Source organism: Camellia sinensis, chromosome 11 (assembly GCF_055761805.1).
Source record: "Camellia sinensis isolate YWXY chromosome 11, ASM5576180v1, whole genome shotgun sequence".
NCBI classification, from domain to species: Eukaryota; Viridiplantae; Streptophyta; class Magnoliopsida; order Ericales; family Theaceae; genus Camellia; species Camellia sinensis.
Window position 1 is genome coordinate 7652749 of NC_138971.1, and position 71598 is coordinate 7724346.

At 40.9% G+C, this 71598-nt stretch overlaps 4 protein-coding genes, 2 long non-coding RNA genes and 1 pseudogene across 7 annotated transcripts; 5 read left to right on the top strand and 2 right to left on the bottom strand.

The window, feature by feature from the left end:
• Nucleotides 1-10233: 10233 nt before the first annotated feature.
• LOC114308007 (putative GEM-like protein 8) lies at nt 10234-11610 on the top strand. The gene is made up of 3 exons (XM_028253501.2): nt 10234-10558; nt 10675-10743; nt 10975-11610. Exons 1-3 carry the CDS (start codon nt 10363-10365, stop codon nt 11445-11447), a joined length of 738 nt encoding a protein of 245 aa, XP_028109302.2. The 5' UTR covers nt 10234-10362; the 3' UTR covers nt 11448-11610.
• A 1961-nt stretch (nt 11611-13571) lies between these two features.
• LOC145803293 (putative GEM-like protein 8 pseudogene) lies at nt 13572-14751 on the top strand (annotated as a pseudogene). Its single transcript, XR_014345405.1, has 2 exons — nt 13572-14106; nt 14432-14751. The product of XR_014345405.1 is annotated as a putative GEM-like protein 8 pseudogene (transcript).
• A 51-nt stretch (nt 14752-14802) lies between these two features.
• LOC145801830 (uncharacterized) lies at nt 14803-16583 on the top strand. The gene is made up of 4 exons (XR_014343480.1): nt 14803-15574; nt 15687-15760; nt 15873-16134; nt 16227-16583. It is a non-coding gene; the product is annotated as an uncharacterized LOC145801830 (long non-coding RNA).
• Nucleotides 16584-21376: 4793 nt separating this feature from the next.
• On the bottom strand, nt 21377-23641 carry LOC114308947 (GEM-like protein 4). The gene is made up of 5 exons (XM_082896578.1): nt 23341-23641; nt 23149-23217; nt 22558-22829; nt 22399-22455; nt 21377-22033 (listed from the first exon to the last, which is right to left on the bottom strand). The coding sequence occupies exons 1-5, from the start codon at nt 23477-23479 to the stop codon at nt 21869-21871; spliced, it is 702 nt and encodes a 233-aa protein (XP_082752704.1). The 5' UTR covers nt 23480-23641; the 3' UTR covers nt 21377-21868.
• Nucleotides 23642-25991: 2350 nt separating this feature from the next.
• Nucleotides 25992-28606, top strand: LOC145803294 (uncharacterized). The gene is made up of 2 exons (XM_082896579.1): nt 25992-27024; nt 27972-28606. The coding sequence occupies exons 1-2, from the start codon at nt 25992-25994 to the stop codon at nt 28604-28606; spliced, it is 1668 nt and encodes a 555-aa protein (XP_082752705.1).
• Nucleotides 28607-37259: 8653 nt separating this feature from the next.
• On the bottom strand, nt 37260-41238 carry LOC114308049 (uncharacterized). The gene is made up of 4 exons (XR_014343481.1): nt 40803-41238; nt 39377-40686; nt 37711-38608; nt 37260-37628 (listed from the first exon to the last, which is right to left on the bottom strand). It is a non-coding gene; the product is annotated as an uncharacterized LOC114308049 (long non-coding RNA).
• A 2134-nt stretch (nt 41239-43372) lies between these two features.
• LOC145788775 (GEM-like protein 4) lies at nt 43373-44978 on the top strand. Its single transcript, XM_082893520.1, has 3 exons — nt 43373-43720; nt 43828-43896; nt 44211-44978. Exons 1-3 carry the CDS (start codon nt 43393-43395, stop codon nt 44660-44662), a joined length of 849 nt encoding a protein of 282 aa, XP_082749646.1. The 5' UTR covers nt 43373-43392; the 3' UTR covers nt 44663-44978.
• Nucleotides 44979-71598: the final 26620 nt, after the last annotated feature.

Consider the following 71598-nt stretch of genomic DNA (forward strand, 5'->3'; position numbering starts at 1 on the left):
AGATAAGTAAGTTCCTTGCACCTTTCAAGACGCTATTGAAGCATTCTACATCATTGCTGGTCAATACCCCCCATCGATATCCACCGTCATACGAAAGAGCCCACTCCACAGGATTCATCTTGTGAACCCAATTGATGGCATCTTGGTCAATAGCCTGTATCTATTGTAAGTAACCATTACACTTTCGTCGTTAATGAGCACTTCCTGCTTTCCATAGAAGTTGTTTCAGCTCCTTATTTTTGAACCTAGTGTTAAAGTTACTACAAACATGTCAAAGGCAGTGCCGATGATATCCAACAAATTGGAACGAGGGATTCAGCCAATGCCGCCTCACAACAGCTAAAATACTCTCAGCTCAATCAGATATCAAAGTCACTCCCTGTCGGTCCATGACAATATGTTCTTTGATATTTGAAATGAAGAACGACCAAGACTCCAAACTCTCCCTGTCGACAACAGCGAATGCAAACTGCAGCATTTGGCCGTCAGCAAACTGCACAGAATTAACCGTTTCAGCCATATTACCAGCAACTTCAACTGGAGTGGTATGATGGCTGTAGGTGGGCACATCTTCAGTGTTATTGTGAAATTCAGTCTCATATCCACCACGTGAACTTCATTCTCCACCATGGCCATGAAATGTCTATTGTGTGTAGCCCGCTACATAACATTCATTTGATTCATACATAGGAGACTGAAACGTTGTCGTGTCAATCCCATGTGTCAGCAATGTAGTGAACGGATGAGAATCCATCTGTGTCATATTCGGGAGATTGTGTACAACCTCTTTATCAATGTACACTTCCAAACAATTTGGTGGTTGGAAACTTCCACTGATACTTAATACGGTGTTCAACGCCTCATCGTCATTGATCAGTAATATTTTGTATTTGCTGGTTGCTTGCCACTGGCGATAAGGATATCTACATTTGAAGATCAATGGGACTGTTTCCCCGTAACTTGCCACCTTTGACATAAACATCTCCTCCAAATTGCTAAGTGTGGTGCCAAGTTGCACCCCATATATCCCTTTCGGCTCAGCATCATATGACACACCTTCATCGGGATCCCGAATTATGTTTCCCCCCAGTGGAAGATAATTGGAACAGTTGCCATATACTTGCTTCAATGAAACAATAAACATTAAAATATCAACAAATAAAGATGTATATATATCTAGTACTATTATAAAGAGAAGTCTTGTTTGGGTGTTCATGTCTCATATTTTGGGTTTTCTATTAGATAATTTTCTCAGTTTTGTAAGATAATTTCGCAAACTGAGAAATTATTAGTTTTGCATAACTAAAAAAATAATATTTTATTTTTATTAAATTTTATATTCAATATTGGTCATGTTTGATAAATCTCATTGTGTAGACTCGAAAAATATATTTTTTATTAAAAATAATTGTGTATAATAAAAATTATGAAATTTGTAAGTTTTGAAAAAAAATTAAAAAAAAAACAAAAGTAAAATTCCACATCAGCAATACTATTTGAATAAGAGAAAATATCTAGTACTTTTGAGGCATGGTTAGGTGATTTTCAAAATATTTATGATTGATGGGGAGCGTGGGGCCTACAATTTTGTATTAGGGCATAAGGTATAATGCTTGGTGATTAGTGGATAACATTGTCACGTGGTGCACTTGTAACACCTAATAATTTTCTACTAACACTCAAGGAATTGACACAATTCCTTCTTCTTTTAATAAAGGTAAAACAGTTTTACATAAATAAATATTTTGAAAATAAGATTTTATGGGTTAACAAAAAAGAAAGAGAACTTTATGAAACATGAACATTACCAATAGGACTTTTAAGTAATTAACCCGATTATTAGGACTTCTTCCTTAAAATTTAAGAAAGACAAAAAGAAAATTTGATATTGAAGATTAAATTTAAAAACAAAAAATTAATAGAGCAGCGATATATACTGACAAAATTTGTATAAATTTTTTGATGCGGATCTTTCCCCTAAAAAAAATGTAGATGATTTTCATTTGTAATAAAAGGCAAATTGAATCCCTAGTCATGCATGCTTCTTGTCTCTAATCAATTTGATTCTTGAAGCTCTAATTGCATCAACTTTTATCCTTTAATTTTACACAATGCATGAATTAAGTGCAACGGATAATATCTATTAAGAGATTAGACCAAAATCAAAGGCAAAATAATTCATTCAAAAGGGAATATATCACTCACACTAATCCCTTAATTACTTTGAGAATAATAAATTGACTATTTTAGTCTTGATTTTAATCCAATTTCTAAACACTAAATAAAGGCGAAATGCTGAATAAAATTGACTTTAAAATTGACTTTAAGAGAACATGATTTTTTTTTTAAAATTGACTTTATGAGAACATGATTTTTTTTTTTTTCAAAACTCTCAAATTTTGAATTTTTCAGATTCATTTCAATTTTTAGATTTTGAATTCAATCATACAGTTTACAGTCTTATTTTTTGAAACAAAATGTTCATATATATGTAAGCATGTGGACCTCGAATTGAAATTGCCAGTCCACCTTAATTCTCAATTCATAAATTTCATAATATGAATTTCAATTCTCAATTATATGAAATTCATAATATGACATTAACAATTCTCAATTATATGAATTTCAATTCGCATAATTTTATTCTTAATTAAAAAAAAATCCTTTTATTTACAAGCAAAAAATAAAATTTCCAATTCAACAAATATAGGTTGGTTTATTCACAATTCAAAATTTCAAACCCTAATTTCAAAAAATATAGAATAATTTCAACAAATTGAAAACCCTAAGTTAACCACAAGCATAATTTAACCACAAGAATAATTTCAACAAATTGAAAACCCTAATTTCAACAAATTGAAAACCGTAATTCCAAACCCTATTTTCAACAAATTGAAAACCCTAATTCCAAACCCTGATTTGGAATTTCTGCATAACACAATAATTACCAATTCAAACCCTAATTACCAAACCCTAATTTTTGCATAACCCTAATTCCAAACCGTAATTACGAATTCAAAACCACACATTCACAATTTCTGCATAACACAATAAATACATCAGATTCAAATGAGACAGAGAGAGATAGATGCCATACCACGGAAAAAGAGAGAGCAAAGACAGAGAATGAGAGCAGGGAGAGAGTCTGAGAGCAGAGGGAGAGAGAGAGCGAGAGCGAGAATCTGAGAGCAGAGGGAGAGCGAGAGCAAGCAGAAGGGAAAGTGTTGCTCGAGCGAGAGTCTGAGAGGGAGGAGAAAAAAACGTAAGTGTAAAAACGTTATTGCAAATGAGGGCGCTTGGGGTTTTATATAAATTATAAAAGCGTGGTTTCAATCCACGTTTTCATTAATCAACAGTGAAAGCGAGATTGTGAATCACGTTTTCTTAAGAAAATGAATATGCACAGTAAAAGCATGGTTTAGAACCACGCTTTTTTCAGAAAACAAATTAAACGACATGCACAGTGAAAGCGTGGTTTGGAACCACGTTTTCTTCAGAAAAAAAATATATGTTAAAAGCGTGGTTTGTAACTACGCTTTCTTAATTAAAAGGGTAGTTTCTAATAGTGCTTTCACTATTCATCAACTTTTCGGCCCCAAACAGTAAAGCGTGATTTGTAATAGCGCTTTATCCTAGTTTGGGAATTTCGTCCAAACTAGGCCTAGTTTGGGAATTAAGATAGTAAATTGGCTTAATATGGGAAAAGCCCCCCAATTCAACGAGTGCCACCGGTGACGAGTGCGGTCAATCCCGTGAGACACCATCTCGAATTTATGCTACTGCTCTCCACCTCCGCCATTGTCTCCTCTCTCTCTCTCTACATTCAACTCACAAGATTATGATTTTAAAACTTTTTTTTATTGAAAAAGTCTAGGCACCAGATTGTGATTAGATTCAACAATGATAGAGACTTCCAAAAGATCCACAATATGGGGCTTTTTCCAAATTAGCAATTTATTTCCCAAATTAGGATTAATTTGGACGGAATTCCCAAACTAGGCTAAAGCGCTATTACAAATCACGCTTGCACTGTTTCCAAGCCCCTCCTGCGAAAAATTTGTGAAATAGTAAAAGCGGGTTACAAACCACGCTTTTAATTAAGAAGACGTGGTTACAAACCACGCTTTCTTAATTAAACTGTGTTGTAAAGAAAGCGTGGTTAGAAACCACACTTTCAATAATGCACCAAACACACGCACTCACAAACACACACACTCTCTCTCTCTCTCTCTCTCTCTCTCTCACTCTCTGACACAAACACACACATGACTCACACACACTCACACTCACACTCACACCCACACTCCATATATATACAAATTTTAATATATATTTATAATTTAATATATATATATATATATAAATTTTATTTCATAAAATTGAAACCAGTGTTAAATATATATAATAATAATTTATAATAGCAAATAATAATCAAATATATAAAATGATTACTTTTTTATTTTAATTCTTAATTTTTTTTATTTTACTGTTTAGGGATAAAATTTATTTATTTTTATTTTAGGGTTTAAGGTTTAAGGTTTAATTCTTAAAATTTATTTTTGTTTTATTTTAGGGTTTAGGATTTAGGGTTTAGGATTTATAAAAATAAATAAATTTTAAGAGTTAAACTATATATTCTGAACCCTAAATCCTAAACCCTAAAATAAAAATAAATAAATTTTATCCCTAAACACTAAGGTAGCGTTTGGTTCATTTACGTTTTTTATTTATGTTTATAAAAATTTTATAAACTGGTTTCTGTTTATTTTTAGAAAAACATAAATTACAAACGTGTTTGGTTTGAACAAAATGTTTAAAAAAAATTTAAAACATAAACTAAAAAATATGTTTGTTCAAGCCTAAAATATTTATATTTATATTTATTATTTATGACAATGGGATCACACATATTATAATTGAAAAAAATTAATTAAAAAAAAATATTTGAAAAAAAATTAATTGGAAAAAACATGGTTTGTAAAAATTATTGAAAAAAATTTAATTGGAAAAAATTTAATTGAAAAAAATTATTTGAGAAAAAAAATATTTGAAAAAAAATGAAAAAAAAATTAATTAAAAAAATAATTGCAAAAAAATTTAATTGAAAAAAAATTATTTTTCAAAAAAAATTATTTGAAAAAAAAAATTGAAAACTGAAAACGTAAACTCATTTTTTGAGTTTACGTTTTTTCCTCAAATTTATAAACTGAAACAACCATTTATAAACCAACAATTTTTCCAATAATTTTTTTCAATAATTTTTACAAACCACGTTTTTTCCAATTAAATTTTTTTCAAATATTTTTTTTAATTAATTTTTTTTCAATTATAATATGTGTGATCCCATTGTCATAAATAATAAATATAAATATAAATATTTTAGGCTTGAACAAACATATTTTTTTGTTTATGTTTTAAATTTTTTTTAAACATTTTGTTCAAACCAAACACGTTTGTAATTTATGTTTTTTTAAAAACAAACAGAAACCAATTTATAAAATGTTTATAAACATAAACAAAAAACGTAAATGTTACCAAACTCTACCTTAGTGTGTAGGGATAAAAAAAAATTTATTTTATTTTAGGGTTTAGGGTTTAATTGTTAAAATTTATTTATTTTTATTTTAGGGTTTATGATTTAGGGTCTAGAATTTATAGTTTAATTCTTAAAATTTATTTATTGTTATAAATCCTAAACCCTAAAATAAAAAAAATAAATTTTAAGAATTAAACCTTAAATCCGAAAATAAAAAAAAATTAAAATTTATCCCTAAACAATAAAATAAAAAAAAATTAAGAATTAAAATAAAAAACTTATAATTTTATATAGTTGATTATTATTTGCTATTATAAATTATTATTATATATATTCAATATTGGTTTCAATTTTATAAAATAAAATTTATATACATATATATTAAATTATAAATATATATTAAAATTTATATATATATGGAGTGTCGGTGTGTGTGTGAGTCATGTGTGTGTTTGTGTCAGAGAGTGAGAGAGAGAGAGAGTGTGTGTTTGTGAGTGGGTGTGTTTGGTGCATTATTGAAAGCGTGGTTTCTAACCACGCTTTCTTTACAACACAGTTTAATTAAGAAAGCACGGTTAGAAACCATGTTTTCCCGAAAGAAAAAAAAAATTACTTAAAAGCGTGGTTTGAAACCACGTTTTATGATTAACTTAAAAGAGTGGTTTGCAACCACATCTTCTTTATTAAAAGCGTGGTTACTATTTTACAAATTTTTCGCGGGAGGTGCCTGGAAACAGTGAAAGCATGGCTTGTAATAGCGCTTTAGCCTAGTTTGAGAATTCCGTCCAAACTAGGTCTAGTTTGGGAAATAGGTTAAGCTAGGCAATTTGTTTTTTTATAGAAAGCGTAGTTCCTAACCACGCGTTTAAATAAAAATTTTATTTTTCAGAAAACGTGATTCTCAATCACGCTTTTATTGTTGACAAGAAAATTAAATTTGTTTTTCAGAAAACGTGATTCTAATCACAATTTTACTGTTCATCAAAAAAAGCGTGAATCATAAGCACGCTTTTAACGCTTTTAATCAAAAACTAATTTTAAATGAAAACATGGTTCGTAACATGCTTTTACAACTAGCCCCCTCATTTGCAACCACGCTTTTTACGCTTAGGTTTTTTCGACTCTGCTCTCTTGCTCTCTCTGCTATCGCTCTCGCTCTCTCTTTGCTCTCACTCTTTGTCTCTGCTCCCTCTCCGTTCGTGGGTTTTTTGCTCTCTCTTTCTGGTGTGGCTCTCTCTCTCTCTCTCTATAGTGCTTTTAATTATGCGTTTTTGGTATTTTGATGTAGCGTCTATTTGGGAAGTGAGTTGGCTTTTTGGCTTTTTGACTTTTTTGGTTATTTTAGCCTGGGGCTAAAAAGCCTGGTTTAGGAAGGGCTTTTTGGCTTTTTGGTGAGGTGTCTTCCTATTAAATTACCAAACTGCCCTTTTTGCCTTTTTTTTTTAATTTTTTATTTTGGGTTTGGATTTGGCACATTTTGCTTAAATTATTATTATTATTTTTTTAATTTTGGGTTTGGATTTGGCGTATTTTGCTTAAATGTTTTTTTTTTTTTCAGTTTGGATTTGGCGTATTTTGTTTTTTTTTTTTTTATGTTGGGTTTCGATTTGGCATATTTTGCTAATTTTTTTTATTTTTTTTTCGATGTGGATTTGGCATTTTTTGCTTAATTATTTTTATTTTTTTTTATGTTGGGTTTCGATCTGCCGAATTTTGCTTAAATTTTTTAATTTTTTTTTTTATTTTGGGTTTGGATTTGGCGTATTTTGCTTTAATTTTTTTATTTTGGGTTTGGATTTGGCGTATTTTGCTTAATTTTTTTTTTCTTTTAATTTTTTTATTTTGGGTTTGGATTTGGCGTATTTTGCTTAATTTTTTCGAATTTTTTTTTGAAATTTATGTTTTTGTCTTTTTTTTTTGTTTATTTCTTACATTAATTAGTTCTTGTTCTTTATTTTTATTGGTATACAATAACTTTTTTTTTTATTATTTATGTGTTTCATTTACTTGTAAATTACGTCGCGAATGGTAATTTATGTTTTCATGTTTTTTTTTTATAAATGTTTTTGAATGTGGCGTAATTTTGTCGTTATTTTTTCAAAATTTACGATTTTGTCATTATCTTATTCACTCACATTAATTTGTTTTTATATTTAAAATATGATTTTCTCTCATTTTATTTATTTGTAAATGACGTGGCAAATGGTAATTTCTGTTTTTTTCTTTTTTTTTTTCCTTTTTTTTGGATGAGGCCTATGTTTGTCGTTCTTCTTTTTTTAACAAACTCAGATTTCATGACAAATCAAATGGTATTTAACAGAATCATACATGCATTCACAGATATCATTCATAATTTATTTTAGAAATGGCTGGAGACTAGCAGTGGAACAATGTATACATGAATTTGATAAATTAGATTTCATGTCGTGGCATTTGTACACATCAATTCGAACTTGTGATCTGAAATTTTCCATTGTTAATGATAATTATAAGAAAAAAATCAAAAGAAGAAAATGGATTTTCATGTGTTTGAACAGAGCTTTACCAGAATCAGATATGCATTCACAGATTTCATTAAGAATTTATTTCAGAAATGGCTACAGAGTAGCAGTGGAACAATGTATACATCAATTTGATAATTCAGATTTCATTCAGCATTTGTATACATGAATTCGAATGTGTGATCTGAAATTTTAGATTTTTCTTGATAATTATAAGCGAAAAATCAAAAGGACGACAGAGTGTTTTACGGATCTGAACAGAGCTTTACCAGAATCTGATATTCATTCCCAATAACATAAGTGCATTCACAGATTTGATTCAGAATTTATTTGAAAAATGGGTAGAGAGTAGCAGTGGCACAATGTGTACATCAATTTCATAAATCAGATTTCATTCAGCTAGTGAATACATCAATTCGAACTTGTGATCTGAAATTTGTAATTTTTATAATTATAAGAACAAAATGTGTGAACCCAAGCACAAAATCAACAAATCTGAAAAAACATCAGATTTGACTATGAACCCAAATCAGATTGTGATCTGAACAAAATGTGTGAACCCAAGCACAAAATTTTTCATTTCTAATTGTGATCTGAGAAAAGGCAGATTTTTAATGATAATTATAAGAACAAAATCAAAAGAAGAAGAGAGTGTTTTACGGATCTCAACCTAGTCCGGCCCTCATTACGCACAGAGTTACAGATTTGTATATAAGAACAGATATATGTATATATATATCTGTGCCCAAAATGTGTGAACCCAAGCACGACGAATCACTTCAACAGGTCGGTAATGAACCGGATTTGTAATGAACCCAAAATGGAAAAAAAAAAACTTTGGAAAAACAAAATATGGAAAAATTTAAAGATACAGATTCCACACTTCCACAATTTTGGGAAAAATTCTAACGTTGTATAAAGAGAAAGGGACTCCAGACATGAATCGTAAGTAGAGGCCACACACAGACACAGATCTATGAAATCAGAAGGATTTCAAGAGTTACCTGAAGATCGGTGGTGTTTGAGAGGGTTCCGTCTATTGTTCGCCGCCGCCAACGTTAGGGCCCAACCGTCCGATTTGCCGACCTGTTCGCGAGTCGTCTTCGCCGCCGCAGATGCCTACTCCGGCCCGATCTCCTCCAAAAAGCTTGGCTCAGATGTCGTCGCCGCTAGTAGCCACTAATCGCCTCCTTCGCTTCGTCTGTGCCCTAGGTTTTTGGTTGTGTTGTGTGTTTGGATTTGGCGTTGGGCGAAATGAATCTCTTATTTTTTTGAGGGTGTTTTGGTCAATTTACCCGAATAAGGGTTCCTCTCCAACCCGTTGGAGAGCCTTTGTCGTGAAGTGGTTAAATAAGCCTAATTTGTCGTGATCTGGCTAATTTAGCCTCAACCACGCTTCCCAAACACACGCGTAATCTCTCACAGATGACATGCTTTTAATTATCCTTTATAATTCTGTTTGGTTTACTTAACAAGTTTGGTGTGTTTAGCCTTTGCTTTTTGTTGTAGCACTAAAATACCAGATCAAAAAGCTTAATTTACACTTTCACACACAGTCAGCAAGACCTAAGCAGCCAATGTTTCTTGCTTTCTGGGATTGAATGATTGAAATGATGATCCAACTAATTAGATTATTTTAGTTTTATTGACCAATTTCACAAAGAGTATGATTTCCCAATTCTTTGGGAGATTTTTCTTTTCCAAAAAACAAAAGGTTTAAGAGTTACTTCAGAAAGAAAAAAGATTGAATCATTGCTTTGTAAGTTTTAAAGGAATTTTTGAGAAACCATTAACTGTAAAAACCATCTCGAATTTTAAGCGACAAATTTATACCACTTTCTCTTAAATTTTGAAATAAAGTTATCTGATTTTTAGCCTCTAGTAAAATGCCTTTGGTCATGCTTCTGTTACTTGTTAATACTGTCATTCCAGTATTTATGTTCTTTGAATAGCATGATCATTTGCTCTTCATATCAAAAAGTATATATATATATATATATATAAGATCCACCCTTCTTCAACTGCATCTATGAAATCTTAAAAAAAGAAGACTTGGACCTTTCTGTAAATCTCTTTGTAAAAGAAACCAGACATATCACCTACCCAACATCAATCTTTCTTTATAGAAAGCCTTGAATTGTGTGCTTTTTATTCATGTGGATGAGGCATACATGACTCATCCTCAAACTAAATTTTAAGATCCACCAACTTACTTACCTTTCTCCCCCCTATAAATACATTTGCTGAATCCATGGTTAGAAATATCATCACTCAAGGATCTGACAATCACACAACATTCATCGGAACAATAGCAATCCATCGAATATGAAGACACAGAGGCTGGCACATGTTTTTGGAACTCCGGTCAGCTCACATGTGGCATATCTGGGTGAGATGACACCAAAAAGAATTTTACATGACCCTGCTAGTGCTAGTGCTAGTGCTAGTGCTAGAGCTAGTGCTAGTGCTAGCCGATACCAAATTTCCTCTTCTTCGATTGGATCTCTGAAGTTAAAACAGAGTACGTCACTCTGTTACTCTTGTGAATAAAGAGCTATTTCTACTTACTGGTATTACTAGTTTTAAATGATTAAAATAGAGGCAGTGTTTAACAAATTGATTGCTACTTATGTGCAGATAAAGTAGACAGAATGAACAAACTTGGAGGAAAGCAAGACAATCTTGCAAATGGCATCCGAGAGCAAGGTAATATAATTATTTCTTTTCTAGCAAAATTATTTGATATCATTTTAACATCATGTTTTTCTGCCAACAAGATGGCAGAAAAACTAACTGAAAAGATTTGAAAAACATTGAAACAAACTTCTTTTCTTCTTCATGGCTGTATTAATATTAGTGTCAACCAAACAAACATAGCAATAGGATGATTATGATATGCCTCTTTGTGAGTCTTACATTATTTTGTGAAAATTGCAGTGAGATTAGGGCCCAAGATCACTGAAATTGTGAAGGGGAAACTGAGTTTGGGGGCTAAAATTATTAGAGCAGGTGGTGTGGAGAAGATTTTCAAGCACCACTTCAGCATTAGAGAATGGGAGAAGCTGCTAAAGGCTTCCAAATGCTATTTATCAACAACAGCTGGTCCAATAGCAGGCCTCCTCTTCATCTCCACCGACAAGGTTGCCTTCTGCAGCGACAGATCCATCAAATTATCTTCTCCAACCGGCGAGTTTGTTAGAATTCGTTACAAGGTGTTGATCCCAGTAGGAAAGATATTGAGAGCCAATAAAAGCCAAAATGTGAAGAGACCATCAAAGAAGTACATAGAAATAGTTACCGTGGACAATTTTGATTTCTGGTTCATGGGATTCTTGAATTATCACAAAACTTTGAAATATCTTCAGCAAGCACTTCCTCAGGCTCAATACTTCCAGCTTGATCAGAAGTGATTAAACAGATGTATTCCACCCCCCGGTCCCCCTACTTCATTAGATGTGTATGAATTAGGAGAACGAACTTGTATAAATATTGTAACACCTTTATTACTTAGGCTTTTCTTCAATGGAAAAAAAAATTATCATCAGTAAATGGATCACTGATTGTGTTTGCTACATGTCATTTCAGAATTGTTTGCATTATATATAAAGAATGCAAGTTGGAAAAGGAAACCGGTAAATTGCCATTAAAAATAATTTGAGAAGTACAAAATTCATGATCAAAAGGATCAGTGGCTTTGCAGTGTGACATTTAGTTGCTGGTTACAGGATTCCTCAATTATCATGACCAGCAATTTTCTTAGGTTTTGTTTGGATTTTGGATTTGAGGAGGAATTTGTGCCCGCCGGGGGGGGGGGGGGGGGGGGGGGAATTTAAGAGAATGTGATAAAAATTAAAAAAAAAATTCCATTTTTGTTTTCATTCACATTATTCTACTAAAATTGACGGAAACTCTCTTTCAATTTCTGTCCCTCATCACTCATCTTCTCTCCTATTATTCAGTGATCTTCCTCTCAGAGCAATTCTGATTGATACTTTCAAAGAGTTTGTGAGAAGTTTTGCCTTTTTCCAGCCCATTTGGTTACAAAAACTTTCCAGTTCTTTCCAACAGAACATTGCTAATAGAATCCTTCTAAGTATCCCTCTTGTTCTTACTCAATATTTGAAGTGCACTCAACTCGACAAAATCTTAATATTGATAAAGTGTTACTATAATTTTTACATTGAACTATATTGTCCAAGATACACAACACTATAAGGTGTCATCTAAATCCTTAAACCTTAAATGTGGTTCTTCTCTTTTAACATATTACATGTTTTGCTAGCTATCTTCACCTAGAACCATGTTTTCTTTTCATTTTGACTATGTTTCAATTTATGATAATTGAATCGAGTGAACTAGAAAACAAATTTTGAACCAAATCAACGACACTCGTTAAACTAGAAAGTTCAAGAGCGGAAAAGTTGTTCAACTTGTGGGAAATTCATGCTGATAGGGATATGATGTGTAGATTCTCCTTCCCACTAACAATAAAAGCATGAATATATATAATATATATAGTATTATGACCAAGTGGTGTGCAAGGATGGCTTTAGATTTGTTCTTGGAAACATGTTGAGATGGACCATTGAAAAGCGATGAAGCATCTTTCTTTAATATGCCCTGCCCTGGCCTACAATCCAATCCGTTCCACCTCGGGCTAAGATAAAAAGGAATGCCAAAATTGAGGGTTGCAATCCAGATATAATGCATTTGAGTGGTTTGATTCTATCAGATTCTGATTTTCTGAACTGTCACTTTTCCTCCCAAATTAAGTAACACATGATTGATTTCAAGAGTACAATTTCATTTCAATTACCTTTGTTTTCCCTCAGTCTCACAATGGAATTGTACAAAAAACTTGAATTCTGGGGTTTCAATCTCAAAGTATGAAATTTTATACTTTGAATGATGAATAATTGCTTTGGAATTATAATTTGACAACTAAATTCTTATCCAAAATGGCTTGGATTGCACTTTATTTCTGTTTTTATTTTTTATTTTTGCTCAGCAGATCAAGGCACCACCCACCGTTATTAAGCATATATGAAGAAGGAGAACTAATTGAAGGGTTTAATCAGAGACTTTATATAGTGTTGTTAGTTAAGCGGTTATGGTATTTTTTGTAATCTCTCACAGATGACATGTTATTGTCCATCAAATCATCAAGATGACATACCACTGCATAATTTATATCTTTCGTAATGTTGTTTGGTTTACTTAACAAGTCTGGAGTCTATGGCCTTTGCTTTGTTCTACCACTGACAGTCTAAGAAAAAGGAATGGTGTTGTCACAAAGCCAAATTGCCAACTCAAAAAGCTTAATTCACACCCTCACACACAGTCAGCAAGATCTAAGCAAGCAGACAATGCAAGGTTGAATGATTGAAATGCTGACCCAACTGATTCTACTATTTTACTTGCATTAACCAATTTCACAAAGAGTATGATTTCTTTTTCTTTTTCTTTTTCTTTTTTCTTTTTTTCCTTTTTTTCCTTTTTTTGTAAAAGGTTCCAAAGTTACTTCAGAAATGAAAAAAGATTGAATGCTTGAATAACTTGATGGTCTTGTGAAACCTTAAAAACAGAAGACTCGAACCTTTCTGCAATTGTCTTTTCTAAAAGAAACCAGTCACACCATCACCTTCCCAACACCAATCTTTGTTTATGGAATTGTGTGCTTTTTATTCATGTGGATGAGGCATGCCAGACTTATCCAACTAAAGTTTAAGATCCACCAACTTACCTTTCTCCCCCTTATAGATACATTTTCTGAATCCATGGCTAGAACCATCACTCTAAGACTCCGACAACCTCAGAATATTCTGGGAATAGAAAGCAAAGCAGAATCACATCAGAGCAATAGCAATTCATCAAATATGAAGAAACAGCTGGCATGTGTTATTGGAACCCTGGTCAGCTCACCGGTAGCATATCTGGATGAGAGGGAACCAAAAAGAATTTTACAGGACCCTTCTACTGCTAGTGCTAGTGCTAGTGCGTATAAAGTAGATAGGATGGAGAAATTTGAAAGAAAAGAAGGCAATCTTGCAAGTGGCATCCAAGAGCGCGGTAACTATTTCCTTGCTTCAATTGAGTCTTAGAATAACTAAATTCAAGAATATATTATTTATTTTCAAGAAAAAGTACATAGCATTTTCAAAGCTATGGAAACCTCCATTACCAAATAATAAAATATAAATAAATAAATAGATATTTAGCATTTACTGGTATATATCATAATAAGCTCTCAATTCTTTAGCTGCCAAGAAGATGGCAGAAAAATAAACATAAAAAGTTTCGAAATAAACTCTGAAACAGCTGGATTAGTGTCAAGTTGTTAACCAATAGGCCTCTATACGAATGCGAGTCTTATTTGATTTTGTGAAAATTGCAGTGAAATTGGGACCCAAGATCACTGAAACTGTGAAGGGGAAACTGAGTTTGGGGGCTAAAATTATTAGAGCAGGCGGTGTGGAGAAGATTTTCAAGCAGAATTTCAGCAATAGAGAAGGAGAGAAGTTGCTAAAAGCTTCCCAATGCTATTTATCAACAACAGCTGGTCCTATAGCAGGTCTCCTCTTCATCTCCACTGACAAGGTTGCCTTCTTCAGCGACAGATCCATCAAATTGTCTTCTCCAATCGGCGAGTTTATTAGACTTCGTTACAAGGTGAGTCGACACACATCTATATTTACAGCATTTCCATATTGTTAATTAGATATCAAAGTAGCTAAGTCATGTGTATTGCATGCAGGCCGTGATCCGCGTTAGTAAAGATAAAGAGAGCCAATGAAAGCCAAAATATGAAGAGACCGTCACAGAAGTACATAGAAATAGTTACTGTGGACAATTTTGATTTCTGGTTCATGGGATTCTTGAATTATCGTGGAACTTTCAAATATCCTCAACAGACGCTCTCTCAGGCTCGATACTTACAACTCGATCAGAAGTGATTAAATAGATGTATTCCGCCTCTGCCCCTCCTGCTTTTGGTACAATGGAAAACAATATGGAATTGGTGTCAAATAGCTAAAATGCCACATCAAAATCTTTGAGTCACTCACACACACACTAGTTCAAATTCAACATGTGAAAAATTGTGATGCGCTGATGGGGCAATGATGTCAAGATTCTCTTTCCCAACTGACTATAAAATTGAGCATGGAATTGGATAATCATCAACACGTACCTACGAACGTAGTAGCATACAAGTCTGGCTTTAGATTCAGTCACTGATTCACTTGGTCATGTATAAATCATTGCAAAATACACAGTTTCACCCATCATTCTACACATCACCTTTGGCTGTATACACCTCTGACAGTGGAAGAGAACAATCCAAGGAAGAAATAGACAGCTTTAAATTCAAGTGATTCATCAAGCTTGTATATATGAAGAAGCTCCTAATGGAACATGTTATTGGAATTCCAGTGAGCTCTGTAAATCTTCAGTTCAAAAGTCACCAGCCTTTTATGCAATCCCGATAGCCAATACCATATTCCCCCTCCTCCAAATGGATCTCTCAAATTCAAAAAGAGTAAGTCTCTCGCCATTTCTCTCAGGATTAGAGGTCTATGTTACTTGCTACTTTTAGATGATTGAAATTAAGAGCAGTCTTTGATAATTTATTTTTATGGATGTGGATAAAGTAGGTACAGTGATTGATAAGATGAACAAGCTTGGAGAAAAAGTAGACCATCTTGTCAATGCATTCAAGATCACGGTAACTGCTTCTCAATTCAATTGAGTCTGATGATAATAAATTAATCAAGTCTAAAAACGTATAAAAATTGGACTTCTATCTTGATTTAATTTGTTTTTTTACAAAATTGCAGTGAGATTAGAGTCCAATATCTCGGAAACAGTGAAGGGGAAGTTGAGATTGGGCGTAGTTGGGGTGATGGAGAGGATCTTCAAGCAAAATTTTAACATTACAGAAGGAGAAAAGTTGCGAAAGGCTTGCCAATGCTATTTGTCAACAACATTGGGTCCTATGCAGGCCTCCTTTTTATCTCAACCTACAAAGTTGCCTTTTGCACTGAGAGATCCATCAAATTGTCTTCACCGAATGGGCAGGCAGTTAGAATCCATTACGAGGTGAGTCAATATAAATCAATGTCTGAATTCATATCCATTCTTGCTAACATATTAAATAAACATATGAGCTAACTAATGTGTAATACATGCAGGTCTTGATCCCACTTGTAAATATGAAGGGAGCCAATGAAAGCCGAAACACAAAGAGACCATCACGTGAAGTACATAGAAATAGATACAATGGACAATTTTGATTCTTGGTTCATGGGATTCATGAATTATCACGGAACTTTCAAATGTCTTCAACGGGCACTCTCTCAGGCTCAATACAATGCTTACAAATTGATCAGAAGTGACTAAACAGACCAACCCGCTGGCTTCATTAGATGTGTATGCATTATGATACCAAAGCTGTATAATAACAATTTTGTACAAATTTGTAACTTAAGGCTTTTGCATCAATGGAAAATAATTTCTCAGTAAATGGGTCATTGATGCTGTTCGATATATATCATTTTATGACTTGATGTTAATTTGCCTAGTTTCCTGCAAATTTGCTTCCCAAGATTGGGCAACGAAACCAGTACATTGCATGGTGCAATTTATAATTTGAGAGAACACAAAATGCATAATAATCAACAACGGGCCAATTGTCTTCCTCTCCAAGCAATTCTGATGCACATGTACTTTTTGGTAGTGACAAGGTTTGCCTTTGCCATCCCATTTGGTCACAGAACCTTTTGAGTTCTTGTCAACAAAAGATAGCTAAAACCATCCTTCTATTCATGCAAAACTTTCTAAAATCTTCCCCATGAACTTGAAACATTTATTATTCTTATACCCAACAACATGAGTGATAAAATTATGCACATTCATTATGTACCCATAGAATTTAACATATTACATAGTTTTTCTATCTATCTTCACGTAAAATCATGTTTTCTTTCATTTTAGTATCGTCTAATTTATGTTAACTGAATCAAGTGAACAGGGAAACAAATTTCGAACAAAATCAACAACACTTGCTAACCATGAAATCTCAAGAGCTGAAAAGTTGTTGAACATGTGGAAAATTGTGTCGATGGGGCTATGATGTTGTTTGCACCATAAATTATTTTTTGTCGATTGTGGCCAAATCCAGTCTTGTTGATTGTGGCTTGTTGATTATGGCCAAATCTAATCTCATTGATTATGGCCTATCAATTATGGTCTTTCAATTGAGACCATGAACTATCTTTAAAGTGTAACTATGACCATATTTATTATTATTATTTGTTTTTTGCAGGATATGTGGCAACATCTTGTTTACTTAAAAGTTACCTGGAGGTTAATTGAAGTTATACAAGATGAGGAGTTTAAAAGACACATGGCAATAATCTATTTCTTTGCAATTAGTTACCTACTTGTAAGGCACCACATCGACGTCATGAAGAAGAAACTGTTGAAGCAGTTGTTTTTGAAGAATAGTTGTAAGGTGTTACGTATCAGTGTGTAAGGATAGTTATGTCATTTGCTCATTTAGTCTTTTATTATAAGTATGTGTAACCCTAATATGTTTGGGAGTGAAAAGATAAACACAGCAGTAGTTCTCTCTCTTTTCTTCTTCTCATTCTTTTCTTTCGTTTATGCAAATCTAACATGGTATCAGAGCTTCATCTTCCTCCTTGAAGATTCTTCTCTTGTTCCTTGTTTCATTCGTTTTTCCCTATACGCAAAAAAAAAAAAAAAAAAAAAAAAAGGAAAAAAAAAACCTTCATGGTCGAAATTTGATGGGTTTTCACCCTAGATTTTTATTTTAATATTTTTGATGCGTGCTTGAGTGTTTTTCCAATTTTTGTTGATTCCTAGTCAGCAGACTATTATTTGTGGTAAGGGGAAGCCTAATAGTTCTCTTGATGTGGAGCCTGACATTGGTGGTCGTTTAGATAGGGTTGATCTTAAGACTTATTCTCGACATCCGAAAGAGCAAGCTTCCCTTGTGTCACCAGACCCATCATCATCGCTCATGCCAATTCTAAGTAATGCACCTCAGTCTATTCCTTTACCAGTAGTTGATAGTCCTGTTGTCGATGATTCAAGTCTTCTTACTGCTCTTAGAAAGGGGGTTAGGGCTTGTACTCAACACCCCATTTCTAAATTTGTGTCATGTGATTCATTTAGCCGACCCCATTTGATGGGACTTAAGGCTTGGTTTGATTGATTGATTGATTGTCATATGATTCATTGCCTTTTACATATCGTGCTTTTGTTTCGTCTTTGTCTTCTGCATGTATGCCCCAGGGTTGGAAGAAAGCTATCCATGATCCTAAGTGGAAAGTAGCTATAGTAGAAGAGATGCAAACTCTAAGCAAGAATAACACTTGGGAGTTGGTTTCTTTTCCTAGCGGAAAAAAAGCTTGTAGGGTGTAAGTGGGTGTTCACCATCAAGCAAAAAGCAAATGGAACAATTAACTGTACAAAGCACAATTAGTGGCCAAGGGGTTTACTCAGACATATGGAATTGATTACGAAGAAACCTTTGCTCCTGTAGGAAAGATGAATTCCATTCAAGCTATTCTCTCATGTACAGCTAATTTGGGATGGCTTTTATAGCAATTAGATGTGAAGAATGCATTTCTCCGTGGTGATTTGGAGGAGGAGGTATATATGGATGTACGACTAGGATTCTCGTCTCAATCTATAGGTGGGAAAGTTTGTAGGTTGAAAAAGGCATTATATAGTTTGAAACAGTCTCCTTGAGCTTGGTTTGACAAATTCCTGAAGGCTAAGTTAAGATTCGGATATAAGCAAAGCAATGCAGATCACACAATGTTCGTCAAACGCCATGCAAATAAGGTAACTGTGCTTATAGTATATATGGATAACATAGTTGTGACAGGTAATGATGAAGAAGAAGTGACACATCTTAAGATGCTATTGGGCAAGGAATTTGAAATCAAAGACCTTAGTCCGTTGAGCTACTTTTTTGGGATTGAAGTTGCCAAATCTGACAAAATCATCTTTATTTCTCAGCAGATATATATCCTAGATCTTCTTAAGGAAACTAGCATGTTAGTGTCACGACCCAAATCCACTCCTATAGGTTTAGCATCGTAACCGGCTAGTAATCATTGGATTACCAAAGGCCTCTGATCTAAATATCATAAAATGTAAGGGACTGCAGAAGCAAATATACAAAATACAATGTCCATAGAGCTGTGTAGACATACATGGGACAGAAAATTTAAAACATACATATATATGTATAAATAATGTCAAACTTCCATATGACATGCATCACCATACAGATAGTATCATAGGGACTTAGCCCAGCGTATAGATAAACAAAAAACAAAATAACAAAACATCCTGTCGTGGTTCACAAAACTTGACTTTGGCAAAACGAACCTCCTTAGGGAGGCACTGTGGTTGGCTGACAAAAACAGACATCCAGACATTCGTCATTGAGTCTGGTCACGCGCCTGGTCACCTACATACATAAATAATAGAGTGAGCGAGAGCCCAGTGAATAATAACAAACAGAGTAAAGGGTTGAATGAATGATGTCCCATAACAATTCAAAAAACAGAAACCGATTCACATTCATATTCTTGTTCGAATCATATATAGAAATCAGAGTTCATGCTTGATCATATGTGGTACATCCAATAGCGCTAATAGATCAAATACAGAGCATTAAGGGTCATACTTGTCAGTTCCATAAAGGAACCTTCGGTACCGGGAACTTGTAACATACTTGAGCCACGGTATTGTTACCCCCGGGCAAGGGGCATGAGACCACGGTATTATTACCCCTGGGCAAGGGCCTTGTGCTCATAGACCACTGTATTGTTACCCCCCGGGCTAGGGCCTTGTGCTAAGGATGCCACAAATACGTTTTAATATATGGACAATCATTCATTGATTCTGAACATAACATGTCAGAAAACAGAGCATTTCTTATCATATCAAATCATATAAGGAATTACTTAAATGTAAACATAGCTTTACAAAGTTATTTCTCGTAGATGGATTCAGAGGAAAACCGACAGAGTAGACAAATCAAAGAGCTTACGGCGCGTGACCTACACAAATAGAATAGATACATGCTTGAAACATACACTTAGATAAAATTTAACACATTTCATTTGGTTCTTAATGTGTTTCTAAGTCTTATCCTCCTTCTTATGTCTTAATCATGGCTTAGGAATGCCTAGGATGCAATGAGGATGCCAAAACATGCAGTTCAACACTTAGGCAAATATGCTGAAAACAGGGGAATCGCTCGAGCGCAACTTCCTTCGCTCGAGCAGAGGCTCAAAAATGTAAGTGGTCGCTCGAGCGCAACTTCCTTTGCTTGAGTAAAGGCTAAAAAATGTGAGTGGTCGCTCGAGCGCCACTTCATTCACTTGAGCGGTCTATAAACTCTACAAAAGTACAGGTTGTGTGAATTCTCTGCTCGACGGCCGCTTGAGCATGAGACTGAGGCCTTCGCTTGAGCGCAACTCTTGTCGCTCGAGCTTGTCGCTCGAGCGGTCTACAAAACATGTGAACTTCTGGGAGCATACATTTTACGCTCGAGCCAAATTTTGGTCGTTCGGACAGAGGTGCAAAACACAGAGTGGTTGCTCGAGCTCAGGCTCTGTCGCTCGAGCGTAGAAGCAGAAGTCTGAAATTTCCAGATTTGCTTCCAAGCGCCAAAATTCAACTCAATGCTGCAAATCATGTTCTCTTGGGCCAAAAACTCAAGGAAACTTGTTTAATCTTGGAAAACATCATGAATTCAAAACCATTTCGCAAAATCAAGGCCCAAGAGTAAGTCAATTGTGCAAACTCAAGCTTGAAAGGTTAAAAACATAACATGCATGTAATTCTTGACTTCAAAGCTTTCCAAAACATGATCAAACAAGGTAAACTGGTATGAAACTCAAGAAATTTCCAAAACCAAGCTATGATCAATGCATGCATGTGAGAATTCTTTGTAATTACACTCCAAACACCATGAATTATGCATGTAATGCATGGATTGTTCTCAATTCTTGTTCTTAAGCTCAACTCTTTTTCCTAAGCTCTAACTTCTCTTGAACTCAAGCATGAGTGAGTCAAACACAAAGCTTAGAGATTGAAATTCTTACCTAAAGTTCTCAATTCCTTGAATCCTAGTGGGTTTTTGCTCAATTCCTCCAATTCCCTTTAATTCTCTAGCAAATTCCTTCCAATCTCAAGTTTTGAATTGGATTAATACTTCCAATTGAATAAGTATGGATAAAGGATGTGTTGGAATGCGTCCCACATCACCTGGAGTTGCCCCATGTGTGCTAGTTATAAGGTTTCAGTTTCCTTCTCCTTAACACTTGGGTTTTAAGGAGAAGTGTGGGCTGAGTTTTTCAATTGATTGGTGAGCAACATTTTATATTTAGTGTTTAGGGAAGCATTAGGCTTGGTTTTGAGTTTTGAGTGAGTTGAAATTCTGTGAGCTTAAGAAAGCTACTGCTCATGATATTAGAAGGCTTTTTGATAATTTAGTTCTCTCTCAAATTATAGATTGCAACGACTTACTGGTTTCCTTTTCTGATCTTGGGAAGCAAAATTGCAGGAAACTAGGCATTTTTTTCCATATGCAAATGATTCTAGGTTGTAGAAAATCACCATCAAGTCATGATGATATATAGCAAACAGTATCGACTACCCATTTAATGAGAAAATTGTTTTCCATTGAAGTAAAAGCCTAAAAAAAAATTTTACAATATTTATACAACTTTTTTTTCTCCTAATTTGTTACAATATTCAAATTGTTCTTCTGATCAATTTGTAATTATTGAGCTTGAGAGAGCGCTTGTTGAAGATATTTGAAAGTTCCACGATAATTCAAGAATCCCATGAACCAAAAATCAAAATTGTCCACAGTAACTATTTCTATGTACTTCTGTGGAGAAGTGGTTTGGAAATACTCCTTACATCCAATGGGACGCTCGAGATCCTCAGCTAGTCACCTGAAAAAGAATGAACACTCCGGTTGAGGGTGCCGGAATTAGCACTCCGACGGATAAGTCAGTATCTACTCTCTTGATCACTTCTATCTTAAGTTAAGCTTACTTGTTCTCACATACCTCTCTTTGGTTGATGTTCCTCTATTTATATTTTCCTCTGGGCCTCAGGGTTGGGCCCACCTTTAGTCCACTGTGCAATTATTTACTCGGCTCCTTCTGTTGCAGACCAATCTCCACTCGGCTCCTCGCTCAACTGGTTCTATGACCGATTAGGATACCTCTGAATTCATATAAGACGGGGCCGAATGCAATGTATATATCTCGATTCTCTAAGAATAGTATTCGGCTTCTTTACATCCCCTAATACTCGGCTCCCATTGGCTCTTTTTATCTTTATTAGTGGGATCGAGACCTGCATGTAATACACATTACTTAGCTATTATATATTTATTTAAGATGTTAGAAAGAATGGATATGAATTCAGACATGGACAAAAACATACATATTGACTCACTTTGTAATGGATTACTGCCTGCCCATTCGGAGAAGACAATTTGATGGATCTCTCACTGCGGAAGGCGACCTTGTAGGTGGAGATGAAGAGGAGGCCTGCTATTGGACCAGCTGTTGTTGATAAATAGCATTGGGAAGCCTTTGACAACTTCTCTCCTTCTCTAATGCTGAAATTGTGCTTGAAAATCTTCTCCACACCGCCTACTCTAATAATTTTAGCCCCGAAGTTCAGTTTCCCCTTCACAGTTTCAGATATCTTGGGCCCCAAACTCACTGCAATTTTCAAAAATAATTTAAGACACTGATAAAGACATATCATGATCATCAATTTTGTTTCAATGTTGAGAAGGCAGAGGAAATGCAAGCAAAATTCTGGATTTTCAACAAAAACCAAACAAATTCTTAATATTTCTTTGATTTCAAAACTTCTCAGTTTGTTTTTCTGCCTTCTTTTTGGCAGCAAAACAAATTGAGCTGTTAATATGATACAGATGCCAATAAACACTGAATAATTTTCTAGAAAAATAAACAACTATGTTCTTGAATTTAGTTTATCCTCAGACTCAATTCAATGAAGGAAACAGTTAGTTACCGTGCTCTCGTATGCCATTTGCAAGGTTGTCTGCTTTTCCTCCAAGTTTGTTCATCCTATCTACTTTATCTGCGCATTAGTTACAAGTCAATTGTTAAACAATGTCTCTTCTCAATTTAATAATTCAAAACTAGCAAGTAAAAAAAAATAATTTATCTCTTTATTGGCGATGAGTGTAATGGACAGACTTACACTGCTTTAATTTTAGAGGCCCATTTGAAGGAGGAATATGGTATTGGCCGCTAGCAGGCTCTAGAAAAAATCTGTTTGGATATGCCACCAACGATGAGCTGACTGGAATTCCACTAGCATGTGCCAGAATCTGCTTCATATTCGGCAAAAATTGTTCTGATTTGATTATGTTACCTATTCCTTGGTTTCGCTGTCTTTCCCAGAATGTTCTCTGATTTCCCAGAATGTTCCTTGAGAGATGCTTAGTTTGTGATGGTTGTAACCATGGATTCAGCAAATGTATTTATAGGGGGGTAGAAAGGTAAGTGATGTAGGTGGGCCTATAGGGCTTTTGCCCACAACTTAGAGCCCAATACATAATTCAAACACCAAAGCCTAATGTTGTTGGAGTTCGACGTTGTACTAAGGACCAATGACATCTAAACACGTGTCAAGAGAAGGACCAACCACATAAGCAGACAAAGATCCTGCAGAGTTATTATGCCACACATCAACCATTAATGAAATTCCCTGCAGCATTTAATGCGATAACCCTTTCACGACGGAACAGAACAGCCTCACCATGAACAAGGCAGGCTAGAACATAAACTTTCGGCCAATATGACAAGTCAGAATAGATAAGGAAATGATGAACAAAGGATATAAGCAGATTTCTAAGACAAAGAGAAGGTTAAGTTCTTTATCACCATCTTATCTCTATACTCCGTTGATATCTCTTCTCTAACTTGCTCGTCGGAGGGTTTACTGGGGGACTCCCATTCCCCGTTGAACTCTTGTACAGGCTTCTCAGTGGGCCAGTAATCGAACAACTGTGTGGGAGGCCTAGATCAGCTCGACCCGTTACTTAGAAACCCGTAGTATCATCAGCTGGAGGCGTCTGTGGAAACCTTTCATTCCGTGTGGCAACTGTGCTCATTGTCGCCGGAGACCCATTCCCGATAATCCCTACCTGTCACCCACCAAGGTGGATGGTTACAACTAGATCCATGGTTTCTCAACACAATGTTGCCGACCCCCAAGCCGACCCTCCTAACCCAAACAACCCACCGCGGTATTTCACAGAACTCACCAACAGCATTAACCGTCTAACCGAGCAAAATCAAGCCCTGATTAATGCTTTGCTTCAACGAGACCTCCCTCTGCCTCCTCCACTATCACAAGATATCCCACCTAACCGAGAACGAGCCCCGAGCCATCCCTTCCAGCAAGCCCACCCTTCTAACTTTGAGGGTTTGCGACCCCCTCCCCAAGATATGAACCCGCCATCTCGGGGTCCATATCCATCAGTCCAAGCACCCGCTTCTGAGGGAGAGGCCAGTAGTGTCCAGCCTCCATTGCATTTTGGTGGTGACAACGTTCCTATTTGGGATGCAGAACTCCGAGCCATGAAACTTCAGCTTCAAGAAGTCATGCAGAACATGCAGAATAAACCCTCCACAACAGCCAGCTCATCGTTCGTCGCTTCCATCAGGGACAAACCCCTACCTCCTAATTTCTAATTGCCCTCGATCGACTCCTTCAACGGCACAACGGACCCAATCGACCACTTGGAGACCTACAGGACCCTGATGGTCCTCCATGCATTCCCCGATGAGATCATATGTCGGACCTTCCCCGTGACACTTAAGGGGTCAGCCCGACTGTGCTTTAGTTAGCTACCAACGGACTCCGTCTCTACTTTCCAGCACCTAAGCGACTCATTCCTTAGCCATTTCATCGGTGCCCAGCGCTAGAGGCGTCCAGCGACCTAGCTCCTCAATATCTATCAGACGGAAGGGGAGTCGCTGCGTAGCTTCGTCACCCGTTTCAACATCGAAGCCTTGCAGGTAGTGGAAAACGACGACAAGGTTATTCTCACGGCTTTCATGGCTGGCCTACGATCATCCGATTTCCTTTTCTCCCTCTCCAAAAACCCTCCAATCTCCATGGCAACCCTCATTTCCAAAGTCCAAAAGTACATGAATGCCGAAGATTCTTTGGCCGCCCACCAAGATTCCACGATCAAAAGCCCAACCCTCAAAGAGAAGAGAAAGGAATTTGAAACCAGAACCACCCAATACACACAGCAAACACCCCAGTATACCGACCGAACCGCTCGAGCCGACCGACCGGCACCTACCCGACCGCCCGGTCTATTCGAACGGTACACACCCCTCAACTTCCCCATGGAACAAGTCTTAAACTAGATCCAACAAGATTACAACTTGAAGTGGCCACAACCCTCATGGTCTCCTTCTACCTGGCGAGACCAATCCAAATACTGCTGTTTCCATCAGGACCACGGCCACAACACCGAGGAATGTGTTAACCTTAAAGACCAGGTAGAAAGCTTGATACACCAGGGGCGCCTCAGTCGGTTCACGGCAGCCGTCCCCAGCAACGGCTGAGGACCAAACCTGCTAGGGGCAATCGCCGACACACTCCTCCCCGACAACCCACACAACCTAACCAAGGCAATGATCGGCCCCCGCCGCAACCTCAAGCACAAGGAAACCCTGCTCCCCCGGTTGGAGAGAAGAGTCATTACTAGCGGACTTGCGTGCGGAGGACCGTCCCATTCGGCCCAGTGAGCCGAATTCAGAAAAATCAGACAGGGCTCCGACAAAGAAGTCGCGACTTTGGAGCGCGCCCTCAAACACCCCAAAAAGTGGATGGAGCCCATCACCTTTACGGAGGCCAATTGCACAAGTATCCGTTACTCTCACGACGTCCCCCTCGTCATCTCTGCTCTTCTGTCCAATTACAAAGTAAGACGGGTGCTTGTCGACAACGGCAGTTCCTCAAACATCATCTTTCTAAATTCCTATCACCAGTTCAAGGTCGGGGAAGAAAGTTTGTCGCCTCTCCAAACCCCACTGGTCGGCTTCACTAGGGATCGGATGACCTCCATAGGCTCCATCGATCTTTCCATCACTATCGGAGAGTATCCACGGCAGACCACCAAGTTGCTCACTTTTCTCATCGTCAACTGTCCCTCTGCTTATAACATCATCCTCGGTCCCACCGCCCTTAACGCTTTTCAAGCTGCCACATCCATATACCATCTGGCCATGAAATTCCCTACCGACCTTGAGGTCGGCACCGTGAGGGGAGAGCAGACTGTGGCCAGAGAATACTACGTCGCTTCTTTCAAAGAGGTCAAGCTGAAGGAGGCTATGATCATCGAAGGCCTCTACGTTAGAGACGAAGACGAGTTAGTCATAGGGAAACCAGTGGAAGAACTTGTTGAGGTCCCCATCGACCCTACCAACCCAACAAAAACAGCCAAGATCGGCAACCAACTATCTTCCCAAGCCAAGGCCGACCTTACAACCCTCTTAATCGAGCACAATGATATGTTTGCCTGGACCCATTCTGACATGCCGGGTATTGATCCCTCCTTCATCACTCATCGTCTCAGTATCGAGCCCCATTTCCAACCTTTCCGCCAGAAGCAGCGTATCTTTCACCCGGAACGCAATGCTGTTATTGCTTCCGAGATAGACAAACTACTGGAGGCACGGTTTGTTAAGAACGTAGACTACCCCAGATGGCTGCCAAATGTGGTCCTGGTCCGTAAAAACAATGATAAATGGCAACTCTACGTCGACTATTCTAACCCTAATCGGGCTTGCCCCAAAGATAGTTATCCCCTCTCCCGCATAGATCTGCTTGTCGACACCACAGCTGGACATCAAATGCTCAGTTTCATGGACGCCTTCTCTGGCTACAATCAAATTCTGATGCACCCAGCTGACTAGGAACACACCTCCTTCATCATAGACAGAGGAACTTACCACTATCGTGTTATGCCTTTCGGATTGAAAAATGCTGGAGCCAACGGTTGGTCAATGCTGTCTTTCACCATCAGATAGGTTAGAACATGGAAGTTTACGTCGATGACATGCTCGTCAAAAGCAAACTCTCCTCTGATCATTTGACAGACCTGCGAGAGACATTCGAAACCCTACGTAAGTATCAAATGAAGCTGAATCCTAAAAAATGCGCCTTCGGCGTAGGATCTGGGCAGTTCTTGGGTTTTATGGTCAGTCAGCGGGGTATTGAGGCCAACCTCGAAAAGATCAAGGCCCTGATAGAAATGCAGTCACCCAGGACGGTTAAAGAGGTTCAAAGGCTTACTGGCAGAGTCGCCGCCCTCAACCATTTTATTTCCCGCGCAACAGACAAGTGCCTCCCCTTTTTTAAAGTCCTTCGGTAGGCCTTTGAGTGGACCATCGAATCCGAAGAGGCCTTTCAACAACTGAAGCAGTGCATGGCCAACCCCCCTACTCTCTCAGGCGCTCTCAGGCGAGACCCTCTTTCTCTACTTAGCAGTATCGAACACCGCAGTCAGCGCGGCCCTTATCAGAGAGGACGGTTCAGTACAACGCCCAGTTTATTACATTAGCCAAGCTCTCAGGGGGGCAGAACAAAACTACCCTCTGCTGGAAAAGATGACCCTTGCCTTGGTCATAGCCTCACGACTCTAACTCCGACCTTATTTCCAAGCTCACTTCATAGTGGTCCTCACTAACCAACCTTTAAAGAAGGTAATGTAACAACCAGAGTCGTCCAGCAGACTTATGCAATGGTCTGTCGAGCTTAGCCAATTTGAAATCTCTTACTGACCTCTAACGGCGATCAAAGGACAGGCTGTCACCGATTTTATCTTGGAATTCACCAATCCCACTCCAACCACACCCCTCAGCCCAGGCAACTCAACACTAAAACAAAAAATCCCCACTCCTGGACCCTCAATGTCGATGGGTCATCCCATAAAGAAGACAGTGGGGCTGGTCTCGTCCTCACCACCCCCGAGGGCGGTTATTTCAAGTGTGCTCTCCGCTTCCTATTCGACGCGAGCAATAATGAGGCCGAGTATAAGGCCTTGATAGTAGGTCTTCGCCTAGCCAGAGACATTCGTGTGAGCCATATCCAAGTGTTCAGTGATTCCCAACTGATCATCAGACAGATTATGGAGGAATTCGACGCAAAGGAAAACACCATGCGCGCCTACAGGGATATTGCAGTCTCCCTTGTTCGCCTTTTCAACACTTTCCACATCAAACATATCCCTCGGTCAGAAAACTCCAAGGCAGATGAAATGGCCCAATTACCCTCGGCCGACCAGTTAGACGTCAGCCATGGCATCCGTCTTGAATACCTGGCCCACCCGGCTACTTCGCCAACCCAGCAGAAGGTCCACTTCCTCCAAAATGAACCTATCCAATGGGCGGCGAACATCCTTCTGTTTTTGACAAGTAGAGAGTTACCAGCCGACAAATAGCAGGTTTCCAAAGTCAGAGCCCGGTCGTCCAATTACATCCTCATCAACGGCCTACTGTACAAACGTGGATTTTCACACCCATACCTTAGGTGCCTCAGTCCAACTCAAGCGGCCTATGTGATGAAGGAAGTCCACGAGGGTGTATGTGGTAATCATTTGGGTGCCAAATCGCTGGCCCATAAAATACTTCGCACCGGCTACTTCTGGTCTACTTTCAACCAAGATACCACTGAATTCGTGCTTAAGTGTGATAAGTGCTAGCGCTTTGCCAACACCCCCCATGCTCCATTTACAGAACTGATTACACTCAGCAGTCCCTACCTATTCGCCAAGTGGGGCATCGACTTAGTTGGTCCATTACCCACCGGTAGGGGCCAAACCAAGTTCGCTGTGGTCGTCATTGATTACTTCACCAAATGGGTGGAAGCGGAACCCCTCGCCACAATCACTGAATGGAACACAACCAGATTTATCTGGCAGTCGATCGTATGTCGATTTGGAATCCCTCAAGCCATCGTTTCAAACAACGGCAAGCAATTCGACAATGCCAAGTTTAGGAAATTCTGTGCAGAGCTCCACATTCAATCATGTTTTTCTTCCCCAAGTCATCCCCAAGCCAATGGACAAGTAGAGGCCACCAACCGCTCTCTCTTGAAGATCATCAAAACTAAGTTGGAAGCTGCTAAGGGACTCTGGGCTGAGGAATTACCAAATGTACTTTGGGCCTATTGCACTACCGCCCGAACCCCTACTGGGGAGACCCCCGTTCGCTTAACATACGGCGCTGAGGCGGTCATCCCAGTGGAAATCGACCTGCCGACCCCAAGGGTTTTGCATCCGGATCCAGAACTAACCGAAGAATTGCGTCGGGCTGACTTAGACCTAATTGAAGAGCTCCGAGAGACCACTGCTGTCAGATGGGCCTCATATCAACAGAAATGAGAACACATTATAACCGTAAAGTCCGACCGAGGGAGTTCGCCATGGGGGACCTTGTCTTGCGCGAAGCGACTCTTGCCACCAAAAATCCTGCCAAGGGAAAGCTAGCAACCAAATGGGAAGGACCTTACGTCATTAAAGCCAGACCTCGTCCAAGCACTTACCGACTCCAAGACATAGAAGGCAGAGACCTCCCCCATCCATGGAATGCTAAGCACTTAGAGCGTTATTTCTAGTAAAATGGTGTTTCATGTTTTTGTACCATTCTGTTGTTGCATTTTCCTTTTTGTACTATTCCATTGGTGTAAACTTGTGATCAACAGGCAGTGCCTTCAATGACAATGACTTTATATCTTCATTACTTGCATCGTGATTCAATAATAACTTGTTAGCTAAAGCCTCAACCAGACTGAGCACGAAGAGCTCAGCCAGCCTGAGTTAGCTAAAGCCTCAGCCAAACTGAGCACGAAGAGCTCAACCAGACTGAGTTAATTAAAGTCTCAGCCAGACTGAGCACAAAGAGCTCAGCCAGACTGAGTTAATTAAAGCCTCAGCCAGACTGAGCACGAAGAGCTCAGCTAGACTGAGTTAGCTAAAGCCTCAGCTAGACTGAGCACGAAGAGCTCAGCCATGCTGAGTTAGCTAAAGTCTCAGTCAGACTGAACGGGCAGAGCTCAGCCAGATCGACTCAGTGCAACAGAGCCCTCCAAGTCTTAGTCAGAACTTGAATGAAAAATTCGGCCCATCCATTTTCACAATTTAATATCACGACATGGTTGCCATACTTAGTTAAAATCCAAGTTCATGACTATCCATTTTCACTAATCATACAAGTTAGCCTGTCTGCCCATTTTTAACATTTTTCCCATCATGGTTTACTTACGAAATTTCATATCAAACTTTCATGGTTCGCCCATTTTTAACATTTCATATCCATTTTCATATCCATTTTCACTAGTCAAACTTTCACTGATCATTCATTTTTAACATTTTTTTCCATCATGGTTTGCCCATTTTTAACATTTTCGTGTTTAACACGGTTCACATTTTCACTTCTCACTGATTGCCCATTTTGACCATTTTACATCACAATTTACGCACAAGTTTACAACTCAGAACAACGACAACAATAATATACAAGGAAATTCGTTGTTTTATTCGTAACCTTACACTCTCATACAAATTGTTGCACAAAATTACACACAAACACACAAAAAAAAACAAAACAAAACAAAAACAACAAAACACATAAACAGAAAAATTTTACACAAGTCACTCTTCCTCACTCGAGGCAAGATCTTCCTCTTCAATCCCCTCATCCAGAGGGGTCTGGGCGACGTCATCTTCCCCTACCTTCACGAGGTTGAAGTCCAAGTCCGGGAATAGCTCTTGCGCCTTATGTTTGAAGGTCATCCAGCCGCTGTCCCAGAACTCGCTCATCTCGTGCTTGTAGAAGTCAGATCGCTGGAAGCTTTGGATCACTTCCTCTTCACTCTTACCTCCAGCGGCCGTTCCCGACGGCCCAGCCCCCCCATCTCCTTCCTTCACCAGGCTATTGGCAACAGCGGCATCAATGGCCATCTGGAAGTCGGCGGACCCCTTGAATTGCTCTACGGCCGCCATACACAAGTCGGGGTACGCCGCCCTCTCAGATGCCAATTTCGCCCTCTCCTCTGCCAGGGCCTTCTCTAACTCCGCAATCCGACCATCTACCTTTTCTTTGTCCCTGATCGCCTAGTCACGCAGCTCTTCATTATTGGCCATGGCCTTTTCCCACCTCTTATTGGCGGTGGTACAGGCTTGCTAGACCTGCCCTAGTTTTCTATTCTCACCCGCCAACTCGAACTCTAGCGATATCGCCTTGCGGCGCTCCGCGTCCAGCTCTGACATGGTTGCGAGGAGCTCGACACCAGCTCGATCTGCCGAGTAACCCTGCAGCAATGCCAATACTTCCATGCTCTTCACCCTTCGCTCATACTCCAGCCCCTTGGCGCATGCACTTCGAGCGGCTTTCTTCCAGCCCGCTATCTCCTTTGTTAGTTTCTACAGCTACCCCTTCCAGCCCTTCCAGCTGAACCCTCAGCGGCTCTACCTCCATCTTCGCACGCGCTGCTTTATTCAACAGAGCAGCCGCCAAGGTCTCTGCCTCCATTTGGGCCGAGCACAACCCTCTCAAGAGGTCGGCCTCCCCCAACCGTGCCATCGACCGCACGGCAGCATCCTCCAACACTCCAACTAGGCGATCGGCTGCCACCCTGGCTTTCCCCCCTTCGTCCGCCGAACGACCGGCCAGCACCTGCGCATGGTACACTACGATCGTCAGCGCGGCACTCGTCCCTGGAGTGCTGGTCCTAGTCTTTCCTTCACTAGGACTGGGGGTTACTTCTGGTGCAGATACCACTGTCGCCACCACTTGGGCACTTGGACCCAAGTGTTCTTTCAGCACTTGGGCACTTGGACCCTCGTCTTCATTCGCCACTTGGGTGATCTCCCCTTCTGGAGCTGCCTCCACCATTCCCTCCTTCATCTTCTCCACCATGGGGGTGTCCTCACTCCCAACCCTCATCTTTTTCAAGACAGGGGCGCTTTTTTCCCCCTTTACAGCCGCCCTCTTCTTCTTTGTCTTCTTCAACACTGCCTCCACCTCCTGCGTGCCCCTCTCCTTCAACGGGTCTACTGGGGGCGGTAGTGGGGCGAAGCCAGTTAAGTCTTTGTCTCCCAGCGGTTTGAGACGTGGTCAGACCCGCTCCCTCATCACCAACTTAGGAGCAGGCCCCAGCTGAGCCTCCTTATACTTTTTTGCCCTGGCCAAGGTCCTCCACTCCTCCACCTCATTCACCTTCCGCCCCGCCTCCAACTCCTCTAGGGCGGGGTCCTCTTCCATCGGCTGCAGCCCTAAACCTAAGGCACACAGAGCTGAAGGACAGACAAGGTCGTCCCACCTCACACCCTCCTTCTTCCTCCACTCCTTCACCTTTCTCACCCTACCTTTTGCCTCCGTCCTAACTTCGACCCCACCGACTTCGTAAGGACTTTCCATGGCATTCACACTGCTCCCCCACCATTTGCTGACACATAAAACCACCTCAGCCTCCACCCCTTCACCGACGAGGGCAACCCCCCTACTAACCCCTACCTGCCACACTTGCAAAGTCACCCACGTCTCTTGTTGACCGGACGCTTTGTAGCACGAAAAGAATTCTTCCACTGTCATCGCCGCTCCCTCAGTCGCCCGTGGCCATGCGATCGCACAGACCATTATAATTTTCCATGCATTGGGCATCAGCTGCCCGGCGCCGCCTCCAGTCGGTTCAATATATCTACCACTACCTGGGGAATCGGTAACCTTAGGCCTCCTTGCAATGCTTCCTCGTACAACAAGAATTCTGATGGCCGCGCATCCGACGCCCTCTCCTTAGATGTGGGCACCCTCAACTCTATCTCTGCCGGAATTTGGTACTTCCTTCGTACCTCCTCCAACTCCTCCGCCATAAATGTGGACCTGTCGGCCATGGTGTGCCAGTGGTCCGGCTCCACTTGGCTAATTGGCCTAGCGGCGACGATCATCGTCATCGGGCGAGCCCGCACCACCTACCCTGCTCCCCTCTCCTCCCTCCGCTCCACTTGATACTGTTCCGCCAACTCCACTGCGTCGTCTTTTCCCAAAAAGTCTAGTCTCATGGTTGGCACTTCATCTCGTGCCATCCCTCCTATGTGTCAGCGTATAGCTTCGGACGCTGTCACAAGGAAGTTTGCAAAGTGTTGCAGAGGTGTATCACACGAAACAAATGAGTTCACTTCTAGGACGTGTTGGTTTTTTGCAAAAATGTAGGTAAAGCAAATAACTCCAAATGCCCACGGTTTGCCTATATTTCAAGGGTCAAGATTAAATTCCGCCAGTTTGAAAATTTTCGCCCCCGCCTCTTCAACGCCCTATATTAGTCTATCCTTTCATCTCTTGCTAACGCCTCACTACCCTTGTTACGGGATTGTGCCACGTGTACGACCACGATCCACTGTTCTCTTCCCATTCCCTGTCTATTCCACTTTACATCATCACGTTCCACGCCGCGCCTCGAGCCTCGCGCGCTGCCATTTTCCCTTCCCACTCGGTCACTCTCCGCGATCGGCCCTCCTCGCAGTCGGCCGACTCACTCGATCACCCTCCGCCGTCGGCCCTCCTCGTAGTCAGCCCTCTCACTCGGTCACCCTTCGCGGTCGGCCCACCTCCCAGTCGGTCCTCTCTCCGTCGACGTCTCACAACCCCTGTCTTCTTCCTTATTCCCTTCGTTGGACTGAAGCTGCACTTGGGAATGGGGGACTACTGACGTAGGTGGGCCTATAGGGGCTTTTGGCCCACCACTTAGAGCCCAATACATAATTCAAACACCAAAGCCCAACATTGTACCAAGGACCAATGACATCTAAACACGTGTCAAGAAAAAAACCAGCCACATAAGCAGACAAAGATCCTGCAGAGTTATTATGCCACACATCAGCCATTAATGAAGTTCCTTGCAACATTTAATGCGATAACCCCTTCACGACGGAACAGAACAGCCTCACCATGAACAAGGCAGGCTAGAATATAGGCTTTCGGCCAACATGACAGGTTGGAATGGACAAGAAAATGATGAACAAAGGATATAAGCAGGTTTCTAAGACAAAGAGAAGGTTAAGTTCTTTATCACCATCCTATCTCTATACTCCGTTGATATCTTTTCTCTAACTTGCTCGTCTGAGGGTTCGCTGGGGGACTCTCATTCCCCGTTGAACTCTTGTGCAGGTTTCTCAGTGGGCCAGCAATCGGACAACCATGTGGGAGGCCTGGATCAGCCCGACCCATTACTTAGAAACCCTCAGTATCATCAGTAAGTAAGTTAGTGGATCTTGAAATTTTTAGTTGGATGAGTCATGTATGCCTCATCCATATGAATAAAAAACACAAGTGCTCTATAGACATTCTTTAGAGAAGATTGATGTTGGACAGGTGATGATGTGTCTGGTTTCTTCTAAAAGGAGATTTTGCTGCAGAAAGGACCAAATTTTATACAGTGAAGATTTCACAAAAATGATCATCAAGTTATTCAAAGAAAATAATTAAATAGTAAATTGACAATATTATAATTAAGTAATATTAGCATGACCAATGACATTTTATTAGACGCCAAACATTAAATTATTTTATTCTATTTTTTTCAAAATTTAAGAGAAGTGATAAATAAATTTGTTGCTTAAAATTCTAGTTGGTTTTTACAATTAAATCGGTTCAACGGTTTCCAAGAAATTCCATTAAAACTTCCAAAGCTAGCATGCAATATTTTTTCATTTGTAAAGTAGCTTTTAAAATTTTATTTTTTATATTTAATTGAAAAAATCTCTTTAAGCATTTGTTTTCAAGAGTTGGGAGGGAAATCAAACTCTTTGTACAACTAGTGGATGAAAGTAAAATTATAGGATTACTTGGGTCAACATTTCAATCCTACAAAGCAATGAGACATTGGCTGCTTAGACTGTGTATGAGCATGTGAATTAATCTTTTTGAGCTGGCATTTTAGCTTTCTGACACCATTTCTCTCTCTTAGTGATAGAACAAACCAACAAACCAAAGACTAAAAGGCATTGCTCACACACACACAAAACTTGTGAAGTAAACCAAACCAGCATTATGAAGGATACAGTACAAATTATGCAGTGATATCATCTTGATGATTATAAGTGGACAATGCGTCTGTCATGTATGAGAGATTGGCTCAACATACCAAAATTGAGATCATTAGTTTTCAGCAGTTGTCTCTATTTAGAAATGTAAGACTTTCTTTGAGAATTTAAATACCCAATTAATCTTAGGAAAGGGACTTGGATAACCTGCAAAATACAGCTGGTTTACTAACAACACTATAGAAAGTCTTTGGTTAAACCGTTCAATTAGACCTCCCTTCTTCGTATAGGCTTAATAATTGGTGCCTTGATCTGTTCACCATGACGGGTAAAACCAAATTAGAATTCCAAAGCATTATTCATCATTCTAAATAATAATTAAAAAAAAATATTTATACTTCAGCTTGACTGAACCACAGAATCAAATTATCTGTACATTTCCGTTGTGAGGGAAAACAAAGTTAGTTGAAATGGACTCAGTACTATTGAAATCAATTAAGTGTTACTTAATTAGTGACGAAAAGTGACTACTCCAAAAGTCACAAACTGATAGGATCAAACCACCCAAATGCTTTATATCTGGACTACAATCCTCATTTTTGGCATTCCTTTTTTATCTTATCCTGAGGTGGAAAGTATTGGATAATAGGGCAGGGCAGGGCAGATTAAAGAAAGATGATTCAACACTTTTCAATGGTCCATCTCAACATGTTTGCATGTACAAATCTAAAGCCGGCCTTACATGCTACTACTTTCTGATAAGATATATATATATATAAATAATGTTATTGCTAGTCGGAAAGAGAATCAACACATCATAGCCCCATCAGCACAGTTTTTTCACATGTTGAACAACTTTTCAACTCTTGAAGTTTCGAGGTTAGTAAGTATTGTTGGTTTTGTTTGAAATTTGTGTCCTTAAAATCAATCAATCTTAATATAAGTAATAAAATTGGAGAGATAATGAGAGATTAAAGAAATCTTAAAATCAGTCAATCTTTGGCTTCTTCACTCAATCCCATTTGTCTTTGTTTAATAAAATCACATCAGAAGGTTGTAGGGTACTTTTATCTCTTCTTTAGCTAAGAAGAAGACAGTTCATGGTTCTTCATATTTAGTATGATAATTCACAAGCTCTTTCCCTTGGTTCTTCATATTTGGTACTTTTATCAACAATAAAAAATAAGAACTTGTCTTGAATCTTGAAGGAGTGCATGTCAAGGTATTCTTGTCACAAGAACCTGACTCAGACTAGATTATTTAGAACATGAAAGTGTAATACAGCCAAAGGTCAAAGAAAATGAAGCCTTTTGATTTGGCTGACAATCACAAGTATTAACACTTGTTGTCATGTTTGTTTGGACGGACTGAATTAGATGAGATTAGCATTCCTAGGTCTGTTAGTCTTAGGCTATGTTTAGATCATGGATTTGGATAGGGATTTGGAAAGGGAAAGTTATCAATCCCTTTGGATTGTGTATCCTATCCTATGTCCGGATGGACTATTAATCTGGACTGTAATTTTCTTAGCCCAACATTGGATTATGCATTTTGCTGGATTATTAGTCCAGTCCCAAGGCTATGTCTGCCCAAGCAAGCATGAATAGAAGGATGATGGCAATAACTGGAAAAGATCTATCACCAAATGGGCAGGCAATGGAAAACCTTGTTATTACTCTTTGAAAGTACAATCAGAATTGCTGTGAGAGGAACATCAGTGAAAAATACAAGAGAAGTTGAAAAATGAGGAGCAGAAATTGAAAGAGAGTTAAATATCAATTTTAGTGATATTCATCTTGGAATTGAGGGGTGATTTGTAGACAGAAAATATCGTATTTCCCTTCCTTTGTATTTTTTCCCTCCTCAAATTCTTGCTTAATCCAAGACCCAACACACAGCCTAAGAAAATTCTGGCTTCTATAAACAAGTAGCCAAAATTATTTGCAGTAACTAAATTTCACAGAACAAAACCACTGACCCTTTGTTATGAATTTTGTACTGCTCTCAAATTATTGTTTTCGGCAATTTGCTGGTTTCCTTTTTCCACCTGTCAATTCTTTACATATAATGCTAGGATGTAACAAATAGAACCAATGACTCATTTACTGATGAGAAATTGCTTTCTATTGAAGCAAAAGCCTAAGTAAAAATTTGTTAGAATGTGATTATACAACTTTCTTCTCCTAATTCATATACACATCTAACGAATACATCTGTTCAATCACTTCTGATCAAGTTGTAAGTATTGAGCTGAGACTGAGAGAGTGCCTTGAAGATATTTGAAGGTTCTGCGATAATTCAGGAATCCCATGAACCAGAAATCAAAATTGTCCACAGTATCTATTTGTATGTACTTCCGCGATGGTCTCTTCGTGTTTTGGCTTTCATTGGCTCTCTTTATCTTTACTAGTAGGATCACGACCTGTATGTGATTCACATTACTTAGCTATTATTTAAGATTTTAACAAGAATGAATATGAATTCAGATATGGATATTAACTTACATTGTTATGGATTCGAACTGGCTGCCCATTCGGAGATGACAATTTGATTGCTCTCTCACTACAGAAGGCAACCTTGTCGGTTGAGATAAAGAGGAGGCCTGCTAAAGGACCGGCTGTTGTTGACAAATAGCATTGGGAAGCCTTGAGCAACTTCTCTCCTTCTCTAATGTTAAAATTCTGCTTGAAGATCTTCTCCATCCCCCCAACTTGAAGAATTTTCATGGTCAATCTCAACTTCCCTTTCACTGTTTCCTAGATGTTGGGCCCTAATCTCATTACAATTTTGTAAAAGAAAAAGAAAAAATTAAAACATGATACAAGGCCAAAGTTTACTATGTTGTTTAAAGTAGAAGATGTGTATTTGGAATTTTACAGTTTTGGCTGTGACAATGGAGGAAACAAAATCAAAATTCAAATGTTGGATACAAGTGTTAGTTGGATACGAGTTCTTAAAACTTTGATTAATTAGTCTCATACTCAATTGAATTGAGAAATAGTTACCGTGATCTTGAATGCCATTTGCAAGATTGTCACATTCCAAATTCACGCATGACTGGTCGTGGCCCACAGGGACTTAGCCCAAGGCACACGTAAGTCTAAACACAAACCCAAAATGACAAAGAATAAATATAACGATAGTTCAGAAATAAATAAATCAAAACCCAATCCAGTGACATGTCACAAGTATAAATGGCAAAACCAACGATAACCAACTTTCAAAAATATATACTAAATGGAATACAAATCGCTCACAAAATAAAATAATTCTAAATAAAACCCAACCACAATGTATGCACAAAACCGATATAACAAGCTAAAACAAAATAATGAATGTCCTAGAGGTCCATGCAATTGAGTCTCCGCTACGCCACGAGTCCACTTTAAGTCCTTCTATCACCTGGAAATGATAAATAACTAAGTCAGCTGATGGCTCAATGAGTAGAAGCATGGATAGTAAATATAGTTTTGAAAAACAGGGTGCACTTCCAAAATAAGATATATATCACAGAAATTAGATTGGCATACAGTTTTGTTAAAGACAATCTATTTCAAAAAGAAGGTTCCACAGTTCAACTATTAAAATACTCACGTCTCTCAAGAACATAACATATGACATTTTCCACTTAAAACAGATTACAACATGATCATTAATAATTTTCTGAGTACCAAGAATAACAAGTAACACGCCACACAGTTCTCAAGGCAGTAAGCCCATTGGATCCAATATTGAACCAAGAGTCATCTTAGGGGTGACAACCCAGGCATTTTCTCTAAGATGACCCGATTGAAGGTCATCTAGCCTAGTCCAGGTCTTTTCTTTTTTTTTCGGTGAGCACTAGAGTCATCACAACCAAACCCAGATATGTTCCCTAGTGGCCAGAGTCACCACACACAGTGGAATAATTTCCCTAGACTTTTATATACAGATGGTTCCAATAATCAATACAATTCAGTTTCGCAAAACATGGTAGTTCACCATTATAAACATGAGATCATAACAAGTAGTTTACAGTATGCCAAGTTTATACATGTTTCATAAATAATTTAATTCCATTGATACTATAATAATTTATCAAAACAGTTTAGTCCTGAAACAACAATTTAATTTTCTAACAGTTCAAGGTAGGGGAACATATATAAAAATGTGTAGCATGCAACTACTCACCTGAAAACGAAATAATATAATCCTCGAATAGAGTATGACAGTCCAACTAGTGACTTGAACCAAGTATGAAAACTACACATCACTACTAATTCAAACATACTAAAAAAAAATAAAAAACTAAGTACCCCCACACTAAAGCGCAATAACATAACTCAACCCTACTCACCGTTACTCTTAAATAATACCTAAGCTCATCTTCTTCAAGGTCTAAAATTACCCAAGACATGGGTTCAGATCGAAACTTAATTAAAAGTAACTTTAAGATAAAACAAAGTTTTAAACAAGTTTTCTCAATCTATTCGCTAACTTTGAAAATTAAAAACCCAGTCCATGCTATTAGAAAAATTCCAAAACCCCCCAGATATTAACTAATATATCCTAAGTTTCAAACCCAACTGGTTTTACTTGATTTGCTAATCAAAATAATTATTTACAATTAATTATATCCAAACATGTCACTTTCTGCAGCACTTTAAAGAAATTAATAGTTCTCTTAGTATATCGGAGCAATCAATGCAAGGCCAAAAATATGAGAAACTAGACTCGTTACCGGTTCTAATGACGCTGATTTAATAATTTTCAGATTTATACCCAGAGAGAATGACACTTCCGAATTTACTATTTTGTACTAGTTTCGTGGACAGATTTGAACGCATCAGTATATATGGATTTTGACTCCCAAAAATTATAAAATAATTCTAGCATGAAATTCAATATTTAATTAAGCTACTGTAAAAATTTCAATTCAAAATTCATCTGTTTGACATGGTTTCTTAATTTTAAAAATTTGTATTTTTGTGCAGAATTTTGTGGACTAAGAATTGCACCCATTATTTATCATCACCAACCACCGACTTGGCACCCAAACAACACACCCGTTTCTCCTATTCCTTCCCAACAAGCAGATTACACACATGAACCATCACAATGTAAAAATATAATAAAATTGGACAATACCTTAGGGTTGTTGACCCACCAATGTTGCTAAAAGTTTCTCTCCAATCTCTCTTTTCTCCCTCTCTCTCTCCCTCTTTCTCCGTCACGGCTGCGGCTATTTTGTGGTGAACAAATAAGAGAGATTAATGTTTTATTATTATTACTATTAATCTTTAACATCATATGTTTAAAATTAATTAAAATACCCTCTAAAAATATTTAATTTATACTTTAGAATTCACCATCAAAATATTTGAGATTATAAAATTATTATTATTTAATTATTTATTTTATTTTTATATCTGGATTCTCACAAAGATGGTTTGCGTTTTCTCCGAACTTGTTCATCTTATCAATCACTGTACCTTCTTTATCTGCATGCATACAAATCAATTATCAAAAACTTGTCTTAATTTCAATCGTAGAAAACTAGCAAGTGATATAGACCTCTATTCCTGAGAGAAATGGAGAGAGAGAGAGAGAGACTTACTCTGTTTGAATTTGAAAGGTCCATTTGGAGGAGGGGGAATATGGTATTGGTTATCAGGATTGCATAGAAGTCTTTTTGGTGACTGCTGAACTGAATAATTTACCGAGCTCACTGGAATTCCAATAACATGTTCCATTTGCAGGTTCTTCGCATAAACTTGATGGTGAATCACTATAATTTAAAGCTGTCTGTTTCTCCCTTGGATTTGCTGTCTGCAGTAAGCAATGAGTCTAGATTGTTCTCTTCCACTGTCAGAGGTCATGTATTTTGCAACGTATTTGTATACATAGAAAAGTTAGTTGGTGGATCTTTTACTTTTAGTTGCATGAGTCACCCATGCCTCATCAACATGAATAAAGGCACAGATATGAACTCTAAAAGGAATTTTTTTAAAATAGATTGTTGGATTGGAATATTTAGTGGTTTTAATCTGGAATTGAGAAATACACCCTTTTGCAATTACTTTTAATTAATTGGGGTAAATTAAATAATCCAATTAGTTGGGCCAAACATTTGATTCATTCAATGATTTTATTAAGCAATACAAGGGAAAATACTACTTTGCTTGTGCTGACTGTGTAGGTGATTATGTGTGGGGAGTGATGTGATCTGGCATTTTAGCTTTTTGACACCATGCCACCTCCTCTTTTAATGCTTATAACAAAAGAAAGGGAAACAGACAGCTCATGTGTCTCAGTCTCACAACAAATGTATTAAAAGAAAGAAAGAAAGAGAAATTATATGCTGATCTCATGATGACCAATGAATAAATAATATGTGATCTGATGGAAAGCCATGTCATCACTTCAAAAAAATGACTTTGTCGCTTGACAATATATATATATATATATTTTTAAAATTTAGTTATTATTTTTACTTTTCAGGGTTTGTGAAATTGAAATTAAAATCGTAAGTTTTTAGGGATTGACTGGATTTAGGAATGTGGGGGTATTTTAATAATTAACATTGAATTAGAATAGTGTGAATTTAAACTCCTTAACTGGAGAAATTTTTGAGTGCAGATAGGATAGGTGTCATGTGATACCTTTTTCTTTTCTCATTGGTTGAGAAAGTGGGGGCGACATTTATGTGTTGGGTGATGGAGAGACAACATAGGAAGCTATGGTATTTGTGATTGGTTGAAGGCACCATGTGACATGTCACATGTACCCTATCTGCACCCAAGAATTTTTCCCTTAACTGACCATATAGGAATGGCATTTTGGTGATAGTTTCAAGTCTTAAATCATGGAAAGGACGGAGAGAACTAAAACTCCTAGAAAAATGGAAGTCAAGTGTTAAAAATAAAGAGGATAAGAGAACCTTCTCACAAAGAGACAATATGATTGTCCCAAGCACTCAGAATGCTCTTTTTTATTTTTATTTTTTTTCTTTTTTCCTTCTAGATTCAGATCATTAATATGAACATTCTTTTTTATTAATTTTGAGGTTGAGGTGTAAGGGAGAAAACTGTAGGTCAAAGATGATTAAATTACCCTTTTTTGACATGTTTATGCGAAGGCCAAGTGACTGAATCTAAAGCCGGCCTTGCATGCTGCTACATACAAACGTGTTGATGTATGATAAGATTATGCAATTCCATTCTCAATTTTATTTTGAGTGGGAAAGAGATTCTCCACATCATTGCCCCATCAGCACAACATAAGTTTCCTCATGTGAATAAAGGTTGAGACCCCCTTTGGGGGTCACCGCCTTGACCCCCTTTAGGTTTGATTGGTCAATTTTTCCTTCTTTTTTTTTTCCTTCTCACCAATCCCCAACCTCCATGTGTGTGAGGGGGTTGTGGGGATGGGTGTTTTAAGGGGGTCTAAATCAATGTCCTATATCTGTTATCAACAGTAGTAGCATGCAAGGCTGAACTTTTTTTTTGTTGCTCAGCAGATCAAGGCACAGTGTGTGTGTGAGCAATGCCTTCTAGCCTTTGCTTTGGTCTATTACTAAGAAAGACGAATGGCATCATAAAGCTAAATGCCAGCTCAAAAGCTTAATTCACAATGCTCACACACAGTCAGCAAGACATAAGCAGCCAATGTGTCATTGCTTTGTAGAATTGAATGATTAAAATGCTGACCCAACTAATCCTATTATTTTACTTTCATTCACCAATTGCACAAAGAGTTTGATTTCCCAACTCTTTCCATGAAAACAAAAGTTGAAATAAATTAAAAACAAAAAAGTTTAAAAGTTACTTTAGAAATGAAAACAATATTGAATGCTCACTTTGGGTAGTTTTAATGGAATTTCTGAGAAACCATTGAACCGACGTAACTGTACAAACCAACTCAAATTTTAAATGTTTTTAATACTTCTAATACAGTCATTTCATTATTTATGTTCTTTAAATATCTTGACCATTTTGCTGTTTATATCAAAAAAATTAAAAATAAAAAATAACCAACTCATGTGGATGAGGCAAAGATGACTAAGACTTGGACCTTCTGCATATCTCTTTTCTAAAAGAGACCAGACACACCATTACCTTCTTAATACCAATTTGTCTTCATAGAATGCCTTTAACTAAGACTTGTGTGCTTTTTTATTCATGTGGATGAGGCAAAGATGACTCATCATGCAACTAAAATTTAAGATCCACCAACTTACTTGCCTTTTCTATCCCTATATATATGCATTTGCTGAATCCATTGCTAGAACCATCAGACTAAGCATATCCTCAGCCAATACATCTGACAATCACAGAACATTCCTCGCCAAAACCAAGGAATACAAAACAGAACCAAATTGGAGCAATTCATCAAATATGGAGCAGATTCTGGCACATGTTATTGGAATTCCAGTAAGCTCATCATCAATGGCATATCCAAACAAACTTTTACAGGAACCTGCTAGCCAATACCATATTCTCTATTCTTCAAATGGACCTCTAAAATTAAAACATAGTAAGTATTTTTTTTTTATTTTTTATTTTTTATTTTTCGTACCTTACTAGTTTTAAATGATTAAAATTGAGACCCTATTTAGCAATTGATTTGTGACTAATGTGCAGAAAAAGGAGATAGGTTGAACAAACTTGGAGGAAAAGCAGACAACCTTGCAAATGGCATACGTGAGCTTGGTAACTAACTGTTTCCTTGCTTCAAACAAGTCTGAGAATAACTCAATTCAAGAATATGAATATTTCTTTTGTAGAAAATTATTTACTGTTTCTTGATATATACCATATTAAAATCTATATTTTTTTTACTGCCAAAAAGATGGCAGAAAAACCAACTGGAAAGTTTTGAAATAAATATATATATATATATATTTTAACATCGAAATAAAATTGCTTTCTTTTCCATAGCTGTATTAGCGTCAACCAACATAGGATGATCATGAGATATGCTTTTATGTGAATGTGAGTCTTATTGCATTTTGTGAAAATTTCAGTGAGATTGGGGCCCAAGATCTCCAAAATTGTGAAGGGGAAACTAAGCTTGGGGGCTAAAATTATTCGAGTAGGTGGTTTGGAGAAGATTTTCAAGCACAATTTCAGTGTTACAGAAGGAGAGAAGCTGCTAAAGGCTTCCCAATGCTATTTATCAACAACAGCTGGTCCAATAGCAGGCCTCCTCTTCATCTCCACTGACAAGGTTGCCTTCTGCAGTGATAGATCCATCAAATTGTCTTCTCCAACCGGTGATTTTGTAAGAATTCGTTACAAGGTTTTGATCCCGGTAGAAAAGATATTGAGAGCCAGTGAAAGCCAAAATGTGAAGAGACCATCACAGAAGTACATCGAAATAGTTACTGTGGATAATTTTGATTTCTGGTTTATGGGATTCCTGAATTATCAAAAAACTTTGAAATATCTTGAGCAGGCAATCTCCCAAGCTCGGTGACACACAACTTGGCTCATAAGTGATCCAAACAGAGATTTCTTTTTTGTCCTGCTCTACTATATCTAGATGTGTTTATATTAAGGGAGCAAAACTATACGTATTTTGTAGTCACTCTTATGTATAATTAAAATTTACTAGTTTTTCTTTGGTCATACTTTGACCACTGCCATGTGGCACTAGTAGGACTTATGGACTAGGATTGCTCATGGAAGCCTGGCCAACCTAGGCCTCCATGTTGATCCGGTCTAATTTTTGCTCCCAGAATTGTAATACTCTACTCCGACGTATGAACAGCAGATTGATCATCTTGAACCAACTTAGTGTGCTCTCTTGTTTGTAGTCAGGTTTGTTTGAGTCTTTGGAATATCAAAATATTTTGATGCCCGTGAGACTCAACCAAGCGTAAGAAATTGAAACTCAACTTTGAAATGAAATATAAAAAAAAAAAAAAAATGCACACAAATGATGCACTGCAGACGATTTTGACTGATGATTTATGGGATTTGTAAATCATCAACGAAAAAAAATTCCTTAACTTGTCAGCAAGGAATTCTATGGAGGTCATAGAGTTACAAACTCAACCAAACATCAAAACTGAATTACCAGCTCTTAACCCACAACTCTTCTTCTTTGTCATTCTCAAAAATGGTTCTAACATTATTCAGCTGTGTTTACGGAATATTGATATGTATCTATAGAATTTTAACAGATTAACTATGTTTTTCTACTTGGGCTAAAGCCATGTCTTCTTTTTCTTATCTGACTATCTGTCTTTTTAAAAAAAATTTATTTTATTTTAAATTTCTATGCTAATTGGTGCAATTTAACTGGGCTAAAGTTCAAGAGTTGAACACTAGTAGTTCAATGTGGAAAATTATTTTGTGCTGATGGGGCAATGTTGTGACAATTCTCTTGCCCACTGACAATAAAATTGAGTACGGAATTGAATAATCTTGTTATACATCTACACGTACCTAGTAGCATACAAGGCTGACTTTAGATTCACTGAAACACTTGGGTAAAAAAAAAGAGTACTTCAAGCATTTTTAATCCCCAACAGGTCTGGTAGGTAATATTATGCACACTCAATATGTTATATGTACCCATGGCATTTTACGTAGTACATATTTTTCTAGCTATCTTCAGCTAAAAAATGTTTTCTGTTCATTTCACTTATCTTTTATGTTAATTGGATCAAGGGAACTGGGAAACAAATTTCAAATCAAATCAACAACACTCATTAGCCTTCAAAATTCAAGAGCTGGAACAGGTATTGAACATGTGAGAAAGTTGTGCTGATGGGACTATGATGTGTAGATTCTCTTTCCCACCACGTAGTAGTGTGCAAGGCCGGCTTGGAGAAGTGTTGAAGCATTTTTCTTTAATCTGCACTGCACTGGCCTACAAATACAATACTTTCACTTAAACCTCAGGCTCAGGAAAAGATGAGAAGCATTTGGGTGATTTAGTCCTATCAGATTCTGACTTTGTGACCAGCCTCTTTTCCTTCCAAATTAAGTAACACTGGATCTGTTATGTACAGCTGCAGCAGAGCTGGTGTTCTTGTTCTTCTGTTTACCTATTTTTGCTAGGAAGGGAAAACAAAGAAAAACAGAGTTGCTGGAAGACAGTCAGGAACAGAAAAATCAAAAATTGGTTTGCTTCGAGGGAAACCCAATCCTCCAATATCACACAAGAGTGGAGTAAAATTCTGGTTGTTCATTTCAAACTGTGATCAGTACAATAAATAGGAATAAAGTGAACCACTCTGCTAAAGTTTAGCACCCAATATCACACTAAAATAGGAACAAACCCACTATCTCACTAAACAAGGAACAACCCAACAAAATGGGAACTACCTAACACAAATCTGATAAACATGAATATGAAATTTAAATTCTCCTAATGTCAAGTAAAGACTTATTCAACTGATTTATTGCAACTAAAGTGCTGCTCCAATGGAAACATAACAGAATCGATTTCAACAGTTCTGGAATTGTACCCAACTTGAATTCTGTGGTTTCAATTTCAAGAATAGAATCAATTATTATTATTATAATTATTATTTTATAAAATGATGAATTTGATGACTAGATTCTCGCAGGACAATGGTGTGGATTGCACCCATCATGGCAAATAAGACCAAGGCGCTCATTTAAAAAAAATTAAAAAAAAAATTCAGTTAATTTTTTTATGGGCCAATAGATAATATCAGATAAATAAAATACGTGGTCATCATTACCATCTAAGTTAACAGAATGTAAGAGCTACACCCTTCCATGGAGTGTTATTTTTAAGGTAAAAATATCTTATACATCTTCAAGTTTACAAAATATTCCACTCTCCTTTCTCTCTTTACTATTTTCCCCAATACTCCCTTACCACAACCCCCACCCCTTCCCTTCCCTTTGTTGGGGAATTTTCAAAATGGGTTTTCAAATTTATAGTTTATTTTTTGGGTGTTTCAAACTTCTTTGTTTTTCTTTGGAAAGCTTGAAATAAACTTGGGGACTTTGTTCCACATTGGAAAGAGAGTAAAACATGGAGCACTTAATAAAGTGCTACATGGAATATTCTTTTGAATATGGAATTGTGAGGTGAAAGCTAGTGTGTATGCACTCATACCGCAAGGATGCCGCACACGCGCGTCGCGTGGGCAGTGGGCTGGGTGGGGTTTGATGGCGCACTTTGCATTTAGCGCCATGAGGGTGCTTTCCTATTTGCATCGGACAGGTTGGAGCGATAACGTGGATCCAACGTGGCATGGGTGACGAGGAATATAGTCAGCTCCACGTGGCAGTGATGTGGCGTCTGTTGGCGATGAGTCAACAAACCGATCGAACGAGATCATGATCAGCTATGATCAGTCAAGGCATCTATTCGGTGTGAGTATGATCTGCACCATAGATTGTTGATCGAATGATCAGATCTAATCGGATAAGATCAAGGGACATGACCATTCGATCATATGCATCAAGGCTTATAAATAGACTGTGAAATCAGCCATTTCAATCCATCACAAAATTCAGAAAGCATTCCTGCAATTCTCTCTCTCTCCCCCTCTTGATTTAGAGTTTTCGATCAAGAGTTTTTTAAGCAAGTTTTTGCTTTTCTTACTAGTAATCAAATTATGCAGAATTGATTATCAGTGTTTTGGTTTTCTTGATTATATCAAAAGTATTCTGAACTACTGTCATTAGTGCTGACATCAGTAAACTTGATCTTTAGATCAGGCTTCATTGTATCCTAGAGGTGAATGTATTGTAACCCCCTGCACACCTTTTGGTGGGTGCAAATATTGTCTTTAGGAAAACGACAAAGTAACGCGACTTGAAGCACTAAATTTTTGTTCTACATAGACAAGATCATCGCTAAGTTTTGAAGACCCGAAGACCATCAACTGAAGAATTCAAGATGAATTGTTCCAACAATCTAAAGACAATATTTGGATATGACGATGTCTATTCAGAAAATGACTCAAGATTTCATGAAGCTTGACCGATTTGATGGTGGAAATTTCCGTCCTTGGCAAAAGAAAATGCACTTTTTGCTCACCACTCTCAAAGTGGTCTATGTACTGACTACCCCTTTTCCAGTGGAGCAAGAAGACAAGACTATGGAGCAAACCCGTACTAGAACCAAATGAGAGAATGACGACTACATTTGTTAAGGACACATTCTGAATGCGCTGTCAGACTCTTTGTTCGATGTATATCAACATTTGGAAACGACAAAGCAACTCTAGGACATATTACAGTCAAAGTACCTTACCAAGGATGCCACCAGTAAAAAATTTCTTGTTAGTAATTTTATGCGTTTTACTATGATTGATACAAAGCCCATTATGGAACAATTCCATGAGATCCAATATATTCTGAGTCAGTTTCGACAAAAGAATATGAACATGTGTAGACACCCCATTTTTGACTGACCTTAAGACTCAGACGTCACCAGTTGAGCGCTTGGTGATATTGCATATAGTGCTCGTTCAGAAGTTTCAGAGTCTCGGCTGCGAGCCTTGCCTCCGGATTTCCGGACTCTTTCGTGCCTTGCCTCGGTTTGCGAACCAGGCTCTGTTTTCTCTCCCTGAGGGGAGGGAGAGGTCTCGTAGACCATCTCTCAATGGCCGTAGGCTACGTTTCGTGGTCGTAGGCCATTTTTCCCATTTGGAGCCCGGTTTCCGATTTTTCGGAGCCGACGACCGTGTGCCTCAGTTCGAGACCACCTAACCACCTCCGTTTGCTCCGGTTTTTGGTATACACCTTACTTCCTCCCTTTTGAGGAACACTGTGGCCCGAGAGACCAACTTCGTGGTCGAACGTCACCTCCAGTGCTTAACAGCCCATTTTCAGGGCCCCGAGCCGCGCGTTTCGGTCCCCCGAACCTCCGTTTTGCATCCGTTTTGGTTCATTTTTGGTGGAGACCTTATTTTCATAGTTAGGAAGCTTGTAGAAGGGTGGGAGGCCAGCAATTGTTCCGAAAAGCCAGCTTTATTCCTTCATCGCCCTCCGACGCCCGTTTTCCTCACTAAAAAGCCAATGTTGACCACCCCGGGGCCACTTTCTTGAACCCTAAACCCCATATTTGTGTTGTACACACCTGGGAGGCCACCAATAGTTGGTGGCCGACCAGTAATTGTGGCTGACCTTTTTGACCCCCTCTAAAAAATGGTCTTTTCTTTCTCCTGTTTCACTTTTTTTTTGGTTTCAACCACATAGTTGTGTTGTGCACACATGGGAGGCCACCTTTTTGAGGTGGCCGACCAGTAATTTTGTTTGACCGATTTGACCCCTGGTCGGCCGACCATGGGGGGGTGGCCGGCCGACCACCTCAACTTTTTTTACCTGGCCGGCCAAACTCCCCTCTCCAAGTGTGTCCCAGATGTGTATTTTGTTTCCCCCCAGATTTTGTATCCAGGGGGGCTGCCTTTTGGGGGGAAATTTGAATTCATTTTCCCCCCTTTTTCTCCCCTCCTTTGCCTATATAACCAGCCCCTCAGCTGCATTTTGAGAGGTTATAAAAATTTGGTCTAGAGCCCTTGCACTCAATCTCTCTCTCCCTCTATTCCAACCCTCAAAACCACCTTGCTCCTACACCATTTCTACACCACCTCATAGCACCACACCTCCATCCTCCATTCCAGCAACTTGAGGCTGCTTTCCAGAGGTGAAGAACTCCCAAACTTGACTCAAAAGTTGTTGGAGCATTGGTCTACAAGGGTGAGTCACTTTCTTCCCTTTTCTAGTCTTTTTTTGCTTTGTAAATAGGCCTTAGTTGCTTGCATTTTTGGGCTCCTACCCTAACTGTATATAGTCATATTTTGAGCCCCTTTTTATGTTTGATTAAGGGTCTTTCTCTGTTTGAGGCCTCCTGCTAGCACTTGCTTCTTTAACTCTCTTTTAGGCCTTATTTTTGCATAGTATTTTTGGCCTGTTTGTGAGTTGTTTTGGATCTTTCCATAAACTTTGAAACAACTTGTTTTGAGCCCCTCTTCAACATTGTTGAAGGACTCTCCTCTGTTAGAGGCCAGAAGCTATCACTTGCTTCTTTATCTCTCTTTTAGGCCAATTTTTGCATAGTATTTTAGGCCTATTTGTGAGTTGTTTTGGACTTTTCCATAAACTTTAAAATATCTTGTTTTGAGCCCCTCTTCAACATTGTTGAAGGGATCTCCTTTGTTTGAGAACAGAAGCTGCCACTTGTCTCTTTATCCCTCTTTTAGGCCTTTTCTTGCATGATAGTTTGGCCTTATTTGTGATTATTTTCGTGGCTTGACGTAAACTGTAAAGTGCCTTGTTTTGAGTCCCTCTCCAACTTTGTTGAAGGGCTATTTTCCATTTGGGGCCATCTGCTGTCCCTTTGTGTTTAATCTCTATTTTAGGGCCATTTTTGCATGATAGATTAGCCCTATTTGCATTCATTTTTGAGGCTTGTTATAAACTGGAAATATGCATGTTTTGGGACTGTCTTGCATCTGTCTTCATGCTTCATGATCAAATAATGCATGCTTTGTATAGCTATAGGCCAATGCGTATGCCTAGTTTTGTGTTTCGGCGCCATTCCATGCATCGGGTGCCATGTTTCCATGTTTCGGGATCATTTTGCATCACATTTTAGTGCTGAAACTTGCATGTTTGTATGCCATATTTCGTGCCTTACCATGTCTTGTTAGAGTGGCATTTGTGCCTTAGGATCGGTCCTCGGTTTGCGTGCATGTGTGCACGCATTTCGAGTGTCTCATTTTCATCTCATGGCTACTGATGTGAGTGTGGCTGAGGTCCACTCATGTTGGTGTAAGTCCATTGTGCATTGTGTATGCCATTTCGTTTCATAGCATTGTGTATGCTAGGTTGTATGTTAGAGCATTGTGTATGCCTCGTTACATCGTACATTGTGTATGCCATCTCATAGCGTTGTGCATGCTAGGTTGTATATTAGTTGCATTCATGCATGTCATGCATATTGCATTGTGCTTGGGATAGGAGTTTGCCCGAGCACGGGAAACGAGGGACGTTTCGTACTTCGAGTAACGGAACGTGTCTCAATTCCCAGTCACCGACACTCCGGATTATCCATGATGGAGTTTAGGTCTTGTTGTGTTTTCATGTGCATTCATTTCATATTGAGTCGTGCAATTCGACTCCTCGGCCATCATGCATCGATATGCGTGATTGGTGGCACGAGGATCGAGGACTACACTCCCTGAAGAGTAGTCATGCATACATATGTGAAAATACTTTTCCATGCCCCTTTGTTGCTTTCTGTTGCAGCAAATCAGAAATCAGCAGCCTTCCGGAGCTTGGCACGCATCCCAAGAATAATTGCAAGCAGAGGCAAATCGGGGCATCGCGAGGGATTCTCCGCACAAGGCAACCCGAGCATGCATCATTCGTCATCCAGAGCTGAGGCAGTCCATGGATTTGCGTGCCAATTTACTGCTTTCCTAGATTAATTTGTTAATTAATTAGGGTTTTGTAATTATTTGGACTGTAATTATTTATTCGGGACTGTATATTATTTATTCGGACCCTCCGAGCGAGGGTAATGTTGTAATAAGTGTGCGTGTATGTGATGTATGTCTTCCAACCCCACGTCTTTCTCCCTTTTATTTACCCGCTTATGATGGTTAGATTAGGGCATATTTCAATTAGCATACAGTATGATAGCATGTTTACATTCATTCATCTATTTTGCATGCACCGGGCTCGGCGCATCATACTAACTGCATTGTATTTTCAATTCCAAGTTGAATACATGTTAGCTATAGCATTTCATATGCCATGTCTAGAATAGCCGAGCCTGCTATAGTTGCATTTTTGCATGTGTTGCATTAGGCATTTCTGTATAATTAGGATCATGCATGGATTTCTAATTAGCTTATGTTTTGGCTTGGAGTACTCGGTAAGTTTTTATGCTTTAGCATCCTTGCATGCGTGTGAGTGACTACCATGATAGCATGCTTACCATGAGGCTAATTGCTTATGTGATATAACTGCCTGAATGCCTGTGGGTGAAGGTTGGGTTATTTGGATTGGAACAACTCATTAAATGCGAGTTTTAAGCCCACTAGATAGTGGCAAAATCATGTTTTCTAAGCCCACCCGAGGGTGGCAAATCCACGTCTTAGCCTACTTGCGGGTAGCACCATCAAACCATTTTCAAACAAACAAACATGAAATGTTTTGTTCCAATTCAGGCGATCCAGTCTATACTTGTATGCTGTGCGCATCACATAGTAATCTAGGCTAATAACCGAAATAAGAACACATAATGTTTTCAAAGATAGATATCATGGTTAGTAGAGGTCGATCTTTGATCAGGCGAGCGGGGGTGCTCACGAAGTGACCTTCCCCAGTCGTACCCAAGTTCCCTAGCCGAGGCAACTTTGGTGATGACGGACACGTGGCCTTAGGCAACGAGTCAGGGTTTCCTAAATTTCCCCAAAATAAAATATTTAGGTGGCGACTCTGTATCTGAAAAAGCGGTCCATGTTTGGCACTTCTTTCAAAAAATCTGTTTTCTCAAAACGATTTGCCGGATTTGGACTATTTGGTTCAGATTTAGAACTGTGACAATTTGAGAGTCCTGAACTGTAGTGAGCCCAAAACGAACGGAACGGGAGGGGGGGGACTCTCCCTCTTGGGGCGTTCAGGGACGTCTACAGTTTCTGGTGACTCTGCTGGGGAAGTTTGGAAAACTTGACTCGAACTCATGATATCTGTTTTTGACTACACTTGTGTGTTTCTTTGCATTGTATTTGCATTGGTGTGCCTAGAACACCGTGTTTGCCATCTGCTATTCCTGAATGGTTTTCCGGAGGCTTGTCTTGTCAAGGTATGACCATAAGGCTGACCGGTTATGGGCTCTGCCAGTACGGGAACACAAACCCCGGTTTTACCAGGGCACCCTTTTTGACCATTCGACCTAGCGCATATTCGAATCCATAGTGACCATTCCAAACTAGGACAGGTTGCTTACCCGTTTATAGGTTGTTTGAAACCGCTGCGTGTGTAGTGAAACCCTAGCTCCTGACAAAATAGGACAGGGAAACCCTCCCCCAACATAGGGGTGTTTTGGCTCTCAATTATCTGTTATGTGCTGTCAGAGTGTGTCTCTACAGGGATTACATGTATCAGTTTGCGAGTTTGGGGCATCAGGCCTACGGGCATCAGTCAGTGTTTGAAGATTAGTTATCTACGGGTATCAGATTCGGCCTTTGGGGACAGTGATTCAGGAATAATGATCAGTGATTGAGGACAGTGTGTGTTCAGCTTACCGACTGTGTGTTGTTATGCCCGGCTGTGTGTTGTGCCTTTACTTTAAGCTGTTATTCTGTCCGTTTATCTGTTTATTTATTTCCTTATTGCTTTATTTATCTTTTACTAGGGCAGTTTTAGCACAATTGCTTCCGACCAAGTAGATATTCCCCAAGCACCCTGGACCAGAGGTTACCGACTCAATCGATCCGAGGATCTGGTTGACGGACAGCCAGTGTTTCACTCTCTACCCCCAGTTGTCAGACGGAGACCAAGAAAACGCAGTGTATCCGAGCAGAGGTTGCCAGAGCAGTGGATTACCCCATCAGTGGACAGTTAGATTGACATCCCGATTGTTACCATAGAAATAGACCTGCCAGTAGTTCAGACAAATCAGGGCAGTATGGCGGTACCGACAGGAGTTGAGGAAATGATGCGTCAGATGCAAGAGGCCATGAGAGCCATGCAGCAGGACGCTGTCCGTCGGGATGAGTTTGCCAAACAATAGGCCGAGATTATGGCCCAGCAAGCAGAATTAATTGCCAGGCTGCAACAACAAAATGGAGCATCTGCTTCACACCCGGTTCCTCCCCCACCGGGAATCCCGGCACCAGAGGAAGCACCAAATGTCCAGGCAGATACGGACATACCAACGGGGCCAGCTCCGCCCCCAATTCTGCCCCAGCTATCTAAGGCACCCATGCCTGTCAATCAACCGGATTCTTCCTTTGAGTTTGAGGTAGACCATACAGCACTGAAATTGAGCAAGCTCGAGAAGCTATTCAAAAAATCCCAGGGGGTAAAGGCTATCCCGGATATCGAGGACGGATATACCGATGTGGCTGTAACATTACCGAATAGATTCAAAATGCCGTAGATTGATCGCTTTGACGGATCTGGTGATCCCATGGTCCACCTCCGGCTATTCTCAGATATATTACGGCCAATGGGCCTCACCAGCTTTCGCTATTTGGCCGGACCCTGTCGGGTGTAGCCGCTATCTGGTATGCAAAGTTGGAGGATGATGTCAAGCGAAGTTGGGATGAAATGGCTGAAGCCTTTGTTGCGCAATACTCTTACAACACCCAAATTGAGATTACAACTCATGATCTCGAAACAATAAGGCAGGAGCCCAAGGAGAGTTTCTCGGATTTCGTAACCCGGTGGAGGGCGAACACCTCGATGATGACTTTAAGGCCCATTGATAAAGACCAGATCAGGATGATTATGCGCAATCTCCAGCCAAAATTGATGCAAAACATGATTGTACTCCCCTTCTCCACTTTTTCAGATCTACACGAGATGGGGGTACAGATTGAAGATGCAATGAAACAGGGTCTGATCGACCAAGATAGGGAGCAACCAAGGAGGACTTTCAACCGTAACAACAATGCAGGCCCGGGTGGCGCTGCAACTGCAAGAGCTTCAGAGGTGAGCATGGTCACCACCATTCCCCCTCCCCTTCCAAGACCCATGGTAGCCACGCCCTTCTCCGGTGCATCCGGAAGCAACACGCAGACCACCAAATACCAACCCAGAGGCCAAAGAACCTTCACACCCTTATACATGCCCCTGTCCAAAGCTCTGGGGGTATTAATCAGGAAAAAGCATTTAAAGCCCCTGGAGCCGAGGCCACTACCAAATCCACTCCCTCTCTCTCATGACCCAGCGAAATACTGCGTGTATCACCAACAACACGGTCACGACACTGACCGTTGTTTTAGATTGCGTCATGAGATCCAGGATCTTATTGACAAGCAGGTGATTGCGTCTCCCGACAAATCCAATGTCACAACTAATCCTCTCCCACCGCATAACCAAGCTCCCCCTCCCAATAGAATCAATTTTATCCAAACTGGGTCGCATCTTACGATCCTAGTATCTATATCACCCCATCCCACCTACCCAAGCCGGAGGTGCTCCTTCCTGACTGCACCGACTCTTTGTGCATGTTGGACATCTCCACAACCCAACCAGAGCCGACGGTGGTGACCATCAAAGATGGGGCAAGGCAGACTTCAGAAAAGAATGGAATTGTTGAGTCTGGGATTGAACAGTCTGAGAGTTTTGCTGGGGAAGCCTACGATCCGAGTGAGTACATCTTGTCAACAAGCCAGATTGGGCTGGGTATAGAATTGCCAGAGAAGGAAGAGCTGTGTGTGATCCAGGGGGATGGATTTGAGCAAGGGGCAAATGGTTTGACGGCTGTGGAGGAGGACTTTGCCAACCTACAGTTTTTCGATGACCAAGAATCAAGGGGCACGGCAGTCAACTGGTTTGATTATGAGGAATCGGCAGAGGCCACTGGATGGCTGGATGATCAACCAGATGTAGTGGAAGAGTCCCAACCAGAACAGGACCCGGCAGGGGCGAGAGTATCAATTATGGCCGGAAGGGCCGGAAGTCAGAATACATTGCCGGAGAGCGCCGGTACGAAGAATTTCGCTCGGGACTTGAGCATTGTGGATGCACAGAAAGTTGAACAACAAACCACACTGACACAGGCGGAACAAGAAAATTTTTGGGATTCCGAGAGAATCAGAAAGGCAAAAGCCCATGAAGGGGCCGAAGGTGCTGTGGGCACAAGAATAGAATATGCTGTGGGCATGTGGACTGAAGGTACTGCGAGTACGATCATACCGGGGCCGGACAAGTGTCTGTCGACCGCCGACGGAATGTGGTGGGAAGACGATGATTTATGTCTTGCCCACACAGATGAAGATTGGGGAAACCATCAACCGGACGACACCTGGTATGTCGGAGAGGTCGACCATATGACGAGAAGCGGGCGGTATTTCAAGCCCCCGCACCTGGACCAGCCAGAAGCGTCCGGAAAGGATAAGGAAGCTGAGAGACAGAAAAAAAAGCAAATCGAAGAAGAGGCTGTACTGAAGCAGTTAAAGAAGATACAAGCAGACATCTCCATCTGGGGACTGCTTATGGCTTCACGAGTGCACAGACAGGCTGTCCTATTTGCCATGGACAAGGCCAAGCTTTCTATAGACACCACACCAGAGCAGCTAGTTGGATTGGTTTTTCCGGGAGGAGGTTCCCCGACGTTGACCTTTTCTGACAAAGAACTACCGCCTGAGGGCGCAAATCATAACAAACCCCTTCACATCTCGGTGGAATGTAGAGGCAAGTGGGTGCCGGTGGTTCTCATCGACACGGGATCCGCCATTAATGTATGCCCGTCAAGGACGGCATATGTGATCGGGTTGAAGCCCGCGAACTTCGTGCCGACTACTCAAGTGATCAGAGCCTATGATAACACTAGCAGAGAGGTGATGGGGACTGTCAAAATTCAGACTCAGGTTGGTCCAGGACAACACAACATTGAATTCCATGTCTTGGACGTTCCCGCAACCTTTAATCTACTTTTGGGGCGACCGTGGTTGCACCAGGTCAAGGCAGTCTCTTCCACATTGCATCAGATATTGAAGTACCCTCACAGGAAGGGGGTAGCTATTGTTTTTGGGAATTCGTCAATCCATCCGCCGCCGGAAGTGTCCACGCCAGTCTTGGAAATTGAACATGGCACAGAGGATTTGTTCTTATCAGGGTTTACTTTGGCTGAGGCCCGGGTTGTGCAGAATATCATGGCCGTTAATGAAGGAGTATATGTCAGTGCTCAATTTGTATACCTCATGAACAAGCTACAACACATCCCCGGGATAGGATTAGGAATAAGTGGCCGGAAGGGCGTCGCAGCATTAGCCGAAGTGCTACACAAGCCTCATACCTTTGGCTTGGGTTATCTGCCCACCAAAGAGGACTGGGTGAGGAAGGGAAAGGAAATGGCTGGAAGAGCCAGAGCAAAGCAGGCCGGGAAGCCTTTTGAGCTGATGCATAGGCCCATTCAGGGTACCCTAAATGGACGCCTCGTCCGGGAGGGGGAGGACTTTCCATTTTGCGGCTTCCTAGAGCCGTGGCTGAACGCGGAGAGGAAGCACGTGCCGGGGTTTGAGATTTTCTTTTACCTGCAACTATCCGGGGATGACGTTGCCGAAGAGCAGACAGACCCATCAGCTGAGGTTGAACAGAGTAAGAAAGTGCAGTCTGAGGACACCGAACTTGAAATGGGGGTAGCACTGGCATGTCTACTTTCAGATCCTCCGATCGACCAGGAGTGCTTGGGGGATAACTTCTCGGTATGCGTGATCGGGAATGGAACGGCTGCGGGCCCGCCAACAACTATTTTGGATGCATCTATCGCACCCTCTCTCATTTGGCAGTATGAAGAGGGATTTTTGTCCGGCATTACCGAGTCAGGTAGTGAGCCAGAATCTGATTCCACCGAGTCTTGTGAGTCGGAATCAGGTTCCAGCTCGACTGAGTCTGAGTCTGGTAATCCTGGGGATGATAACTCGGATGCCACAGTCTTGTCCAGGTCGTCTTTTTCTTTCTCTTTTGAGTCTGTTGTAACCGAGGAATCGGACGATTTCGATGTGCTTAATGAGAATCAAGTAGCTGTGGTTTCTGAGTACTTTTCTGTGCCCTTGATTTATTGCATTAACTCAGACTTTCAAAATTTTGATGAAAACGACGAGGACGAAGTTCCTCCGGTTTTGCAACACTTAATTGAACAAGAGCAGGAAAGATTTGTTAAACCCCTAATTGATGAAATCACTACAGTAAACATTGGTACTGAAAAGGACCCGCGGCTGGTCCAGATCGGGTCCACGTTGTCTTCAGAGGAACGCGAGCGCTTAGTCGCTTTATTAAAAGATTTCAAAGATGTTTTCGCGTGGTCCTACAAAGACATGCCTGGAATCGATCCTGAGATTGTACAGCACCGGATCCCTCTTGACCCCGAGGCCCGACCCGTCAAGCAGAAACTTAGGAGGATCCGCCCCGATGGGGCTCTCAAGATCAAGGAAGAGGTCACCAAGAAAATCGACGCAGGCTTCCTGCTGGTATCTGAATACCCGACTTAGTTGGCTAACATCGTCCCAGTGCCGAAAAAGGATGGCAGGATCCGAGTGTGCGTGGATTTCAGAGATTTAAATAGAGTTAGTCCGAAGGATGACTTTCCCTTGCCGCATATTGACGAGTTGGTGGATTTCACAGCGGGGCATGCTTTGCTTTCATTCATGGATGGCTTCTCAGGTTACAATCAGATAGTGATGGCACCAGAAGACAGGGAAAAGACTGTTTTCACCACCCCGTGGGGGACTTACTGCTACAGAGTGATGCCGTTTGGGTTAAAGAATACTGGAGCTACATATCAACGAGCCGCGACCACAATATTGCATGATATGATCCACAAAGAGGTTGAGGTGTACGTGGACGACATGATTGTCAAGTCCAAAGAAAGAGAGGGCCACTACACCGCCTTGCAAAAGTTCTTTCAAAGGATCAGAGAATTTCGGTTGCGGCTAAATCCTCAGAAGTGTACGTTCGGTGTTACAGCGGGAAAAATGATGGGATTTCTGATTTCAGAAAGGGGCATCGAGGTCAACCCTTCAAAGATCAAGGCCATCTTAGAAATGCCACCACCAAGGACTGAAAAGGAGGTGCGAGGCTTTCTGGGTAAAGTGCAATTCATAAGACGGTTTATCTCAAAATTAACCTTGACTTGTGAACCACTTTTTGGTCTCCTGAAGAAAGGCAAGAAATTCCAATGGGACGGTCGATACCAAGCTGCTTTCGAACAGATCAAGGAATATTTACAGAACCCGCCCGTGTTGTCACCGCTAGAGCTGGGGAAACCGTTGATATTATACCTTTCAGTGACCGAGACCACAATGGGCTCTATGCTCGCGCAAGAATCAGAGGACAAAGTGGAGAGAGCCATCTACTATCTGAGCAAGAAGATGCTAGAGTATAAGACTCGCTATACGCCATTAGAGAAGGCTTGCTTAGCTTTGGTATGGGCTACCAGGAAGCTGCGGCACTACCTGTTAGCTCACTCCGTAATGTTGGTTTCACGACTCGATCCCATCAAATATCTTTTCGAGAAACCGGCACTTACGGGTAGGCTAGCTCGTTGGTTGCTGTTGCTCTCCGAATTCGACCTGAAATATGTGACACGCAAGTCAGTCAAGGGAAGGGCAGTGGCAGAGTTCTTAGCCGATCATCCAGTGGAAGGAGGTGAAGCAGTTGAACACTTATTCCCAGATGAAGCCATTTTGCACATCGACGACGAGTATTGGACGATGTACTTTGACGGAGCGTCAAATCAGTACGGGTATGGGATAGGAGTGTTGCTGATAGCACCCGACAATTCTCATATCCCTCTAGCCTTCAAACTCCGGTTCAAAGTCTCAAACAATGAAGCAGAATATGAGGCATGCATTGCCGGTCTAGAAGCAGCCCTGAAATTAGGAGCAAGACGGCTGGACGTCATCGGGGATTCAAACCTTGTTGTGTCTCAAGCAAAAGGAGACTGGAAGGTCAAAGAAGAAAAGATGATGATGTATCACCAGACCCTGGACTTATTAATTCCTAGGTTTGAGAAGCTAAACATTGCTCATCTTCCAAGAGAGAACAACAGGTTCGCAGATTCTTTAGCAACTCTATCTTCCATGATAGACATCCCGTTTGGAGTCCGGATGCGTCCAGTCATCATTTACCAGAAATTTGCGCCAGCCTATGAGTCGATTGCTGCTATAGATGAGGTTCAGGACGAAAACCCCTGGCATTACGACATTTGAAACTTCTTGGAGAAGGAAACATATCCGCCAGGGGTAAATGCCAAGGATAAAAGGGCAATCAGAAGAATGGCTGTTCAGTTCATCATCTGTGGGGGTAAGCTGTATAAGAGAGGTCATCTGGGAATGCATAAGTTGTGTGTCAAAGCCGAGGAATCGAAACGCCTGATGGAGGCCATCCATGGAGGAGAATGTGGTGCACATATGAACGGAGTAATACTAGCACGGAAGATCCTCAGACAGGGTTACTACTGGTTCACCATGGAGGAGGATTGTATCGGTTTTGTTCGGCGATGCCACAAGTGTCAGATTCATGCAAACCGCATGAATATCCCGCCGTCAAAGTTGTACAACATGACTTCGCCATGGCCATTTTCAGTTTGGGGAATCGATGTGATCGGGGCTGTCACTCCGAAAGGGGTCGAATGGGCATGAGTTCATCCTGGTCGCGATAGATTATTTCACGAAGTGGGTCGAGGCCCAATCGTATGCCGTGTTGAAGGCGTCGCACGTTGCAAAATTTATCAAAAACAACGTCATCTGCCGCTACGGGGTCCCAAACGAGGTCATTTCAGATAATAGTTCCCACTTTAAAAATGAAGTGATTGACTTGTTGGAGAAATACAACGTGGCTTTTCATAAGTCATCCACATACCGGCCGCAAACCAACGGAGCAGTCGAGGCCGCCAACAAGAATATCAAACACATACTGCAGAAGATAGTGGAAACCTACTGGGATTGGCCAGATAAGCTACCATTTGCTCTGTGGGGCTACCGGACTTCAATTAGAACTTCTACCGGAGCGACTCCGTATTCATTAGTTTATGGGATGGAGGCCGTTCTACCTATCAAGATTGAGGTTCCGTCATTGCGAGTATTGGCTGAGTGTCAAATAGCCGAAGCAGATTGGCAGCAAAGCAGGTTTGAGAAACTCATGCTCTTTGATGAGAGAAGACTGAAAGCACTGTACCATGTTCAAGGCTATCAGCGCAGAATTGCCCGGGCTTTCAACAAGAAAGTTAAGTCCAGGAATCTAAAGGAAGGAGATTTGGTGCTCAAGGACAACCGAGCTCCCATCCATGACCCAAGGGGCAAGTTCAAACCCAATTGGACTGGTCCCTACATCATCAAAGTTATCTGGTCAGGTGGAGCTGTGGTTCTGATGGATCTAGATGGCCTAGAGTTCTCCCAACCGATCAACATGGACAAGTTGAAGAAATATTACCCCTGAGAGGCTCGCTAGGCCGAAAACCCGAAAGGGCGACCTAGGCAAAAGTTAGAGCATGAAAAATTGGAAAACATAAAAACTGAGCTCGCAAGGTTAAAAACCCGCAAAGGGCGGCCTTGACAAAAGTTAGAGCGTAAAAGGAGAGTGAAAATACTCGAGTGAACCTAAGCCGGAACTACGTAAGGCTTGATTCCTATCTTCGGGATACGTAGGCAACTTCCTATCTTCGGGATACGTAGGCAACTTCATCTTGGAGTTCAGTCATAAACTTTTCCCCGATCAACTTTGTCCATTTGATCATCTCAGTCATCTTTGTCTATCAGCATTTAAGGGCTTCCTTTGGAATCTCCGGTGTGTAGACACCCCATTTTTGACCGACCTTAAGACTCAGACGTCACCGATTGAGCTCTTGGTGATATTACATAATGCGCTCGTTCAGAAGTTTCAGAGTCGCGGCCGTGAGCCCTGCCTCCGGACTTCCGAACCCTTTTTTGTGCTTTGCCTCGGTTTGCGAACCAGGCTCGGTTTTCACTGTTTCTTTTCTTGAGGGGAGGGAGAGGTCCCGTAGACCATCTCTCAATGTCCGTAGGCTACACTTCGTGGCCGTAGGCCATTTTGCCCATTTCGGAGTCCGATTTCCGGTTTTTCGGAATCGTTGGCCGTGTGCCTCGGTTCGGGACCGCCTAACCATCTCCGTTTGCCCCGGTTTTTGGCATACCTCCTATTTACTCCCTTTTGAGGGACACTGGGGTCTGAGAAACCCACTTCGTGGCCGAATGCCACTTTCGGTGCTTAACAGCCCATTTTCGGGACCCCGAACTGCGCGTTTTGGCCCCCGAACATTCGTTTTGCGACGGTTTTCGTTCATTTTTGGCAGGTACCTCTGTTTTATCACCGGGAAGGTCACTGAAGGGTGGGAGGCCAGTAATTGTTGCAGCAACCAGTTGTATATCCTCCGATGCCCTCCGACGCCCGTTTTTCACACTTCCGGGCTAATGTTGAACACCTTGGAGCCACTTTCTTGAACTTTAAACCACATATCTGTGATGTACACACTTGGGAGGATCCTAAAAGTTGGCGGCCGGCCAGTAATGTTTCCTGACCCTTTTGAACCCCTCCTTCCGGGCTAATGTTGAACACCTTGGAGCCACTTTCTTGAACTTTGAACCACATATCTGTAATGTACACACATGGGAGGACCTTAAAAAGTGGTGGCCGGCCACTATTTCAATTTGACCGTTTTGACCCCTAGCCGGCCGGCTAGGTGGGGTGGCCGGCCGGCCACCTGGAGCTCCAAAAAGGGGCCGGCCATGTTCCTCTCAATATCCACTTTACAGCTGTATAGCTGTTTCCCCCAGAAAATATCCCAATCTGGGGGATATTTTGTGGGGAAAAACTTGCCTATTTTTCCCCACCTTTTGCCCCTCCTTTACTCCCCTTTTTTTTGTCCATATAATCAGCTGGCAACATTGCATACAAGGGTTAGAAAATTTGCTCCTCAAGCTTGAATAGAAAACTCCCTCTCCATCTCCCTCATTTCCTTGAAAACCTTCAAGCTCTACACCTCATTTTCTTCATCACCACCAAGCTCTACCACCACCACTCCATTCCAGAAGCAAGGGGAGGAATTCCAGCAGCTAAGAGGCAACAAATTTGGTTCAAGAAGCAACAAAAGTATTGATCTTCAAGGGTGAGTTGCATCTTTCCCTTTTTGGCCCATTTCTTGTATCTTTTGTAAGCCATCTATGCTTTTTGCTTTGAGCTCCGGCCATAACTGAAAGTGGCCTTATTTTGAGCTCATTTTCACTTTTGCTTAAGGGCTCAACCCTGTTTGAGCCCCCCATATCGCACTTGCTTCAACACCCTTCTTAAATAACGTTTTCTTGCATGATATTTTTAGCTCGTTTGTAATCTATTTTGGAGTATGATGTAAATTGTAAGTAGGCTTATTTTGAGCCCCTATTCAACATTGAAGAAGGGCTCAACACTGTTTGGGACCTCCATGTTATACTTGCCTTTATACTCCCTTCTTGGTCCCATTTTTGCATGCCTTGGCAGCCTATCTTGGTTCCATTTTTGGACATTTTACAGAGCTAGAAAAGTTCTTATTTTGGTCCATTATTCATGTTTCATTTAGGTCCTTTCATGGTTTGGGACCTCCATATGCCACTTCATGTTATATCTCTCTTTTGGTCCCCATTCTTGCATGTTTTGTTAGCCTGTCATGCTTTTGTTTTTGGCCATTTTACAGTTCTGAAAATATTCTTATTTTGGCCCATTCTTCATGTTTCATTAAGTCTTTGGCCGTTTGTGGAATATTTTGCATACCTCATGTTATAGCCTCTTTTGAGCCTTATTTTGCATTGCATTTTTAGCATGTTTGTATACTGTTTTGTTTTTTTTACAGTTCTGTAAATATGATTATTTTGGGTCCCTCTTCAATGTTGTAGAAGGGAATTTTTCAGTATGGGCTTTGCATATACCACTTGCCTCTTTGGCCACCTTTTGGTCCATTTTCTTGCATAAGAACTTAGCCTTATCTATGTTTATTTTTGAGGTTTTTACAGTTCTGTTAAAGTGCTTATTTTTGGTCCCTCTTCAATGTTTTTGAAGGGTCCTAACCTGTTTGAGGACAGCAGCTATGAGTTGCTTCTTAATCCCATGTTTAGGGCCATTTTCGCATGCTAATTTTGCCCTATCTTTGCTTGCTGTTTGGCCATGTTTTGTACTAGTAAAATGCTTATTTTGGGGCTGCCTTGCTTCTTCCTTTTCATTCCATGTGCCAATTATGCATGTTTGGTATAGCTATAGGCCATTTCGAGTGCCTAATTTTGCATTTCGGGAGAGATTCCATGCATCGGGTGTGTTTTCGCTTCATTTCGGGGCTGTTTTCCCCCACATTTCAGTGCTTAAATCCATTAGCATGTTTGCATATCATTTTAGCCATATTGCATTGCGTATGCCATTGCCTCGATTTGCGTGCCCGTGTGCACGCATTTCGAGGCACTTCATCTTCATTCATCGGCCTCTCATGTGAGTGTGGCCGAGGCTCTCTCATGTTAGTATAAGTCCATGTTGCATTCTATATGCCATTTCCATGCCATTGCATTGTGTATGCCATTGCCTCGGTTTGCGTGCCCGTGTGCACGCATTTCGAGGCATCTCATTTTCATAGCATTGTGCATACTAGGTTGTATCTTAGATCGTATTCATGCATTTTCTCGGTTTACATGCCCGTGTGCACGCACTTCGAGGCATCTCATTTTCATAGCATTGTGCATACTAAGTTGTATCTTAGATCGCATTCATGCATTTCCTCGGTTTGCGTGCCTGTGTGCACGCATTTCGAGACATCTCATTTTCATAGCATTGTGCATGCTAGGCTGTATCTTAGTTGCATTCATGCATGTCATGCATATTGCATCGTGTTCGAGATAGGAGTTAGCCCGGGCACGGGAAACGAGGTACGTTTCGTACTCCGAGTGACGGAACGTGTCTCAATTCCCAGTCACCGACACTCCGGATTATCCATGATGGAGTTAGGTTTTGTTGTGTTTATATGTGCATTCATTCTATATTGAGTTGCACATTTCGACTCCTCTGCCATCATGCATCGATATGCGTGATTGGTGGCACGAGGATCGAGGCATGCATATATCTGTGAAAATACATTGCTATGCCCCTTTCCTGCTCTCTGTTGCAGCAAATGAAGAATCAACAACTTTTTGGAGTTTGGCGCGCATTTCAAGAAAAGGTGTAAACAGAGGCTGATTGGGGCATCCCGGTGGATTTCCGCGCAAGGCAGCCCAGACATGCATCATCCATCAGAAGCAAGGCAGTCCCTGGCTTGCATGCCAGTTTTATTTATTTTCTCAGTTGATTTGTTAATTAATTAGGAATTTGTATATTATTTGGACTGTATTATTTGGACTGTAATATTCTTTTATTCGGGACTGTATATTTATTCGGACCCTCTGCACGAGGGCAAAACTGTAATAAGTGTGCGTGTATGTGTTGTATGTCTTCCAACCCCACGTCTTTCTCCCTTTTATTTATCCGCTTTTGATGGTTAGATTAGGGCATGTTTAAATTAGCATACAGTACGACAGCATGTTTGCATCATTCATCTGTATTGCATGCACCGGGCTCGGCGCATCATACTAACTGCATAGTATTTTAATTTCAAAGTTGAATACGTGTTAGTTGTAGCATCTCATATGCCATGTTTAGAATAGCCGAGCCTGCTATAGTTGCATTTTGCATGTGTTGCATTAGGCATTTCTGTATAGTTAGGATCATGCATGGATTTCTAATGAGTTTTTGTTTTGGCTTGGAGTACTCGGTAAGCTTTATGCTTTAGCATCCTTGCATGCGTGTGAGTGAATGCCATGATAGCATGCTTACCATGAGGCTATGTGCTTATATGATATAACTGCCTGAATGCCTGTGGGTGAAGGTTGGGTTGTTTAAATTGGAACAAATCATTGACTGTAAGTTTTAAGCCCACTAGATAGTGGCAAAACCATCTTTTCTAAGCCCACCCGAGGGTGGCAAAATCTGCATTTTAAGCCTACTTGCGAGTAGCAAACCATCTTCCAAAAACAAACATGAAATGTTTTGTTCCAATTCAAGCGACCCGGTCTATACTTATATGCTGTGTGCATCACATAGTAACCTAGGCTAATAACCGGAATAAGAACATACAATGTTTTCAAAAATAGATATCATGGTTAGTAGAGGCCGATCTTTGATCGGGCGAGCGGGGGTGCTCACGAAGTGACCTTTCCCAATCGTACCCAAGTTCCCGAGCCGAGGCAACTTTGGTGATGACGGACACGTGGCCTTTGGCACCGAGTCAGGGTTTCCTAAATTTTCCATTTTAAAAAACATTTAGGTGGCGACTCTGTATCTGGCAAAGCAGTCCATGTTTGGCACTTCTTTCAAAAAATCGGTTTTTCTCAAAACGATTTGCCGGATTTGGACTCTTTGGTTCAAGATTAAGAACCGTGACGCAAATCGAGTCCGAACTGTAGGGAGGCCCCCCGCGGGCTTGTTACAGTTTCTGGCGACTCTGCTGGGGATTTAGAGAACTTGACTCGAACTCATGATATCTGTTTTTGACTACACTTGTGTGTTTCTTTGCATTGCATTTGCATTGGTGCGCCTAGGACACCGTGTTTGCCATCTGCTATTCCTGAACGGCTTGCCGGAGGCTTGTCTTGTCAAGGCATGACCATAAGGCTGGCCGGTTGTGGGCTCTGCCAGTATGGGAACACAAACCCCGGTTTTACCGGGGCACCCTCTTTGACCATTCGACCTAGTGCATATTCGGATCCATAGTGACCGTTCCAAACTAGGACAGGTTGCTTACCCGTTTATAGGTTGTTTGAAACCGCTCTGTGCGTAGTGAAACCCTAGCTCCTGACAAAATAGGACAGGGAAACCCTACCCCAACATAGGGGTGTTTTGGCTCTCACTTATCTGTTATGTGCTTTAGAGTGCGTCTCTACAGGAATGCATGTATCAGTATATGAGTTTGGGCATCAGGCTTGCGGGCATCAGTTCAGTATTATCAGCATCAGGCCTGCGGGCATCAGTTCAGTATATGAGTTTGGGCATCAGGCCTGCGGGCATCAGTTCAGTATTATGGGTATCAAGCCTGCGGGCATCAGCCAGTATTTGAGAATTAGTTATCTGCGGGTATCAGATTCTGTTTTAGGGGACAGTGATACAGGGATGATAATCAGTGTTTGAGGACAGTGTGTATTCAGCTTATTGACTGTGTGTTGTTATGCCCGGCTGTGTGTCTTGCATTTTATTTTAAGCTGTTATGCTGTCCGTTTATCTGTTTATTTATTTCCTTTTCGCTTTGTTTATCTTTTGCTAGGTCAGTTTTAGCACAATTGCTTCCAACCCAGCAGGCATTCCCCAAGCACTTTGGACACGAGGTCGTCGACTCCATCGATCTGAGGATCTAATCGACGGACAGCCAGTGTTCCATTCTCTAACCCCCGTTATCAGAAGAAGGCAGAGAAAGCGTAGTGTATCTGAACAGAGATCACCAGAACAGTGGTTTCCCCCATTAGTGGACAGTCGGATTGAGATCCCCATCGTTGCTACAGAGTTAAACCTGCCAGTAGTTCAGATAGATCAAAACAGTATGGCGGCACCAACAGGAGTTGAGGAAATGATGCGCCAAATGCAAGAAACCATGCGGGCCATGCAGCAGGATGCCGTTCGCCGAGATGAACTCGCTAAGCAACAGGCCGAGATTATGACCCAGCAGGCTGAGCTGATTACCAGACTGCAACAACAGAATACAGCATCTGCTTCACAACAAATTCCTCCTCCGACAAGGGCTCCATTACCTGAGCAGACACCTACTGTTCAGAACGCTCCTCCAAACACCCAAAATACTGTGCCGACTATCCAGAACCTGCAAGAGGACACGAATCTTCCAACGGGGCTAGCTCCGCCCCCGCTTCCGCCACAACTGTCCAAGGTCCATGCACCCAATCACCCGGACTCTCCCTTCGAGGTCGAGGTTGATCATACAGCTCTGAAATTGAGCAAACTTGAGAAGCTCTTCAAGAAATCCCAAGGGGTCAAGGCTATGCCGGATATCGAAGACGGATATACCGAGGAGGCCGTAACACTCCCCGATAGGTTCAAGATGCCACAAATCGACCGCTTTGACGGGTCCGGCGACCCCATGGTCCACCTCCGACTGTTCGCAGACATCTTGCGGCCAATGGGCCTAACACGACCACAGAAGCTTTCACTATTCGGCCGAACCCTGTCGAGTGTGGCCGCCCACTGGTACGCAAAGTTACAAGATGAAGTGAAAAAGAATTGGGATGAAATGGCTGAGGCCTTTGTCGTGCAATATTCGTACAACACTCAGATCGAGATCACAACCCGTGATCTCGAAACGACAAGGCAAGAGCCCAAGGAAACTTTCTCGGACTTCGTAATCCGATGGAGGGCAAAGGCGTCAATGATGACTTTAAGGCCCACTGACAAAGATCAAATCCGGATGATTGTGCGCAATCTCCACCCAAAGTTAATGTAGAGAATGATTGTAGTCCCCTTTCTTACTTTCGCAGATTTACATGAGATGGGGGTGCAGATCGAAGATGCAATGAAACAAGGTCTGTTTGACCACAATAGGGAGCAACCGAGGAGGACTTTCAATCGTAACAACAATGCGGGCCCGAGTGGCGCTGCAAATACAAGAGCCTCGGAAGTCAGTATGGTCACCACCACTCCCCCTCCCCCTCCAAGGCCCATGGCTGCTACACCTTTCTCCGGCGCGTCCGGAAGCAACACACAAACCACCAGATTCCAACCTCGAGGCCAAAGAACCTTCACTCCATTATACATGGCCCTGTCCAAAGCTTTAGGGGTATTGATCAGGAATAAGCATTTGAAACCCCTAGAGCCGAAGCCACTACCGAATCCACTCCCTCCCTCTCATGACCCGACAAAGTATTGCGCGTATCACCAACAACACGGTCACGACACCGACCGTTGTTTCAGATTGCGTCATGAGATCCAGGATCTTATCGACAAACGGGTGATCGCGCCTCCCGATAAACCCAATGTCACAACCAACCCTCTCCCACCACATAACCAAGCTCCCCCTCCCAACAGAATTAATTTTATCCAAACTGGGGTCGCATTTTACGATCCTAGTATCTATATCACCCCATCCCGCCTACCCAAGCCGGAGGTGTTCCTCCCTGATTGCACTGACTTCTTGTGCATGGTGGACATCTCCAAAACCCAACCAGAGCCGATGGCGGTGACCGTAGAAGATGGGGCAGGGCAGATTTTGGGAGAGAATGAGATTGTTGAATCTGGGGCTGAATAGAGTTTTGCTGGGGGAGCCTATGATCCAAGCGAGTACATCCTATCAACGAGCCGGATTGGGCTAGGTATAGAATTGCCAGAGACAGGAGAGCTGTGCATGATCCGGGGGGATGGATCTGGGCTAGGGGTAGATGATCTGACAGCTATAGAGGAGGACTTCGCCAACCTGCAATTTTTCGATGACCAGGAACCGGGGGATTCGGCAATCAACTGGTTCGACTATGAGGAATCGGCGGAGGCCACCGGATGGCTTGAGGATCAACCAGATGAAGTGGGTGAATCACAACCAGAACAGAGCCCGGCAGGGGCAGGAGTATCAGCTGTGGCCGGAATGGCTAGAAGTCAAGTTGTATCGCCGGAGAGCGCCGGTGCTAAGAATTTCGCTCGAGATTTGGGCATTATGGATACAGGAATTGTTAAACAACCAACTGTACTGACGCAGTTGGAACGAGAAAAGTTTGAGGATGCCGAGAGAATTAGGAAAGCTAAAGGCCCTGAGGGGACTGAGAGTGCTGCGTGCACGAAGATAGAGAATGCTGCGAGCATGTGGACGGAGAGCACTGCGAGTGCAACTGAACCGGAGCCAGACAGGTGTCTGTTGGCTGCCGACGGAATGTGGTGGGAAGACGACGACTTATGTCTTGCCCACACGGATGAAGACTGGGGAAATAATCAACCGGATGACACTTGGTACCTCGATGAGGTTGACCATATGACGAGAAGTGGGCGGTACTTTAAACCCCCACACCCAGACCAACCCGAGGCATCCAGGAAGGATAGAGAAGCAGAGAAGCAGAAGGAGAAGCAGATTGAGGAGGAAGCTGTGCTGAAACAGTTAAAGAAGATACAAGCAGACATCTCCATTTGGGGACTGCTAATGGCATCGCGGGTACATAGAGAAGCTGTCCTGTCTGCTATGGACAAATCCAAACTCTCCATAGATACCACCCCTGAACAGCTGGTCGGGCTGGTTTTTCCGGGAGGAGGTTCCCCGGTATTAACCTTTTCGGACAAGGAACTACCGCCTGAGGGCACAAATCATAACAAGCCTCTCTATATTTCTGTGGAATGTAGAGATAAGTGGATACCGGTGGTACTTGTTGATACCGGGTCTGCTATTAATGTCTGCCCGACCAGAACGGCATATGCAATCGGGTTGAAGCCCGCGGACTTCGTCCCAACCACTCAAGTGATCAGAGCATACGACAATACCAGCAGAGAAGTGATGGGGACTGTTAAAGTTCAAACCAAGGTTGGTCCAGGACAACACAACATTGAATTTCATATCTTGGACGTTCCCGCAACCTTTAACCTACTTTTGGGGCGACCGTGGTTGCACCAGGTCAAAGCAGTCTCTTCCACTCTACATCAGATGCTGAAATACCCTCACGGGAAGGGGGTAGCAATTGTTTTTGGGAATTCATCAATCCATCCGCCGCCGGAAGTGTCCACACCTGTCTTAGAGATCGAGCATGGCATGGAGGATGTGTTTTTATCGGGGTTCACTTTGGCCGAGGCTCAAGTGGTACAGAATGTCATGGCTGTGAATGAAGGTATGTACGTCAGTGCTCAATCTATCTACCTCATGAACAAGCTAAAACATACCCCCGGGATGGGATTAGGGAGAAGCGGCCGGAAAGGCGTCTCAGCGTTGGCCGAAGTGCCACATAATCCTCACACCTTTGGACTGGGTTATCTGCCCACCAAAGAGGACTGGGTGAGGAAAGGAAAAGAAATGGCCGGAAGAGCCAGGGCAAAGAAGGCTGGAAAGCCATTTGAGTTAATGCATAGGCCCATCTGGGGTACCCTAAACGGACGCTTCGTCCGAGAGGGGGAAGATTTTCCATTCTGCGGCTTCCCAGAGCCATGGCTGAACGCGGAGAGGAAGCGCGTGCCTGGCTTTGAAATCTTCTTCGACTTACAATTACCTGGGGATGACGTTGCCGAAGCGCAGACTGACCCACCAACTGAGGTTGGGCAATGTAAAGCAGTAGATTCTGGGAGCACCGAGCTTGAAATGGGGGTAGCACTGGCTTGTCTACTTTCAGATCCTCCGATCGACCAAGAGTGCTTGGGGGATAACTCTTCGGTTTCTGTGATTGGAGATGAAGCGGCTGCGGGCCTACCATCAGCTATCTTGGATGCATCTATCGCACCTTCTCTCATCTGGCAATATGAAGAAGGCTTTTTATCTAGCAGCACCGGGTCAGGTAGTGAGCCGGAATCTGATTCTACCGAATCTTGTGCGTCGGAATCAGATTCCAGCTCGACTGAGTCTGAGTCCGGTATTCCTGGGGGTGATAACCCGGATGCCACAGTCCTGTCTAGGTCGTTATTTTCATTTTCTTTTGAGTCTGTTGTAACAGAGGAATCTGACGGCTTGGAAATATTTAATGAGAATGATATGGATGTGGTTTTTGAGTATTT

Coding starts and splice junctions, on each gene's coding strand:
- LOC114308007 (XM_028253501.2), top strand. CDS start 10,363: ATGAAGACACAGAGGCTGGCACATGTTTTTGGAACTCCGGTCAGCTCA. Junction 10,559..10,674: donor ATCTCTGAAGTTAAAACAGA/GTACGTCACTCT, acceptor ACTTATGTGCAG/ATAAAGTAGACAGAATGAAC. Junction 10,744..10,974: donor AAATGGCATCCGAGAGCAAG/GTAATATAATTA, acceptor TGAAAATTGCAG/TGAGATTAGGGCCCAAGATC.
- LOC114308947 (XM_082896578.1), bottom strand. CDS start 23,479: ATGAAGCAGATTCTGGCACATGCTAGTGGAATTCCAGTCAGCTCATCG. Junction 22,830..23,148: donor AAATGGCATACGAGAGCACG/GTAACTAACTGT, acceptor TGAAAATTGCAG/TGAGTTTGGGGCCCAAGATA. Junction 22,034..22,398: donor GGAGCCGAGTATTAGGGGAT/GTAAAGAAGCCG, acceptor TGACTAGCTGAG/GATCTCGAGCGTCCCATTGG.
- LOC145803294 (XM_082896579.1), top strand. CDS start 25,992: ATGGAGCCCATCACCTTTACGGAGGCCAATTGCACAAGTATCCGTTAC. Junction 27,025..27,971: donor AGCTGGACATCAAATGCTCA/GTTTCATGGACG, acceptor ATCAAAGGACAG/GCTGTCACCGATTTTATCTT.
- LOC145788775 (XM_082893520.1), top strand. CDS start 43,393: ATGCAACTAAAATTTAAGATCCACCAACTTACTTGCCTTTTCTATCCC. Junction 43,721..43,827: donor ACCTCTAAAATTAAAACATA/GTAAGTATTTTT, acceptor ACTAATGTGCAG/AAAAAGGAGATAGGTTGAAC. Junction 43,897..44,210: donor AAATGGCATACGTGAGCTTG/GTAACTAACTGT, acceptor TGAAAATTTCAG/TGAGATTGGGGCCCAAGATC.